This window comes from Magnolia sinica, chromosome 5 (assembly GCF_029962835.1).
Source record: "Magnolia sinica isolate HGM2019 chromosome 5, MsV1, whole genome shotgun sequence".
Taxonomy (NCBI): Eukaryota; Viridiplantae; Streptophyta; class Magnoliopsida; order Magnoliales; family Magnoliaceae; genus Magnolia; species Magnolia sinica.
In genome coordinates, this window is record NC_080577.1 from 9,113,398 (window position 1) to 9,185,486 (window position 72,089).

The following is a 72,089-nucleotide window of genomic DNA, read 5'->3' on the forward strand; positions in this document are numbered from 1 at the left end:
TGATCTTATTTCCGTGATAATTGTATATTCAGTTTATTTTAGAATCCATGAGAATTTTGCACTTAAAAATGATCTTTTTTGTATCAACTATTGGTTTCAAACTGCACAAGTTACTGCGAAGCCCCACATTCACAAATGTATGGCACATTTGTAGGGCATCCTGAGCTGTGTATTAGGTGGGTCCCCTATAGATGATGTAGCCACAATTGGCCAGTAAACATGTCAGGTGGGTGACATCTCATACTATATATACTGCAAGCTGCATTCGGCCAAATTTACCCCATTATTAGTCATGGGGAGGGGCGTAAACTTCTGGAAAATGGGTGTGTGGCCCTTCAAACAGGGTTATTTTGTCATGTCATTTCTTTAATGCGAGTAGCCTGCTCACACTGTCTCCTCTCCTTTCATGTAGTGCGCCCTCAGGTAGTATTAGGGAGCAAGCAGTGCAACCAAGGCTAAGTGTGGGCCCCACTGCAATGACTGTGTGACATCCGCTCTGTGCATCTGTCAGGCTGCTAACGTTAGGACGTCACCATGAAAATGAGGCAGATACAAAACTTGAGTAGGCCACACCACGGGATAAAGTGGGGATGGGTTGCCCGCTGTTGGAACCATTCTGCTCTGCTCTCTATTTCTTTCTCTTTCTCTGCATGTACTTTGCACCTATGTGTTGCCACTTGCCAGTCTTTCCCTCCATCTCTCCCCTATTCTCTCCATTTGCTCTTCACGTGCCATGCCCCCCCTAGTTTTTTTTTTTTTTTAGAAAACAATGGATGCCTTAAAAATGATGGTGATCCACATTCAATGCACATGAGCGGCCTGATTTTTGAACCAGGTCATCTACACAGCAGACCTGCCCTGATAAAGCACAGCTTGGATGTTCCAAGCATGCCAGTTTGCCATGTCTGGGACATGTAGAGGTGATTTGGGGTGGAGGTGGGAGTTAGAAAGCCTCGTCAATGATATGATTTTTTCCCAAGGATGAACGTCTGTCTTTCACCTAATGAGTGGACTACTACAAACATCTTTCTACTCCAGTAATTGGTATTCCAGTGGCAGCTAGTCTGTCGAAGATGACCTGTATCTGAATCCCTTTTTCTTCTATTAATATTCTGCTTGGTTAAACATCAATTTACAGGAATTTCAGTAGTCCATTTCAAGATGGCATCAAACCAGCAATGTGAGCAGATATCTCCCTTCGTTGACATGCTCTGTGTCAGATACCCATCTGTGAGTTTTTACAAGGTAATCTCACAACGCAGCCCACCCATTCCTTTTATGTTCTCGCAATCTGGAATTTACATGCACTTATTTTCTTTGGATGGTATTTAATGAAGGTGGACATCAAGGAGAACACTGCAGTGGCCAATGCCGAGAATGTGAGGATCGCTCCGACATTCAAGATCTACAAAAACGGGGCCCGGGTGAAAGAGATGATTTGTCCGAGCCAGCAGGTATTGGAATTCTCGGTGAGGCATTACAGCTTTTAGAATAATCCATTCTTTCTTTGGTGAGACGACGAACTCCACCTTTCCAATTCATACAAACTACATTCCTATTACAAGCGAGCTACATAATAATTTCATAGAGCCGAGGCCAAACCAGAGAGGCAGCTTTAAGTTTTTCTTTTTCATTTTTTCTGTGTTATATATTCTTTCCATTTTTGTCACTCTGGTTTTATATTTCCTGTCCCCCACTTTTTGCTTAAGCCAGCCTTATTCTTATACATCCTCCCCCTCGTACCTTCCTCATCTTGCAAGGAAATGAGAGAAACAGACATTTAGAATTCATTGGCTTTTGTACTTAGATTTTGAAAGCAGGAGAAGAGAGAGAGGGTTGGTAGAGACTTTGTACATGTACATAAAATGACATATCAGTACTGGTGTGCATTAGGGATTTAGTGAAGCAATGATGTTCAATGAAGAAACATTTGTTCGAGATCTGAGCTACTTATCTGTTGATCCCCACCCAATGGCTTCTGTCTCAAGATTCAGGCTGATGTGATTATGGGATTTGCCAAACTTGCAAAGAAGAAGAATAAGAATGTTTAATAGAAATTGACCTGCCATCCGAATTCCAGGTCCACTTGTAGCCCATTAAATGATCGGATTGATCTGCTTCTTGAGACTCCCGGTAGGGATTGTCCGAAGAGTGACTCTCATCTTACACGTTTTTCTCGTTTCCATGTGAGGCTTGAGTGTATTTGAGTAGAGTGCACTTTGGCATTTCTCATTGGAAGTCTGGTGGGTGTTAGTAGGATACCGAAAAGATGATGATGACTTTATTGATATCATCATTCTTCCCAATAAAGCATCATTTGCAGAGATGGATAGAAGATTGAGACATGCTTCTTGTTTTTATATTGACCAAACATGATTACAGTTTGCATTGGCGGCATCTCACCAAGTTGTGGAAATCTCACATGCAACAAAGATGTGGATACATGTATGAAAATCTATCCCGTCCGAACTGTTAGCTCCATTGTGGGTGGAGTGTTGCTTGAAAATCACACTGATAAGATGATCATGGACGTTTGGTTTCCCAGCTGGGATCAGAACTCTTATCATTTTATCATTTTCTTTTTGACCGTCGGTTTCATTGCCCCTGATTAGACTGTTTTCTTTAATAATTTGGATGACTTGAGCGGTCTGATTTCCAAGTGTACATTTTCACGGACAGGCTTAAAGTGTGTGTAGATTCTGTATAGATGGTTGAACTTAACTGTTTGATTTCCCAAAATGGTTTTGGCCCGATGAGCAAGTTCGTTTGTTTGGTGTGATTTTTTTTTTTTCCGTTCTGGTGTTTGATACTATGACAAAGTATCATGCTTGATAGGTGGGACTCAGAAATTGTAAATGTGGCATGCATTAACTTGAACTAAACTAAATTGTGGCACCTGCCGTTGAGACGTCAGTTGGCAAGATGAGGTTTGCTGAACAATCAACGTCCTAACCTTCTGATCGGGGGCACCTTTTTTTCCCCCCTGAATTAGGACCCTTAGATAATTAACTAACCATAGTTCTAGTTCAATATACATCTGAACTCAGACCAATTGAGATTGCCAAGCATGCAAGTCTTTTTAGGGCTTGTTTGGCCGGGTGGATTGGAAGGGATTGAATGGTATTAGGGTGGATGGCATGGATTTCTAGGTAATGATGGTGTTGTCAGTGGATTGTTTTGAGATCCATGGGATTGCTATATCCCTGAATTGCTATATCCAGTCTGTTTGGCACGCCCAGCAAATCCCGGGAACCTTCCAATCCCTCAAACCAAACATGTCCCAGGCAAATTTAAACGGATTAGGGTGGGATTTAAAGGTAATGATGGTGTTGTGAGTGGATTGTCTTAAGATCCATGGGATTGGGATCAGATCACCGACTCTGTTTGGCACGCCGGGCCAATCCCGGGATTTAACTTCCAATCCCTTCCAATACCATCCATTCCCTTCCAATCTGGCCGGCCAAATGGGCCCTTAGTAGTTTGTAAGAACTTGCGTATTATCCCTCACCATGCCAGAGTATAGGGCTTATCTGGGTTTCAATTACAACGGCAGATGATTGTAAATGAGTAATGATTATTTACTCGTGTAATTGTGTGGCGACATCACGTATGTTTGACTGCAATGATGACATTGTTTGTTTCACTCAGAAATTATAGTAAAGGTAGTAGTTTTATAGCGTGAAATTGAAATGATTAACATGTACCTTACCTCCTTTTTAAAACCTTACTCCCACCCCACACCCCCCCCCCCCTACTTTTTTTTTCACAAGCCATAATTCCTGTTTAAACAAACACCTAGAAATGATAATGATGGCTGATTTATTTTGTGTTTCATAAAAAACTGGAAAACCAAACAGACCATCTTTGAGATATTTTTATATTCCCTCAACTTTCTTACATTTGCAGAATTTCCCTGCTTGTTATGAGATTTCTGCTTGCCTTCCATACCATTCATTTATAATTATATATTCCCCCTACCTTTAGTTGCATCAACTGCTGTTAAATTTGAAAGTAGTTAGTCATTACAGATGTGAGGAGGGAGTATATAAATATCAATGAACAATAAGTGAGGCAAACACAAGTGTCAGAAAAGTAGAGGGGGAGTCTGGTTTGCTTTATCCATGGGTTAAGTGGCAGACGGGTTGCGAATTTGCCGCTGTCCAGTGAGATGAGGTGAAACTGCGTGTTAGGTATTTTGGACTTTAATCTTTTAAGAGAATATGTGGTGGTATTAAGTAGAGACTTTCTTCTTCATTTTGTTTTTTCAAACGTCTAGTTGGGGCAGTTAGTTGAGTTGACTATCCTTTTTAGTCTTTGGACGGCACACGGTGGGGCCATAGCTAGACTGATCCTTAACATTCTAGTGGTAAGATTGAACTCTAATGGCATGCGGTTTTGAATGTGAACATTGTTACACTTCTTCTTGACCAAAGGTAAGATTGTTTGAGAATTTTGGGCCGTAGTTTTTCAATGGGGCGTCCAACTAACAAATATAAAATATCTTTTAGTGGAACATGTCTAGTGGTTGCCAATACCCAATCATGGTCCAATTGCTAGAATTGAATACCCTTGCAAGCTGTGCAAAGAAGTGGGCCATGTCCCATAATTTTGCACTCCTTGTGTGCTTGAACTTAGAAATGGTAGTATAATAGATAATCTAAACATAGGAGTTAATTGCGCACACCTCCCCTCAGATGTACCACTATCATACCTACCTACCCTTTGTTTAAAAAACTTGTTATAGATTCCCCAATTGTCCCATGCAAGGAAATAATATCTATTAGCACTTTATATTTGAAGAATTGATTGTTTTACTCCTATCTTTTACCGTAGTACATGTTATTATGTTTTTTCAAATGCAGCAGAATTTAAAAGTTTTTAAAAATTTAGATTGCGTGACTAATCTTTATGGATTACCATTTAGACATGTCCAAGTTTCTAAAAAAGAAAAATTAAAACCTATGGTTACGATTTACCCGATCAATGTTACTGAGAAATTATCATTTTGTCAACATCAATCTTTGTACTTGGGAGGTTTCTTCCAAATCTATCCCAAATAGAAGAGGTGTGAGAGCCAAACACATTATTAGCTCTCAAAGTACCTTAGAGTACACCAGAGGGATGTAAGAGTTGTTCACACAGGTGAATCCATATGTGTAGACCGTAATGGAGGCAATAAGGGAGGGAGATGGATCTCTCTCTTATTCTCTCTTTCATCCTTCTTCCCTCTTTAGGTGATGCCTGGAGGATTGGGTATTTAAGGCTCTCTTTCTGCTGTATCCTCTCCTTCTATGATGAAATCTATTTCTAGGGTTTTAGGGAGATATAAATTATAGTACTTTATCATCATAAAATCTTCCAAATGCTTCACTTCATTGGAATCCCATGATTCTCTCTTATCTCATACACATTTTTAATCAAATCTTTTCATTACCATGACCATCCACCAAAGATCAAATACCTATAGTGTTGTCATATGCGATTGCATTTCATATACTATTTTGAGAACATATACCACATATGTCATAGTGTCATGTGTGGTTTTATAACCATTGGGCATTTTGCTATTATGCAATGACATGCAATTATGCCTTCACTTATGTGATAAAAAAATATAAAAAGTTTGGGGCTATGCAATGGTATGTGTTAAATGTGATTGCATATTCATATGATTCCCTTGGGTCGCATAATATCGCTTACGCTATTAAACCGTGAGATCTTCTTTTAGTGTGATTAAAACTATTTTAACTGTTAAAATAAAAGTTTAATGGTTGAAAACACCTGTAAAACTTTTTAAATCCTTTTGAGTGATAGATCCAGTAGAAAAGCCAATTTATGAATATTTGATATCTAAGATTTAAGTTATAAGTATTTACTTAGGAAACTAGTGAATTCCTTGTTTCAACAAACATTGATAGATGTAGCTACATCTACTCTTATTAATCACATGATGAAATTCATAAAGCAAGCCAAAGCATATATGATAAAAGATCTTAAACCCCACACTTCCTTAGGTCTAAGGATTAATCGGATCCAATACATCCTTAAGTGGATCATAGTCTAAGTATAATAGGCTTCCCGATCTAGAGGCTTGACTTTGATCCACCAATGCAAGTGCCCAATAAATTTGTCTAGGAGCCTTTATCTATGGCATACTCCCATTCTCATGTCGGGTAGGGCAAAGGTATACTTAATTGTCGTCATGTCTATGTTGGAGATCTTCCATCCGGACTCATCATCAATCCCCTCTGATAAGATGAATACATCCATCATTCATAATGATGACAACAATTACAGGTACGTCCTATAACTTGCCAGGTGATAATGAAATAATAGGGCATTGAGATTCATGGGCCACAATTCTCTTAGTAATTGACTAATGTATACAATTTTAAGTTCTCAAGAACAATTAGAGTAATCCCTTTCTTTAACCCATGTTTATATGTCTACGGTATTTTTGCATATTAATTATAGCATAATCATACATCCACCTAAGAGCCATCTTTAACATGAATTATGGCCACGATCATCAATATCATGTCCATGTCATCCGCACATTGGTTTTTTAGGACATAACTCCAACATATGTATATCAATTAACTCATTCATTGTGATCAACCCACCATGACAGTGAGACACTTAAAAAATCAGGTAGATCCAACCATTAGGTGGCTTTCCTGGTGAATTTGGATGTTTTTTGGTGGTTGTCCAATTCTTTCCATTGTGTGGACCGTCAAACACGTATAGGTTCGATGTCATTTGGGCGCTCAATATTATAATGGAGAGACACTCCTAAATGGGTTCGATGTCATTTATACATTACAAGGGGCCCCACACGTAAGCAAAGAGGTCTTTGTAATCAATGAATAAGTAGGGAGATGTTTGCAATTGTCATAAAACAGGGTGTACAAGTCTAAAGGTCATGAATCTTTGAGAAAAAAAAAACAAAAAAGAAACTTTGATGCTCCATAATATGCAATCAAAGATACAAGGCAACATGAATATAATAAAATTCAACCGGTAAAAAATGTGGGACCCACTGCAGATGGATCATGATAAAAATGTGCACTCTAATTAATGTCGTGCATGGCCGGTTGGTGGATTTCTATTGGAGGGTTAAAGATGAAAAATAGCTAATGGTCTAAATTCAACCGTTTGAATCTCCTATTTAATCCACGGTCGGTCATAAGATTCGCATGCCCATTCGTACGATTTCTGAGCGCATGTGTGTGATACTTGAGTGTATTAAATGAGGACGCGGTTTGGGTACTACCCACACCAGGACCTACAGAAAATCCTGCAAGGGGTTGTCGGGTCCACCGCCATGTATATGTTTTATCCATGCAACCCCATTTGTAAAATGGGCGTCTACCCATTTTAACGGATCATTTTACGATATGGACCTGAAAAGGACGCAGATTGAAGGCTCTATTTGAGCTCACCGCGAGACGCAGCGGAGATTTAGAAGTCTACTGTTGAAAACTTCATAGGTGCCACGGAAGTTTTGGATCTAGCTGATATTTGTGTTTTCCTTTGATCTAGTTATATATGACCTTAAGAACAGATTAGATGGCAAATAAACATCACAGGGCCTAAGAAGTTTTGAACTGTAGGAGTTCAATACAAACTGCTTCCTTTTGGTCTCAAAACCTAAAATGAACTGTCAAACTAAATGGACGGCTTGGATGAAATATATTCATCAGCGGCCCCATAAAGCCCCCGACAGGACCGTCCCTCTCTGGCTAGGTACCGGTGTGGTAGTACCCAATTCGCGTCCAATAGTGACCAGGTAATCAGGTAGTGTCAGGACTCGGTGGGGCCCACCATTATTTATATGTTTTATCCAGGCCATTCATCTGTTTTGCCTGCTCATTGTAACACGGAAGTGTAAAATTGAAGCACATCCAAAACTCAAGTGAACTACGCCACAGGAAACAGTGGAGATTGAACGCCTGCTACGGCTGAAAACTTTTTGGGATCCAGAAGCTTTGGATCAGGTTAACATTTTTTATTTTCCTTTCCTCCAGCACTGCATGACCTTATGAACGAGTTGGATGACAGATAAACATCATGGTGGGTCCTAAGAAGGCTTCAACGGTGCACATCACTATCCCCGTTGATTCCTGTGGTGTGGTTCAACTAAGCTTCGGATATGCTTCCATTTTGGGCTTATGCCGTCAAATGATATGGAAAAATGGATGGACGGAGTGGATGAAACATATACATCACGGTGGGCCCCCACAGAATCCTGACACACCAAATAACTCCTCTTCATCTCGGTACACAATATCAACCGTTTGGATCATGGGATCATGGGTCCCACTTGTAAAAACCGAAAACCCATGCTTTCGGTGGATACCATGCATACCGTATGAACACAATAACTGCCATACTAGTCTTGTGGCCGTTGTCACGGTATGTAGTGATTTCAACACCTAACATCTACTGGCAGTCTACCAGCCTTAATTAGATTGATCTGAAAGATCTGAGCCGTTTAATACTTTTCAATGAAGTCCACGCCAATATGGATGTAGACGAATTCATATATCAAGAGCAATGAGTACTTTGACTTTTAAGTCATTTGCAAATTTTTTAAAACCTTTCTTTTAATGGTGGGATTGAGTCCGTGACTTTCACAACTACAAGTCTACAACCTTAGTTAGAAACATGTTTTCGTTTTATATTTTTTAATGGTTGGTAAGGTGTGAGGAATCAACCCGTGACCTCATTGTTGGGACCCATGCTTCCTAACCAACGGTCAATAAGGGTCCCTCCCATATCTATCACCTCTATGGACTCCTGAGCTCTATTTCCTTCAAAATCATATGGTTTGAATTTCTCGATTGCTGTGATATTAGAGATATTCTCCATCTGCGACATGGTCCAATAACCCTGTTTCAACAAACAAGTAATGTACAAGCTTTTTGTGGGCCCCATCTTGATGTATGTATGGCTATCCTAACTGTTTGTGTCAGGTGTGGCCCCCACAATTAAGATAAAATAATCTAAATCTAAGTGGACCACACCAATGGAAGCTGTGTAAAAAGTGTGCAATATTTAAGTAATGCATGGACCTCATTTTTCATAGATTCTTTATCATGGGGCCCACGTTATGAACGGGTTGGATGGGTGGGTACAGAACACAGTAGGCCCCACGCACGATTTGATACTTTCCTATGGTGGATGACCTTTCCCTTTGTTTCCACTGTTGTGATTCGACTAAGTTGTTGTTATTATTATTATTATTTTTTATTTTTGTGTTGAGATTTGGGATAAGGGCCAACAATTTAGTAGAGTATCCAATGGACGGAATGGATTCTCTGGATGTACATCATCGGTGGCCCCACACAGTCACCATACATGAAGTCTCACCCAGTCTTACACGGGTAACTACCAGCCATGATGCGGTTGAGGGATTTGTGTGGGTTGAAATTCGAATTATACGTCTGTTGAGAGCTTTTTGCAGGTGAGGGCTTCTTGTGAGTGAAATCCGCGTTGGCACAATTTTAAATTACCAGATATCTCTTATCTTTTTGTCGAATTCCTCCCTATGTCCTTTGAATGTAAAAGGTGTATTTTTTTTTTTTTTTTAAAATCCGTTGTAGGGTAAGGAGATCTCTGCAGGACCCAACTGATGTATCTTCTTATCCATGCCGTCCATCCATTTTCTCAGATAATTTTAAGATATGAGCCCAAAAATGAGACATATCCAATGCTCAAATAAACCACACCGAAAATGACTCTTGCATTTAGTGCAATCCAAGCTTACTATTTGGTGTGGTCTACTAGGGATCTGCCTCATTTTTGGGCTTATAGCTGAAAATAATCTGAAAAAAATGAATAGACATCATGGATAAGAAAATACATCATGGTGGGCCCCACATAAATTATGGCTAGAGACACGCAATCGGCGTCAGTAAGGTAAAACTGTTACTTGCTACCATTGTCCATACATGAAGACCATCCAATACCTGTTAGTTTGGTTGGGGCCCACATCGATAACCCTTGGTGGTGGGCCCAGTATACAACAATTGGCCATGACGCTTTTGGACTATCAGCCTGTAATTCATTAATGAGATGGGAGTAGGTTGATTGACTTGGAAAAATGAGACTTGTTTTGATTCCTGCTTTGTATTTCTTCACAACAGGAGTCGGTGAGTTGGTTGAGCTTAGTCACGGACACGACACGTGAGTTGACTCGGACCCATTTCTTCCAATCAGACAAGAGAGACGTAAGTGGACTTTGGTCTTTGTATTAAAATGAAATACCAGTTCCTTTATAAGGGCAATTTTGTCATTTACCAGTAGTCTCTTTATATGAATAATTCTCGGTCATTGCACTGTCACCGAAACCGTTGGATGGGAATCCACTGCAACACCTGTTGCAGGAAATGTCAGATCTGTGGGGTCACCGTGATGCGTGCGTAACATCCAATCCGTCCATCCGTTCGGTACTAGCATGGTAGGACCTGAACCACTAAATGGGGCCGATCCAAATCTCACCGGAGCCAGGCCAAAAGGAATAGTAGGGTTTGGGATGCCCATCATAGAAACTTTCCGGACGCGGATTTGTACTACCCCCAACAGTCCCGAACTCCAAACAGGCTGGGGGTTCTGAGGGGTCCACCATGATTTATGGGCTAATCAACACCGTCCATCCATTTTCCACATCATTTTAGGATATAAACAAAAAAAAGATGAGGTAAATTGAAGGCTCAAGTGGACCATACAGTGGGAATTAAATTCCCACCGTCAAAAACTTATTAGGAGCGACAGAAGTTATGGATTAAGCTGATATTTGCATTTTGCCTTCATCCATGTCTATATTACCTAGTGATCAGGTGGTCGTCCACTTAGCCTTGGATCTGCCTCATTTTTGGACTTATATACTAAAACGTTATGGAAAAATGAATGGAGGGTGTTGATCAACCCATCCATCACGGTGGGCTCCTCAGAGCCCCAGCCCGTGAACAGGGATAAAAATATTAAGTTGGCTCTCACAGGGCTACCCAATTAGGTAGGGCTATAAATGGGTCAACAGACCCTTTGGGGTACCCAGACCCTACCCGTTTGTTAAATCGTGCAGGTCTACCCAATCGCTAAATCTGACTCCCGACATGACCTGAACCCATTTAGCAAATGGGTGGGTCTGGTCTACATTGCAAGGAACTCATAAAAACTCCGACCTGTCCTAACTTGATTTCAGACCTAGTATACTTGTATACCATGACAAGTAACATGAGAAAACAAGAAATCTACCTTATGTCCGTCTGACAAGTAACCAGACCTGTTAGACCTGATCCATTTATAAATTAGTTTGGGTGGATTTCCCTATACTGGACCCACACCTATTTATAAATGGGTTTGATGGGGTTGACCCAGACCCGACCATCCAATAAAAGGGTATGGTATAATTTTGGCTAAACCTGCCTCAAACCCGACCATTTACAGCCCTACAACTAGGTCTAGCAATGGGACCAATATGGGCTGGGCAAGGTTACGCCCGGCCTAGAAGAGCCCAAAACATGAGAATAGCTGAAGCCCAGCATAGCCAACCGGCCTGGTATAGCACACCCATGCCCTAGCCTGAAAATATTAGTAGGGCCACAACCAAGGCTAGCCCTTAAATTAATAAAATCCCAACTTTTCACCTGAATGTTCCTAATCCATCCATTGATCAAGTGGGCCATGCATGTAATGAATAGACATTTGGAAGAACAAAACCATCAGCCTGCATTCAACCTGCACCGCTTGTCAAACCGAGGATTGGAATGGCATATTTGTAGGATACTAAACATTTACATGCAGAGTCCATTGATCCTGGCTGCACCAGTCAGGATTGGCTAATTAAACTTACTTGAGCCCAAGCCCAGCCCCAAAAATTAATGAGACCAAGCTTGCCAGTCCCAAACCCAGCCCACAGGTCCAGATAATAGTTCAAAGCCCAACCCAAAGCCAGGTCCGGTCCCTTAGACCCAAATCCTTGCACGTGGGCCACCCTAGTTTGGTCACAACATATTAAAGATTACTCAGGAGACTTCTTTATCTAATCATTTAAAATTAAAAAAAGGACATGGACAGCCAAACGGACCATTTTATTCTCTTTATCTTAAATAAAAGAAAACATTCCAAAATAAAGAAAGCAAGAAACCCAAATCCTCATGTTTTATAAACCAAACTCATTATTCTCAAATCCCACCAAACACGCGCCATAATCTTCCTCACCTAGTCATGTAATTACCAAACACACACCAAAACGATCTGAACCGTCCATGGCATCATCATACCACAAATACCATAGAATCAAGGCTCGATCATCACTGGCCCGCCGCAAAAGCCTCCACTGGGAACGTCTTCGTGATCCCTGCGAGACTCTTGAAGTGGATCTTCCCAGTAGGAGGGTCATCAACGGTGATCTCATTAACTGGGGGCCACAGCATCAGCTCCTTAGCCTTCACTCCCTTGAGCTTCTTGATTTTCTTCCTCCCCACGTAGCCGTAGATGCTGGTGTCGTAGCTCACCAGCTTACTGACCATCTTGAAGTTGTGTTCTACCTTCTTCTGTTGGACGATCCACATGTAACCGGTCCCACGTACAAAACCAACCTCGATCACGTCCAATAGAGGGAGGAGGCCTAGTGGGAGTTCAAACTCTTCTAAGAGAGAGGTTGCCAATTTCAAGCCTTCCTCATGGCCTTTTTTCACAATGCCACCTTCTTTCTCAGCCATTGATTCTGGTGTCCTTTTGAACTTTGGCTAGACGTTTTTTTTTGTGTGTGTGTTATGCACTTAGTGAGGAAGTGGGCCCTTTTTTATATATCTGATGGTCGGGGTAGCCAAGTACGTGGGACAAAGTGAATGGTGGAAACAAAGGAGCGTGGCTTTGGATCAACCGTCGGATTTGGAATCTTACTTTGGGACTTGACTGTGGTGATTGTTCAACACCATTTTATTCGCTTGGATAAGGTTTGAGTGCCTCGTCTGCTGTATAATTGGCATGTGTGAACTTCAATCCACACCGTCTAAATCATAGGGTTAATGCAGTGTTCCTTAAAAATCGCAGTTGAATGGTCCTAATCATACAACTGGGGGCTGTCGAATGGATGGTTGAGAATAGGTGGTCAATAGTCCGAATTTAACTAGAATAATCAGATGGTGCAAATTGTACAGACGGTGGGATTTAGGTGAGGCCTGATTTAGAGTAGGGCCCATGATTTGGATGCATGCCACGTGTGCAGTTTTCGATGATTACTTGGACATTAAAGCAGTGGTGAACTTTCACTGTACGCTTGCGCCTTACTTCGAATCCTCCTCCACTTTTTTGTCCGAAAGGCTGTCCACTTTGGACCCGGATCAGGCGGTGTTGCCCACACCATCCTCAGCAGTGGCATGGTGATGTGTTGGGTGCTGTGGAGCCCACCTTGATTTATTTGTTTTATATCCACACCGTCCATCCGTTTTTACATCTCATTTTAGTGGATGAATAAAAAGCTGAAGAAGATATAAATCTCAATTGGACCACACCATATAGGAAACAATATTGACCGAACGCCCACCACTATAAACTTCTTGGGGCCCACAAAAGTTTTGGATCAAGATGATATTATTATTATCCATTCATCCAGGTCTTTGACACCTTATCAACAGCTTGGATGGAAAATAAACACAACGGTGGGCCCTAGTAGGGTTTCAAACTGTTTTGTGTGGAGTCGTCCATTTGAGCGTCAGATCTGCTTCATTTTTGGATTAAAGCCCTAAAATGATCTTGCAAAACTGATGAACGGATTGGATATAAAACATATACATCAACGTGAGCCCTACATCGGCCAAAACATCACCACACCAATGTCGACAAACACCACCAAATCCGCGTCGGTCGATTTTGATTCTCATAGAGTAACGTGCATTGGACCACCTTAAATTATAGTCTGCAGGCACTGCACCGTGCAATAAGCTCAACCTCCTTGATCAGAACCGTTGATTCTGTGGAATCATCGTGGACGACCTTAGATGCAAGCATCCTCCTGGTGGACCATCTATTGCGTCTTTGTCTAATCTGAAAAAAGGATGATTACAATAAATGGCCGTCCATGATGGGACCCATACGAAAAACTGTTCTGATCACCAACGATGGGTCCCACACGAACAATGACGATTATATGACTACGATTCTACGTGGTAGCTAGGATTATTAAACAAGACCTCTTTATTTTGAATTGAGTGGTTGTATTTTTTCCTTTGTCATAACCAAAAACTGAGATTCTTCAGTGCAAAGCTGCAGCTATTTTTACTATTTGAATTTGGAATAAGTTATTCGATGGATTCAGTACACAGCTGGCCGCTTCCCATCAGAGACTGCTTTGGCTTCTGGACAAGTTACAGGCGTTTGTCACCCGATACATGACACGTGGAAGGTGAATTCATTGATCAGGACGGTCCATCTACTTGGTCCTGCGTCAACTATAGAAATTCTCACTGAGAGGATGATCTTATCCATAATTCGGTTGCCTTCAAATGGACATTGGACGGTCAGATCAAAAACAGATTGAACATGATAAACTAATGGGTATGGTGATCCATGTGGTGTGTATGGACAGGACCAACTATTTGGATCCATCTCCCTACCCGTCATGTATGGGGCTACAAACAACCGTTGATTTCTGGCCACGGTGGATCAAGGTGGGACTACTGATTAAAATGTAATCGAGATGGTGACTAATTTAGTTATTGGCGATGATATCAACGGTGGAGAGATGATACGGTAGAATAAGAATAAGGTAGATCCCAAGTGAGAGAGTGACATTTTGCATTATAAAGGTACCATCAGCAAAATTCTCAGTCCCAATGCTAAGGTGGGCCAGGTTGGGCTGGATCACGCCTACCCGTCGGATCCCGAGGCTGATGGAAGACCGGATCCAGACCAGTTAGTTATTGAGCCCGAACTCGAGTGCGGCCTCGATCCATGGGCCTTGAATAGGGGTGTACACGGGTCGGGCCGAGCCGAACTAGGATCAACCTAGGCCAGGCCCGTTCATAGCCGCACCAGGCCCGAACCTGGTCCGGCCTGGTCACCGGGCCAACATCTCCAGCCCGAACCCGGCTCAACAGCAATCGGGCGAGTTCGAGCCAGTTTCAAACCTTCGAGTTTGAGCCCGTCTCGAACCTGAATTCGGGCCAGTTTCGAACCTTCAAGTTCGGGCCAGTTTCAAACCTTACAGCAAGTTCATAATCTTTTTTTGTAGTTAGGAACCATGTTGAATAGTCGGGTATATATTATAGCGCTAAAAGCTAGCTGTCGACCCTGGGTCGATTTTTGTATAATATTTTTTTATTAATCTTTGTAAAGTCTATAGAAAAAGATGTCTTTCCCCTCACAAAACTTCAATATTATCGACTATTGGGACTGTCCAAGCCATGAATCTAATGCAACTCATTTTTACCGTGCATCTCAAAAATTATCAAGATCTAAAATTTAGTTGGGACACATAATAAGGAGCAATCTGGATTTTTGAGTCATATGAATAATCCACTTTCTCGTGAACTCTACCCCCAATAAACATTATTGGTCGTGTTATTTTTATAGATCATCAATTTTATCATAGACAACCTATATATGAGGGATTGGTTGATTAAGGGTAATCTTTTGGAGTGTTGCTCCTCAAATTGGTCCATATTTTCTGGTTATAAGTCAGCCACACACACACACACACACACACACTGATCCATAAAACCTCATAGAAATGCTCCTGTGGTTCCGAGGAGTTATAGAATGCTGTTAAAAGAGTTTGCTGCAATCATCATCAACGAGGTTATAAGGGAACTAGGCAATAACACTGCAGAAGATGCCTTAACAGTTAACACCACTCCTTGGGCAGTTAAAATTGTCTAACCCTTAAACAAGGATTTCTTTGACATGGGATTTTTTATTGATCTTTACTTACAAGTTACAAATAGTCTTAGCAAATGGGTTAGAAAGAAAATAAACAGTTTTGGGGGCTAATATACAGGGAAGTTAGTTATTCTTTAAAGCATTCATCCGAGTCATCTTCCACCCAATGACCTTTTTCTAAGAAACAGGGCATCCAAAGATATTCAATTATTCTACAAAAGCAAGAATTTGATCATATGCAATATCTTGTCATGTAACATACCATGGATAAGCAACTAACTAGGAACATGGTTTGGCTTAAATAATGTCATATAATATATCAATGGAAGTCATTGGAGAGGACTTCCATTCATCCTATTGCCCACACATTTCATATGAATCACATATCAATCTAGATTTTTGGGTCTAATCGAAAATCATGGGGCGTGCTTATCTTCACTGCTTGGGTTCTGGAAGAGGTCACTAAGGACGAAACGTATTGCTATAAATGCATTTCCATGTTTCCAAACAAACCCACAACCAAAAGTAAGAATGTGCAAATTCAATCTCTATGAAACCAAAACACCTAGTAGTAAATATAAGCCCTCAAATCATTATCTACGAACATGAACCATCATTACCAAGGGAAAACTCAATAAATCAGTGACAGTTACATACTATGAAAAAAGTTTGTCTTCTTAGAACCAGTGAAGATAGGCACCGGATTGTGGTCGGACGAGAGAGAGAGAGAGAGAGAGAGAGAGAGAGAGAGAGAGAGAGAGAGAGAGAGCGTGAGGGGGGTGTCGGACTGTGGTCAGACAGCGTCAGTCTGCTGGTCAGAGGAGAGAGAGAGATTAGAGAGATTTGGCAGTGGGGTCAGGCCGTCGGGCAGAGAGAAAGGGAGTAGGGTTTGGTGGGGTCAGGCGATCTCAAAAGCAAAAGGGGAAAGTGGAAAGGGACGGGTAGGGTTAGGTTATTTGAGATATATATATATATAGACACACACACACACACACACACTCGGCGGGTCGAGCCGGGGCAGGTCGGGTTTTGGACCAAGTCAGGCCGAATTGGTGCCTATCTGAACTCGGCCTGAACTCAGTTTCAGGCTGAGAAAATTGCCCGCCTTGACCCGAACTCAGTTTCAGGCCAAGTCAGGCTTTTTCGGGCCGAGTCAAGCGAGCTAACCGGGCTAGCCGGTTTGTGTACACCCCTAGCCTTGAGACTCATCACCCTAGTCCAACTCAGAGAAGTTGCATATAGCAGTCTGGTGTAGGGTACCTACCTACCGGCTCACTTTTTAAGATGGGCGAAACAGCTTAACGTGGCCGTCCATCACGTGCATCATCCCTTATTTATCGTTGATCCTGAAAATCAGGTAGATTCAGAACTCCAGTGGGCCATCCCTTCAAATTCTACCTAAAAACATCTAAATTCACGTGTTATGGCCCTCCTGAGACTTGGAATACAGTAATTTAAGGATAATACTTTCAATCGCAATGAGGCACATCAGATGTATGGATTAGATGGTGTATAAACACCACTATAGGCTCTACATAACTAATGGCGACCGTCCCATCCCGACTGTTTCGTATGGTGTGACCCAGCTGAGTGTTGGCTCATCATGATTTTAGATTTCCATGAACATGAGGCAGCGTACATGATAGACGGATTGGATCTTTTGAACGTTACACCCACATTGCTCTAAATGCCCGATGTACCTAGGGCCCCTTATGCTGGAGCCGCTTCGGTGGATCCCCGGTGGGTGGGATCCTTGAATGTAGGGCCCACCTTGATGTATGTGCGTTATATCCACGCCGTCCATCCGTTTTGAAAGCTCATTTTAGGGCATGGCCCCAAAAAATTAAAGCATATCCAAATCTCAGGGGACTATAATAAAGGAAGCAGTGGTAATTGACAATTAAAAACTTCTCATGGGCCACAAAGGTTTTGGATCAAGCTGACATTTGTGTGGTCTCTTCGTCCAGCTCTTTGTGAACTTATCGACAGGTTGGATGGCCCCTATGAAGTTTTTAATGGTGGGGATTCAATCAAGACTGTTTCATGTGCTATGGTCCACCTAAGATTTGGATCTGCTTCATTCTCGGGATCATGCTCTAAAATGTGCTATCAAAATGGATGAACCGTGTCGATGTAAGGCACATACATCACAGTGGGCCCCACAGTTAGGGATCCACCGACCTCAGTGGATCCGGAGATCCACCCAAACCGCGCCCCTAGTTGAATGCCAAATGTTTGTGTTTTCTTTATCAACCGTATGTTTGTTGGTCACCAATTGAACGGTCAGGATTCATATAATCTAGGGGATTTTTTTAGAGCATAGGTCATCCACAGTAAGCCCACTGAATCAACGGTTGGATCACTGAACTACGGGCCTTTCATAAAACTACTACCTAAATTGCCTCTTCTGCTCCTGCTCGTGGACAGTCCATATTTCCATTCTACTGCAAATGGGCCCACTGACGAAGTTTAGTGCGTGAATGGGTGGAAATTTCAAAGTTTCCACAAGAAATAGTGGACCGACGCCTAACAAATCGTCTTTTCTCTCCACTTATATAATAGAGGCCGGATCCCACTACCAAGCTTTGTAGGTTAAAGCTATCCTACAACGCCATGTGTGGGCCCCACCGTGATATATGCACGACATCCAATCGATTCATCACGTGCAGCCCCTCATGTTCTCTTGGCATTCAAAACTCAGGCGGGCAACACCGCAGGGAACAGCAGGGATGAGGACGTCCATCATTGAAACCTTCCAAATTGTGGCCCACCATGTTTTGTATAATTCATCCAATCCATTCATAAAATGTGTTCTACTAGGTTGAATGGACACCCCAAAAATTAGGTAGACCACAATGCTTGATATCCGAGGTTTTAGGCACGATTTTAAATGAAGTGTCCCATCTGATTATCAGATCAGCCTGAATTTTGGAACCCAAGGAGAAAATGTGGGGACACACTTGATGGACGGATTGGATGTCGTGAAAAAATAACGCATGGTCCCATGCATCATGTTGTAGGTCATGCTTAACCTACCAAGCACTTTAGTGGACCCGGTCTCTTACAAAAAATTTCTGCCTCCAATAAAATTTTTATCGCAGCCGCGTTGACTAACGTATTTAGAATGGTATGGAATGGCATACTCAAGGTTCGAAAAAATGGCTGTATCGGGTATCGTATTGTTCACTACCGATACAGCCATATATCGGCCCGTTACGCCCTCTGTCAGGTTGTTTCAGGCCCATACAACTCTATCCATGATATGTAATATTCCAGTTTCGGACGATATTGAAGCCTTGGGCTCCTTACTGACCTGTCAACCAAGTGGCCTTATGGGCCACAACTTTGAAATTGGATCCACTGGGCCTATTGACAGTCCGAGCCCTGCATGATGATATGTTTGAATCAACTGCATGTAAGTATACCATGAGAGAAAAAGTCATTTGGATTTAGATGAGCTTTTGATGAGTAAACCATTCATATAAAGAAAACCCAATTGATAAATCATCAAATAATTACAAAAATTCCAACCAACATCAAAGTGTCCATATCCCATCATGCCATAGATGGCCCACCTTTTCTTCTCAAGCCAAGGGGTACTTGCAAAATGTTTCATTTTTTATACACAAGAACAATCTCTCATATGCCAATGCCATCTTATGTGCTGTAAACATGGAGATTGCATACTTCCTACAAGCTCTTCCTCTCATGGCCAACCTATCTGGCCCTTCATCCACCACTACCTCCAATGCCTCCAACAACGACTCTACGTTCGGCGCGAACATATGTCCGAACTCCTGATCGATGGCTATGCTGCCTTTGATGCTGGGGAACCTGGTGGCCAAGATAGGCTTCCCACATTGCATGGCTTCCATAAGAGTCAGATCAAGCCCTTGTGGTCTAAGTGTTGGATTTACAAAGATATCAATAGAATTGTAGAATGACCGTAGCTTAGTAGGCGCCAAGGTGCCTAAGGCCACCACGCGGGGCCCGAGATCTCTATACCGTTGCTCCCATGGCCCAGCTCCGGCAACAATCAAGTAGACGTTGGGGTGTTTGATCATGAGCTTAGAGAAGGCTTCGTGTAGCAAGGGATGGCCCTTGTCCTTGACTAGCCTCCCTGAGACTCCCATCACAAGGCTTGCATTATGGGGCACACCATACTGGGCCCTGAATTCTAGGCCCAGGCCCATATCAGGTGCAAACTCGGTTTCATCCACACCGTTGAGAATGACATGGACCCTGCCCTCTGGGATTTGATACACGTCCCTCAGCATCTCACCACTACTATCACTGATAGCAACATGGTGTTTGTAGCTCTTGAAGAATCTGATCTCATTCAAGACCTTGGGAAGCGCAAGAGCTAAGCTTTTGTTGAAGGAAGGTGACATGGGCTCGTTGGGCTTACTTGTCAGGTCTTGGTAGATGCTGGATTGGACGCTCTCCAGTGCAATTCCATGCCAGGAGACAGCCAGGTTGGGAACATTGCGTGCGAGCCAGTGTGGAAGTGCCACGCTTTCGGAGTGCACCACATCGAACGGCTCACGTTGATTCTCCGACTCGAACTGGGCCCACGCATCGTTGTGACGCCACTGGCCCGGTGGGCCGTCAAGGAAGTGCACGTGCGGGGAGGAATTGCCATTGCCGTCGCCGTGGGGCCCTTGAATGCCCTGCGGTGGCGCTGATGTGTATACATGCACTTGGTGGCCGCGACGCGCTAGCGCGCTATGTAATGTGAGTGCGTGCCGCTCCATGCCGCCTGGTGCGGCGCTGATGGGCCATTTACGGGAGAAAACAGCTAGCTTGAGGGGCACGTGTGGGGGGCTGTGATCGTCGAACGTGAGACGGTTCCATGCGAAGTGGGCTTTGCGGAGATCGCCGGACCATGGTTGTGAGGGGGGAAGGGTGGAGGAAGGGAGGGGAGGTGTATGAAAGAGGAGGAGAGTAGGGACGGTGAAGATGAGAAGGAAGAGAAGGGTGGTTTGGAGATTGTTAAGGGAGGGGAGAATGGGTTTTTTGAGTCTGGTGGTTGGGACCATAGGCCTTGGGCTGGTCATCGGTCTTGGGCTTTGGAGTGTGGGAGCTGCACACATGGTTGTGTGTGTGCGTGTCTATGGTTTCTGTGTATCTGTGTTGCTTTGGATGGTTGATGAAGGGAGTTATGAAAAGAGGGAGGGTTTGAGGAGAAAAGAATACTTTTTAGGCAGGGTTTGAATGGTGCGGTTTGGAGTGCTGTGGGCGGCTCGGTGCGTTTCTCACGCCCCTTATGACGTGCTTTTTCCTGCACTTTACTTCTTTTGTCCTCATTCAATGGCCTGGACTCGTCGCGAGCGCGTGCGAGATCGGGTTTATGGTTTGTTTGAGATCCGGGCCTTTCATCAGGTGGGCCTAACCTAGCATGTGATCATGTGCCTCACATATGTGCACGTGACATGTCGGAAAGGAATTCTTTGCAACACCTGACGTAGGAAATGGGCGGTGCAGCCCGGCAGACCCAGGCGATCAGCCAGCCGGACGCGGTTTGGCTAGTGACGCTGCCATCAGCCAGGTGGCTAGTGGTCAGTGCTATGTGGACCCCACCATGATGTATGTGTTTTATCCACGCCCTCCATCCATTTTGAAAGATAATTTTAGGGCTTGATCCCAAAAATGAGGTAGATCTAAATTTCAGGTGGACCACACCATGGGAAAACTAATGAACGAAGCGATAACGGTAGCTAGAGACAAATATAGTACATGTCTCAAGTACAACAAAGTGGGCCCCACGGAACTCAAAACACCCGTGTCTACAACATGGAGGGCTACAATGGAATCAGGCCTACAATGCGCCAGGCTCGGGTCCGTGTTGGCCAAAACAAACAGGTCCAAACCCAGCCATGACGATTATGCAAGGCCCACGCCCGAGCCCAGCCATGTATTTTTGTCTACGATCTCCTCCGTTCATTAACGGCGCCCCATCATGTATGATATATGACAAAACTGTCCTTGAAACCTCATGGGGCAGGCGTGGGCTGACAGGCTCTTGTGCCAAGCCCTTGCCTGGCCCAATTAATAACGGGCTTTTTTAAAGCCCGGCCCATTGCTCAGACTAGTATTCCAACTCATGTCCAGCTCGAAGTGGGCTGGGCCAGGAAGCCTGAATGGCCAGCTTGGCCCATTAATAGCGGTTGCAGATGATTCGGGTCCTTATACGCAATGCTGGTAAATTTGTCGGGTCCTACCCGATGACTATACCTGCCTAATTTTTGGGCCATGTTACTATAGCAAAATATATTTTTAGTTCTCTAGATTCGTAGCTCGTTTAATACCATTTTGAAATTTCTGACCATCTAAATTGTGGGTTCCATTGTGGATGGAGTATATATCCAAAAGCCCTCTGAACAATCAATCCTAACTATCCAATTAATGGTCATGAAATGGATGGTTGAAAGCAAATTAACGAGTGGTCCAAAATCGAAGGGAAAAGTTGGATGGTTAATATTATCTTTCGTTTATGCTCCACCCACGTGTGGGTCAGCTATTTGGATGGTCTGAAATGCCATGCAACTGCGCCATGTGTCTGGTTAAAGAGTCACCACCATTTAGGACTTTTCTAAGGCCGTGCTATCTTATTAGGTTCAACACATTATTGCCTTCTGGAATCTTCAAATGATTCCAAAGAACGGTCAAAATTTCTTTAAATATAGTCAAATGGTGCAAAAGTAACAAAAGGGAGTCAAGCACATTTTAGTTGGTAGTGTTTAAAAATAAAATAGTAGCCGCACTACATCATCTCATATCCACCATTGGTTGACGGACCATCTCATCACCAATTATAAAATTCATGATTTTATATCTCAATCTTGTGACCATAGGGCTGACACAGACATGGTTGGCTCATCAGTAGACAAAAGACGTTTCGTTTCAACTGTGATAAGTGGGGCCATTGTTCCCGAATCCAGTACGTGATCTATTGTAACTCTGCAATGAACGGACGGTGCTCCAAAAACCTCTCCTTATATGTCAAATATCACAACCTTTTGATTTGTTGATGCAGGTAGACTCTTAATAAGAGAAACGCTGATGAGTTCTTTTACTCATGTTACCACCTCACAGGAGTTTCAACACCATGTCATGAGTTCAAGTACCATACATGATGAAATATTATGGTGGTGTGAGTACAAGGGTGTAAATTTAGCCCACCGACCCACGGTACCAAAAGATTGGCGGTGTCACCGGCCTACATGGCTGTCAGGCCCAGCCCAGTAAAATAGCGTGCTATTCAATATCCTGGCCCATGGGACCGCTCATTTGGCAAGATTAATGGTCGGCGTGGTCTAGCCCCTCAAACGGCTAGTTTTGTGAAATTGATCATTTTGTCCTCCTCAATAACTATAAAACAATTAGTTTAGGTGTAAAAATATTCATTTGGCATTTAGAAAAATTATAAAATTATATCAAACTCTCTCATTTTCTCTCCTTCAAATCTCTCTAGTTCTCCAAATATTCAAGTTGTAAAGCTCTTAGTTTCTCGAGTTATCAAATTTTAAAACAATATATTTTGATCAAGAAAATTATCACTTCCTGTGAATCATCATATGTGATTGGGTGCCAACTTAGTTGGGATGTATTCAACGGATTATAAATTTTGTAACATTCATTTCAACATTTGATTTATATATTAAATAAAGTGTAATTTTAAAATATATTAGTGTATTTGCTTTCATTTTGAATGGATGTATAAGCACAGTGCGGCACAGCACAGTTAGCACGATAGGCATGCAGGCCATGCCGACCCTCACTTTCTTAAAAAAATAGCTTGGCATGGGGCACGGTTGGGTTTGAACTGTTCAAGCCCAACACGGCCCATTTGCACCCTTAAGTGCGTGTGTGAAAAAAATTAAAAAAATAAAATAAAAGGCTACAATTATCTACACTCAGCTGAGAAAAATTCTCAAGATCAATCGCTTGGGTAATCTGACCTTGGAGATTTTTTAGGAGTTGTCCATCTAGAGTCTGACTTTATAGACCATTGGTTAGATTACCTAACCATGTGAGCCTTGGGTCGAATGCCAAATAAAATGTGGAGCATCACTATGGTGTTAGACAGGAACAAATAGGCCAATGAAATCATGGACTAAAAAAAATGAAGTGGAAAAAATGGCATTTTATTGGACTTAAAAAATGAAGTGAAAAAATGGTTTTATATGTATGGGTTCAAGCCTTATACGTACGTGGGAATTAGATCCTTGACCGGGGACCTACCGTGATGTGTGTGCCTTATATCCCTGCTGTCCATCTGTTTTGAAAACTCATTTTAAGGTATGATATAAAAAATGAAGCAGATCTAAATCTTAAGTGGACCATAATACAGGAAACAGCGGCAATCAATCATTAAAACCTTCATGTAGGCCACAAAAGTTTTGGATCAAGCTGATATTTGTTTGGTATTTTCATCTGGGTCCTTATGACCTTATCAAAAGGTTGGATGTCAAATAAACATTCCAATGACGGAGTGGCCGTCACGAAGTTGTTGTGTTTTTTTTTTTTTAATGGTGGGGATTTAATCATGAATGTTTTGTGCGTTATGATTTAACTCAAATTTATATTTGCTTCACTTTTTGTATCATGCCCTAAAATGAGCTCTCAAAATGGATGAACGGTATTAGCGTTAAGGCACATACATTACAGTGGGCATCCCAGTTAAGGATCCATCAACCTTGATGCATCCGCATATCCACCCAAACTGCATCTGTCGTTTATCAATGTGGCCCATCCATTTTTCCAGCTCATTTCAGCGGTTGAGCCCAAATTTGACACATTCCATGTGGAATGATCCACTTAACATGCTTCATTTTTGGCTCAAGCCCTAAATAATTTTAGTAAAATGGATGGAATGAATGGATAAAACACATAAATCATGGTAGGGCCCATAATTTACTGCATACTAAGTTACTCAGTGCACAATCTGCTTCCATTAGTGAGTATGTGTTAAATAAATAATAATAAATTTTCTATATCTATAGAAAATGATATTTATAGATAGTGGAATGTTGATATCTTTGCCTCTTCAAATAATTCACATAAAAAATCAATCCACTTCTACTTAAACATTTTTACATCCTACTCAATTTCACAAATGGGTGGCAACTGCTGGTCTTTATTTTTTAAATTGCTTTAATTTTTTAATACAATATGTTTTTTAAAATAAAATGTTTAATTATATGTGTTTTCTAATAAAATAAATAAATTCTGGGTATAAAATGAGTTTTGCGGACAAAGCCTCTATCATACACCTAGGCCATCCATACATCCATATGGAATCTTGGCTGCGTGGCATGCTCTGGGTGAGCTGTCAACTTCTTTCACTATCGAATCACGGGAGTGGATTCCTTACGATCCGGCCTCACGGCCTCACCCAAGATGGTGAGGCCCTTACTGTGGGGCCCACCTTGATGTATGTATACTATATCCACGCCGTCCATCTGTTTTTTCAGATCATTTACCGTATAAGTCCATGAATTAAGAAGAGCCAAATCTCAGGTGAACCATACTATAGGAAACAGTGGTGATTGAACGCCTTACCATTAAAAAAATTCCTAAGGCCCACTGTGATTTTTATTTGCCATCCAACCTGTTGATAAGGTCACAAGGACCCGGATGAAGGGAAAAAACAAATATCAGCTTGATCCAAAACTTACGTGGCCCGTTAATGGTCAATCACGACTGTTTTCTATGGTATTGTCCACCTAACAATTGGATCTACTTCATTTTTGTTTATCATGGCCTAAAATTATCTGGAAAAAGGTATGGACGGTGTGGATATAGAATACATGCATCAACATGGCCCCATGGTAAGCGCCGCACTGTATTTGGTGAAGCCGGGGCCGCACCTAATCCGCTCCCAGCTACTCACGTGCCGACGTGGCAATTTTTTTGAGATGTGTGTCATTGATCTTAACGGCCCCACCGTCTACGTTCCCTTGAAAAGAGTCAGGCTGCACCGCATATAAGATGGGCTGCTCTAGTTAGGGCTGAGCTGGCCAGTCGATCTTTAGGGCATGGCCCACTTTGGGCTGGCGCTTGCACTGTAGTACTAAGGCTTGATGGGTGGACCGGGCCTAAATTAAGCCCATTTACTAACGGGCCAGGCTCGGGCTGTATATATGAACCAGTGTGGGCAGTTTAGCCTAGCCCGTTTAAGTTTTCAAGGGCACTTTGGCCAATATCTTCCATGGCTGGTATGCCAATTTGAACAGCTTAGATCTTGCACAATAGAGGCTGGCAGGGATTGGGCTCGGGCCAGAATCAGGCCCGTACCTTGAACCGTCATCACGAATAGGGCTTGGGTACGTTTGCCTTGGTTCATCACTGGTCCAGAACTAACCAGACCTGGTTTGTATTTTGTGGACCGGGCTTTGACAGACCTCACCGGGACGCAACTCCAGTCCGTTGACAACCTACCTCTGGTCCACCATATCAAGATGAATGGGCCCGGCTGATGAATGGCCTTAGTTCCCACTCGTTTGATACGCACGCTTGTAATCTACACCCGAATACTCTCTGCACATCTGGTTGTTATTTTGTCACGCACCTCCCAGCTTTCGGGAGCGGATTAGGCGCTGTCCTGGCTGGACTCAACCAAGACGGTGCGGCCCTTACTGTGGGGCCCACCTTGATGTATGTATTTTATATCCGCACCGTCCCATCATACACGTTTGTGCGACCTTACCAACAGATTGGATGTAAAATAAAAATTATGGTGGGCCTTTGGAAGTTTTCAACGGTGGGTGTTCAATCACCACTGTTTCCTATAATACAAATCACTTGAGATTTGGATTTAGTTCATTCTGCAGCTCATGCCTTAAAATGATCTCGAAAAACAGATAACAGATAGACAGCATGGATGTATAATACATACATCAAGGTGGGCCATATGGTAAGGGTCACACCATCTTAGGTGAGGCTGGGTCGCAGCTAATCCACTTCCCAGTTTTCCACCTTTCCATGCAACCGACCGACAGACTAACTTCTAATGTCCAATCCAAGTGCATTTTAGAAGTATCCCTGCCGGCTGCCGCACATAACTTGAGCAGCATCCCTATTATTAATCACACGGAGTTGCCTATCTCATGTCATTTCAATCATTTCACGTGAGTAGTCGGCTTTCACGCTCCATACTACACTTGAAAATTGTTAAGGAGCTTGTGCCGCACAAGTACTGTGAAGCTTATGTGATGATAGTGTGGCTTTCACTCTGTCCATCCGTTGCACCAACTCATTTTTATCTTACAATCCAAAAAAACTTACAGATTAGAAATAAAACAAGCACAAAATAGGAAACATTTAGGATCATTATACCACTCTTCAAACTGAGTACAACTTGGCGAACCATCAATATAAGTGAGACTCTAATTGTAGGCCTACTTAGATGTATTCATTGTATATCCATGCTGCCTAACTTGTTTGCAAGTTCAATCTCAAGGCAGGTCACGCTCCATGACTCAATGGCAGATGCATTGTGTTTCAATACTGATGTCATGGGTTCGAGTGGATAAAAAAAAAAAATAAATAACCTTCAATCATAAGGGGTGGCATGGCCATGGGAAATGATGTATTGTTTTCCATGAAATCCACTTTCTATAATTTGGTGAGCGTTTATTCTTTTATTTTTATTTTTTGTGAAAAATGCCATTACTCACCTTTTATTTTCTAGAAAAATAAATGTACTTATTTTCCCTCCTCTACCCTTAAGTAATGCATTTTTTTTTTTTTTTTTTATAAAAGGAAAATGCGTTTCTCAAGGGTTAAAGCTCAAATGCGCTATTATTCATGTTCAATCACCTTATATACACTATACATGCCAAATGAGACATTGGCCATCTTTAGTCATGCCCTCACATGTGTCATCATCTATCTTATCTTATACCCTATATTTAAAGAGCCCCCAATATACTAATGTGCTACATATGTCACCATTCATCTTCTCTTGCACTTCACATGTGTTATTATGCCACATGTACCAACATTTATTTTACTTATGCCCCACATGAACCAATGTGTCACACATGCTATTATCCATATTCAATTCTCCAAATATTCCATGTGCCAATGGTGCCAATTTACACCAGTGTCATCATTTAGCCTTAGTGCCCATATGTCCAGTGTGTCAATCCATGTCCTGTGCCTCTGTACAACTTCAAGCACCTCGCATGTACGACACGTGTCATAATTTAACTTCAAGTCTCACATATGACATGTATGCCACATGTGACACTATTCATCTTTAAGCATCCCACATGTGCCATATGTGTTGGCACATGCTAGTGACTACCTAAATCTCATCGAGAAAAGTTTTTTTCTTGCCAAACAACAAGTTTTAAAATAAATTTTAAATCCTACAAAAATGGTGTTATAAATTAGATAAGGAAAACAACATTTCTTTTTCCTGGTTTCTTAGAAATAAGTTTTTTTCAAAAAACACCATTTCTTTTCTCAAGCTTTTCATGAATCCAAACAAACCATAATGGTGTAAGGTGTAAAAGATCCAGGTTCCACAAATCCCTGATGGCTTTCTAAATAAGTACACAATTTCAATACTATTATATTGATTTCCTTACTGGATTCATAATTTTATCATATCATTCTTCAATTTAAAATTATAAATGGTTGAACAAAATCCTAACCATGAGGGTTTGTTTGTTGATATTGAGCTATTAGATATTTTTTATTTTCCAATCCTAGATATTTAACAATCCTAACATGATTACGAGTAATTTTTAAATAAGATAGAAATAACTCTAAAAATAAGAAAATATTATAAAAATCTATATTTATAAAAAATACTAAAATTTTCATAAAATCTCTCTCTTTTTTTAAATTTTTTTAATTTTTTTTAATACCTTGGATGACCCTTTATGACGCAGGGATGAATGTGATGAGGACGATCACTGTCTTCCTCAAGGATAACTACTCCGAATCCACAGAGCTTCTCTGGACTCCTCACAGAGATTTCTCGAATCTACGAGGAAAGAAAGCAAGAAAATAGAAATAAATTCTAATAAATTCAAAATTGATTAATTGATTCATAAAAACAAGTTCACAACCCTTTAAATGGGGGTACCAAGCAATAAGAAAGAAATCAGAAGCAAACTAAAATTAAAACTCCTATAAATTCGCAACTTACTATAAATAGTAAAATTACTTTTTATAGTAAGTTTCATATGTAGCTTAACCACGTTATTCTCCTAATTATTCTAAGCACTTTTCATGCTGGACACAACTTCTAAAGCTCAACGAATGAAGAGTTATAATCAAACTAAAACTTACTATTTATAGTAAAACGGAACTAAACATGGAATTTCACCGTCAATAGGATGGAATCTCGCAAATTTCGGCATGGGCAACCTGGTATAGCCAGGTTGGTTGGCTAAATTAGCTCGTTCTACCCCAAAATCATATATGGTACGTCGATTAACTCATTCCGGTTTGCGAGATATGCTTATTTTATGGTTCGATGGTCTGGATCACTTCTGTCGTTGACCGGGCCTTTTCTGATCCATCTTGCCATGTAACTGTCCGCGACCCGCTCTGCATCACTTTACCGTAAAGATTGATAGGTTGTGTGTCCCGTAACAATACCCATATCAAAAGTTACACCTGATTTATAGTTCACACTTCAAACGACAATTACTCCGTCCTCATATTGAATTTCTTCCGACTGAACACATCTGTGGTCTAATTACATCATATGCTAAATGGGACTGGACCTGTATCCGGGGAACTACCACTTCTGTTTAGCCTTCTTTTAATCCACCCATGCTAAGAATATAACTGTGACACGTCTTACATCAAGGACTCATCAAATTGTGGCCCATCTAAAGTCAAGTAGAATTGGGTAATTCGGTCACCATCAAAGGTTGAAGCCATTCATCCAGTTAATTATGGCATATGGTCAGGGTGCAAACGAGGGCCCACAAAAGGGAGCAGGCACATGGAAAATGACTGTAACCTGCTCCCCAGCAACCCTTGACGTGGCCCATGAAAAGATACGGTGTAAGCACATCAGATGGGCCTGTAGTAGAAAGGCATTTCATTTCACTTCACATCGGAGTGATTTACGGGACCATCTAATCACGTACGTGGCATCTTTCACTTCCATTCTCACCGTCTTTTGTAACCATATCAATTATGTTGTGTTGTCCATTTCTTAAGATGAGATGGGACACGAAGAAGAACCAAAACTCAGGTGGGCCACACAAGTAAGGATTGAACGCTCACCGTTGAAATCTTACAGTGGGGTCACAGAATTTTTGGAATCGCTTTATAAACCGGTCTTACAGATTTTTCGAAGAAAAGTCTTTGCAAAAGTTCTCTTTCAGATTTCTCTCTCCACGTGCGTTGCACCTGACATACCCCAGTGATAATAATTGAAGAAGGGAATGGCACGTGTTGTCCTATCCATTTGAGCTGTGTGGGGCATATGATGTTTGATTGCCATCTAATCCGTCCGCAATGTTAGGCCCAGGTCCCAAAATCAAGCCTACATTGAACGGGAATGATCACAATGCCTTTGTACATGCGTGGGAGTTCTGCGTGCCCATTGATGTTTGAGCGCTATCAATTAGGCGCAGGTCCCAAAATCGAGCGTGGCTGATAACTCAGGTGCACCTTAACAAATAACAGAGGATATAAGGGATCGAAGCCCAGACCTCAGTGTTTAAACGAGATATCTTTCACTCAGTCTAGCACAGTTAGCTTTGGATCAGGGTGGAAAGTAGAGTTCACAGGTTATTAAATTAATTTCTTATGGGGATGGCCCACCACAGTAGCTTCCTACTGTGGTCCTCATGCGTCACCCTTGCGTTAGTTTGGTCCTCGAGCGCCGCCCTACTGCAGGGGGCATGGGCCGCATGGCGCACCACTCTTCAAAAAAGGAAAAATAAAAGTGGGACCCATTAGAACTTACAGTGTGGTAGATTTTTGGGCCATGGATCTTCCAATATGTGGCCCACAATTCATCATCATCCTTTCAATTAATTAGGGTCGGCGGTTGGCAGATGGCCCACAATTAGGATGCTGATTGCCTGCGACCTTGTGTTCCAGCTGTCTGAAGCTTGGTGGGGGCCACCATGATGTTTATGAGAAATCTATCCTGTCCATCCGTTTTGAGATCTCATGTTAACATATAAGATAAAAAAATGAGGCATATCTAAAATTCAACTGAGCTGCACAACTGTAAAACAGCGAGGATTGAACGCCCGCCGTTGAAACATTTTCTGGGCCACAGTTTTTTGTATGGGGCTAATAATTTTGTGTTTTCAGTTCATCCCAGTGGGAATGACCCTGTGAACAGTTTGGATGGCATGTGAAACATTTTTAAGTAAACCTCAGGAAGGTTAAAACCGGCCTCATTATCTTGATTGTGTATCACGTGATGTTTTGAATTTTTCCTCAATCCATAACTGCGTTTTATCGTGAACAGGTAAGATGACAAGAACAGTATTGTGGGCCCTAGGAAGGTTTCAACAGTGGAAATCATTATTTCCATTGTTTCCTGTGGTGTAATCCACTTGAGCGTTGGATGTGATTCAAGTTCGGGGTCAACCCCAAAAATAAGTTAGAAAAATGGATGAACATTTCCTGTGGTGGAAATGCCTCTTGTAAGATGACAAACTCAGGTGTTGGAGATGCCCTTCGTAAGATTAAAGGTTTGAGGGTAGGGGATGCCCATTCCAGGGTCAAAGGTTCACAATTTGGGTTATTGTGGGGTGCCCCTTGCATAGTGGGGGATAATGATGAAGGATGGGAGAATAACTCGGTAGGAGCCGTTGCAAGACCAACGGCAGAAAAAATTAGACCGTATGGGAGAGAAGTATTCTAACTTCAATGCCATCAATGGCAGGACCTCCCAATGAGTTGGGGCAAACTTGGTGTCATAGCAGGGGATTTTGGAAAATGTTTGTTGGAGCAACAACAATAGCCAATGTGGTGAATACAATCTTTTGGCTATCATCAATTAGATCTTAGACCACATGCTTTAGAGTGAAACACACAATTTTTTGTATGACCACACAATTAGTTGTATACACAGTACTCATTTTTGTTATAGTTGGGAGGTAAAAGATTTGGAAGGGGTTTATGATATAAAGGGTGAGAAGTTGCTTTTGCACTAGTGTAGTTATGATTTGGCTGTATGTTTGCACTAGTGGAGTGAACTTCCTAAGATCCCTGCCAATTTTGGTACGGGTATTATGCATTCCTATTGGGTTGTTGTTGTGGTGGCGGCGGCAACGATGGTAGATGTGGTTGATATCTTTGTTAGGATTGCTGAGGTTAGTAATACTGATGTTGTTGGCATCTCTATTGGGAAGCGTATTGGTTGCCTTAAGCAGAGGCAACGATGTTATTAATTCTATCATTCGTTGGATGAGACCATTGTTATTTCCTTTCCTGTACCCTATAAGTCCCCTAGCGGCAAGGCTTGGCTCGCTTCTTCTGCATAGTGGTTGACTTCTTTAATCCTATGACATTCTATCATTCGTTGGATGAGACCATTGTTATTTCCTTTCCTGTACCCTATAAGTCCCCTAGCGGCAAGGCTTGGCTCGCTTCTTCTGCATAGTGGTTGACTTCTTTAATCCTATGACTCTCGCAAGGGGGAGCTTGTTAAAAGAGACTGGCTTTCTAGTTGTGGAAAGTTGCTGGTATTGATTAGTACTCCTATTAGGAGGATGTTTAAAGACAAGGAAGTGACCCCCATTTTGCGTTATCTGCCATTCCCTAATGACTGGGGGGAGTGTTGTTGGGCTTGGAAGTGGCCCTTGCCAAGGGCCAAGGGTATCTGTCAGGACTTGCCCCTGACTTCCGTTAGGGAAAGTTGCTGCTATTGTAAATTGGCTGAGAATCCCAACTGTGAGATGTAACTGGAAGTGTCTCTCATTTGTGAGAGAATACTAAAAGAAATGCCCTAAGGTGGAAGGTTATGCTAGCTGAAGGCCTCTGCTGGGAGGGTATCAAGTGTCTCGCATGGACTTTGATGGCTTTAGTTGGATTAAGCTTGTGGCTGTTATTGTTGTGCTGGTCAGGTTGGGTGTTAATGGCTAGGACTTGTGCTTGTATGAGTTGAAGAAGCATCTTCTACATGGTCTTTATGCTTTGTGCCAGTTCTTGGATGCAAGAAATAGGAATGGATTCTTTTATGCTTAACCATGGAGGAGAGGCCTCATGCATTCAGAAAGCTGGGAAAGAGAGAGCTCCTTCTGCTTGGGTTGCCATAGCCATTCTGGATCTAGTATGGATCAACCTGCGATAGAAGGGGTTTGCGCAATGATTGTGGATTTTTTATTTTTTATTTTTTCTTCAGGTTTTCATTTTTTTTTAAAGATTGTGATGAATGCTGATGCTGGAATGCAGATATTAAGTGCAAGAATTACAATCCTTTACATTCATAGTGCCCTATTTTTCAAGTCGGGTCTCAACTTGTACAACTAACACATTCCTAATGGAGTTGCTATTCTGTTGACACTGGATGGCAGGAGAATCACGCATGAGAGGGGGCTTTTCGACTTCGTCTTTTTTTTTTTTGGGTATAATTATGACTCAGGGTATTGTATATTTGACTTGGAGTCGCCATTACCCAGTTACTCGAATTTCCGTAGTTGGCTAAACCCTGCAGAATTTATTAGGGTCGAAAGTCGGGCGGGTTGGGTCGGGTTGGTGCTCAACCATAGCCCAACCCAAAGTTCCTATACCTCAACCCTAACCCAACCCAACCCAATCTTGAGCTGGGAATTCTCAACCCATGCCCAACCCAAGCGGGCTCGGTTGGGTTGGCCGGGTTGGTCGGGTGGATATATGCTAATATCTTCGTTATTATATTAGCCTATTATATTTTTAATACACGTCTTATTTTTTTACCTATGTTTTCATTAATTATATATGTAATTATTTATAGTAAAGGAGTTCATTTTTTCTAAACAAACAAGCTAAAATATAGGATAACTACTTCTTTAAAAGTCGTGTTGTGTAGCATGCAATCCATTTGGGAGAGAGAAATCCTGCATATCTTGTTAGCTTAAGTAATCGAAAATGACGTGGACCAATGAAACCTAACGGCATTGAAATTTCTATACCTTCAACAAATATGATCCGCACTTAATTATAATTTATAAGGAACTTATATATCAATCGGGTTCGAGTTGGGTCGAGCAACCTGAGACCTCAACCCGAGCCCGACCCAAGTTTTATTGGGTTGGTGTTTGTATAACCCAAGCCCGAGACCAAACCCGATACATTCTGCCCAAGCCCAACCCAATGTCATGTCGATCATGGGTCGATCGGGTTGAACCCGCCCAACTTTCAACCTTAGAATTTATAGACTAAAGAATATGAGGATTCTTTTGTCCAATTAATTTCTTATATGCAAATCGGGATTCTGAGTAAGGGATCACAATGATAAAGAAGAAAGGTATTAGGCACTCTTCCTGCTCATACGAACGTATGGTCTTTACTTTAAAAGACTTGATGAAATACAAGTGATTAGATTAATTCTTGCACCCGGATGATATAATGAGGTGCATGATATGCAGTGTTGTTAGGCGTAGAAGCGTCACCTAGACGTGATCCAAACATGAATCAAACAAATGAAGAGATAGAAAATTCATACATGCCCAAAGAACACATCAATTTATGTGGAAAACCCCTTTAGAAAAAAAAACCACGGCACTGAGTGACAAACAATCCATTATGAAAAGTTACAAGAGATGGAATCAACGTACATGTAAACCCCATATTAGAAAATCCTAAATCCCTTTCTCTATTAGAAAATCCTAAATCCCTTCCTCCAAGCCCTAGCTCTCTCTAGAACAAGCTTCCAATCTCCTAGAATTACCCTAATCCCGTATTACACCCGTATATATAACCCGGATCCAGAATTAGAAAAAAATTGTGCACTTACATAGAAGTTGTGCAAATTGTCAATAAAACCTTTGATAGGATTCAGTGACGTTGATGGCCTATCGATGGGATTGATCCCACCTTTGATGGAATCGAAGATACTCAAAAGTGTCTAATGAGCATTTGGAAAAAAAAAATAATCCGAAATTACCCGATTGAATTGACCATGGTGTCAATCCGATCGATTTTATTTTTTTTCCAACACAGATTAAAGGCGTCAAATTTCAATAGCGTGGCAAAGCGTTACCTACTTTAAGTGATGGATCGGGAAAGACTTCTTTACTCAGACTCATCTACTTGGAGAAGTGATCGAAATCCAATCAATCCTAGTTTTTGATAGGCATGATCTGATATCCCGACGAGTCATAGAGCATATACTCGAATTGACCGAATGAACAAAAGGATTGAGGATGGAGATAACAATGCAAAATGTTGATGCAAATATGAATGAATTTAATTAGAGCTGAGTGAATGGATTGTTGCAGGGACATATTGGAGTTCGTTGAATCGGCCTTTTGGTGGCTCGGGTGGCTAGGATTTGGGCTTAGCTAACCTTGCCTAAGGCTAAAAGAGTTTTCTCTACTTCACCCTTCTCTATTTAGTAGATGGATTGGCTTAAGATTAAATATGGAAGAGAGTTTTGGTGAGTGATAAGTGATGGAAGATGATCTTGAAATGAGAAAGAAAAATGGGTCTTTATAGGTGTCTTAGGTGGCACTTTTGTAATTTTAAGGATGTTCAAGTACTAAAGTAGGTTTTAAGGGTTGTGATTGGCTACAGGGATGGGTGTGCCACATGGGTTGGCCAGATCCGACTGCAGGAAGCATAATTTAGTGAAAAATTAGGGATAAAAAGATCATTTTAGTCCAAGTAGAACTCTCAAGGTGGGGGGTTTTGTTTCTCTCTCCTTCACTCGCGATGACATGTTATGAAATTTCACGTGACGGGTGACACACGTGTGGCCACCACATGGGTCTTGGTTTTAGCTGAGAGCCCAAGTGAGGTCTTGGTTCCCCTATGATGTGCTTCATTTTGCTTTATCGTGGTCCCAACACTAAATGGGGCCGAACTTGGATGAATCCTTGAATCCATCGAGATTTGTGGATCCTTGACTGTGGGGCCCACATTTATGTATTTTCCTTACATCCATGCCGTCCATCTATTTTGACATCTCATCTTAGGGCATGATACAAAAAAATAAAATAAAATAATGAAGCAGATCCTCTCAGGTGGACTATACTAACAGGAAACATGATCCGATTGACCATTAAAAACTTATTGTGGGCCAAGAAAGATCAAATTGATATTCGTGTGGTCCCTTCATCTATGTTTTTTTTTTATCTTATCTATAGCTTGGATGGCAACTAAAGATCCCTCGAAAGTTTCTAATGGTGGGTATTCAATCACCATTGTTTCCTTTGGTGTGGTCCACATGAGATACGAACTTGCTCCATTTCTGATTACTGGGATCATACCCTAAAATGAGCTGTCAAAATGGATGGACGGATGGATGTAATGCGCATATATCACTGTGGGCCGCACAGGGATCCATCTCAACACACCTTAAAAACTGCGGTGATTTAGTTATCATGGCCATCCAAATTGCTTCAATTTTCACTCCATCAACGTGGAGCCTTCCACGTTTGGTTCCATTTAGTAGCTGCCCATTTTATGATGACCAAATCTAACGGCCAAAATTGCACCGGATTTTTAAAAATAAGTAAAAAACTTTTACTGACGCTTTTTTCTGTAGGTAAATATATTTTTAAAGTAAGTAAAAATCGTGGATCAGACTTTTACCTACGAAATATTTCGTAGGTAAAAGTCTTTTTAAAATAGGGAAATCATCGTTCCAGCACAAACACCTATTACAATATATTCTTCTTGATATACACCTGTTATATAATATACTTCATCATATTCACATTCACATCTATCTAAACTCAAACTACATAAATCCATTCAAACATAAATTTCATTCATCCAAGCATAAACTACATCCATCCAAACACAAACAATCTTATCTTTATCACATTCATCCACGCATAAATACATATAAGTTTAACATCATAAATAAAATATAAAAAATTATTCATAACCTATTTCCTGGTGGAGCTCACAAAATTCAATGTGGTGAACACATTGTCGACTGTGCACACACACCCAAGTCCTTACTTATGCCTTCATGGTAGATTCAAAATAGTTTCAATACAAAGTCACGAGTTCAAATACCCATTGTAGCCGTAAGTGACTCTGGTGTGTGAGTGTGTGTTAAAAAAAAATACTGATTTATCTTTTGGGTTGAGCCTAATAGTACTTGGTGATTTCTCATCAAGTAGAAATTATTATTAGTTGTTTTTAGAAAGGTGAGATTAGGCCACTTATAATTATATTAACATGATAAAATGTTATACGTATATTTGAGCAGACACTACAAAATAAACAATCCTATGGAAAAAAAACAAATGAAAAGAGAGAGAACATATGAGAGGTGATCTTTATCTCCTTTGATGGATTCAAGCTGCATGTGCCCTACCTAACTTCCTATAAGGAGAAGTTATATGGGTCTTGGAATAATATTGGTGACAAATCCACCTTGTCTATTAATATTATCATATTGTGTTAGGACATGACTTTAAAAATGAGATAAATTCAAATCTCAAATAAACTATGCTATAAGAGATAGTGGAGATGGAAATAGATGTATTATGATGCTTGAGTTCGAGTATGCTTGCCAACAAAGCAAGATTTTCTTGTTTGTTGTCATGTGATTGGGCTACATTATTACATCAATCGGGTTCGGTGTTGGGATTGGGTTTAGGTTTGGGTTTTCAAGTTTAGGTTTAGGTTTAGGTTAGGGAGTAGAGATTAGGTGTAGGTTTAGGTTTAGAGATTTGAGAAAACATTTAGGTTTTAAATTTAGGTTTAGGTTATAAGTTATAGGTTTAGGTTTACGTTTTATGTTTAGGTTAAGGTTAGGTTATAGGTTATAAGTTTAGGTTATAGGTTATAGGTTAAGGTTTAGGTCTGCCTAAATGTGATTCACATATCTAACCCACTAATTCTATGTGTCCCACTTGGATGAGGGGTCGGACCCAGTTTCAGCCGCATTCAAAACTCATGTGGGCCCCACCAAGTGCTTTTATATTTTTTTAGATGTCTTCACATAGTTTTAGATAGCATGGCCCCACCTGAGTTTCGTATATGGATGATTTTTGAGATATCTCATAAGCTAAAGGGGACACATCAAATGCAAGGTATTGATGTTCGACACACATCATGATGGCCCCCACAAAACTTACATTAATTCTTAGGTTCTCAGGGTGTCAATAAGTTGGGTCACAATTTTGACCAAAATATTTGACCCATTTTACATGTCTGGTCCATTCACTCTATTTTGCTGATCATTACCCTCAATTTGACTAGTTTCTCGCCCCAATCATGCTACATATGAGAAAGATAATGGGCAAACAAGATTGATCAACAATTTGAGTGAATTTTGATTTAAACATCTAAAGTTATTTACTCTTCAATCTGGACTAATCAATTTATCCAAAAACGGTTAAAGATTGTTCATAATATCAAAATTATATGAATGAATAGAAAACACAAACATCAGCTTGATCCAAAACTTCTATGGCCTCCAAGAACATTTAAATGGTAGAGGTTCAATCACACTATTTCTTGCGGTGTGGTCCACTTGAGCTTTGGATATGCTTCCTTTTTGTTCTTTAGACATCAAATTATCTGTTAACATGGATGAATGGAGTGGAAAAATTAAATAAATAACAGTGGACCCCACAGAGTTTACTCTGGCAAGGGTAACGAGTAAATCACCTAAATGTAGTGGAGAATGGTTTCCTTAAAACATTCATAATCATATATTGGGCCTGCCTAAATGTGATTCACATATCCAACCCACTCATTGTGTGTGTCCCACTTGGATGAGGGGTCAGACCAAGTTTCAACCGCATCCAAAACTCATGTGGGCCCCACCAAGTGCTTTTATATTTTTTAGGATGTCTTCACATAGTTTTAGATGGTATGGCCCACTTGAGTTTTGTATACAGATAGTTTTAGATGGTATGGCCTACTTGAGTTTCGTATACAGATGATTTTTGAGATATCTCATAACCTAAAGGGGACACATCAAATCCACGGTGTTGATGTTCGACACACATCATGATGGGGCCCACAAAACTTACTAACATCAATTCTTAGGTTCTCACGAGGTCAGTAAGTTGGGTCACAATTTTGACCAGAATATTTGACCTATTTTACATGTCTGGTCCATTCATTCTATTTTACTGATCAATACTCTCAATTCAACTAGTTACTCGCCTTAATCAGGTTACATATGAGAAAGATATTGGGCATACAAGATTGATCAACAATTTCAGTGAAATTTGATTTAAACATCTGAAGTTATTTACTCTTCAATCTGAACTGATTAGATTGTCCAAAAACGATTAAAGGTTCAATTAGTGGATGTGCCTAATAATTTAGTAATTTTATTTTTCATAGATAAATTTCAATTTTCATTTAAAAATAACATTTTTTTTTTCAAAATGTATATTTTTTCACTCTTTTAACAAAATATCATTTTTATTATAAAATATTTCAAAAAAAATTAAAATACAAATTCTGAATTTTTATTTTCAAAATCTCAAAAAATTTCTCATATTTTAATTTTTCCTCAAAAATTTCAAAATTCTGATTTTTTTTCTTCAAAAGCATCATTTTGTTCTCAAAATTTTTCTCAAACATAGTTAAAATTTCTGAATTTCTCAATATTTTTTTTTCATGTGATATTACAAATCATTTAAATATTATCTTTTAATTATATATATAAAAAATTTCCGCTCATATGATATAAAAACTATATATATATACACACACAAACATACTATCTTTACCGACGGTTTTTGTTCGTTGGTAAAAAATATTACCGACGGGAAAAAACGCTTTTACCAGCAAAAAATTCGTTGGTACAAACATTGTTCCCGACGGCTTCGGTTCGTCGGTAAAACTCTTACCGCGAAACTTACCAAGATAGCAGGAAAAATTTTGTGAGTTAAAATTAGATCATTATTTCTAACGAAATTTTTCGTCAATAAATTTTTTTCGTCGATAAAAACATTATTTCCGACGGTTTTGGTTCGTCAGTAAAACTCTTACCACGAAACTTTTCGAGGCAGCGGGAAAATTTTAAGTTGAAAATTATATCATTATTACCGACGAAAGTTGTCGTTGGTAAAATATAAGTTTTACCAACGAAAATATTATTCCCGACGGCTTTGGCCTGTCGGTAAAACTCTTAGTAGGAAAATTTTCTATCTTAAAAATATAACGAACTAAAGCTGTTGGGAATAATGTTTCGTAGAAAGGTTTTTGCCGACCAAAAAAATTTCGTCAGTAAAAGCGTTGTTTTACCTGACGAAAACATTTTTTTTGTCACTAAAAGCTCTATTTCTTGTAGTGGCCATACAATGTGTTATACTCAGTCCGTAGAATTTCTATTGACCTTCAAGCCATTCCTCCACGAGGCTCTTTCGATGAACAAAGTTGCATTTCCAAAATGCTTCTAAACACAAATAAATATTTCTTCCTTTCAAATAAGACAGATAATAGATGTCCTTACTCCTAAATAACACATGATATTTTGTTTCGGACTAGGGGTGTGTTTGGGCAGTGGGATTAGAAGGGATTATGTGGGATGGGATTCATAGTCCTGTGCCAATTCCACTCCATGTCTGGGAGAATGGAAAAGCTTGGAATTAGATTAGATGGAATTGCATTGGGTCTTGTGCCAATTTCACTCAATGTTAGTAAGTTATGTAGGTCCCATCATGATGTGTGGGCTAAATCCACACCGTCCACCCATTTTTCGAGATTATTTTAGAGCATGGGCCAAAAAATCAGGTAAATCTAAAGCTCAAGTGGACCCCACCATAGAAAGTAATGGGGATTGAATACTTACCGTTGAAAACCTCTTTGGGACCACATAAGTTTTGGATCTACCTCATTTTTAGGCCCATGCCATAAAAGGAGGTTACAAAACAAATGAACGGTTTAGATATAACACATGTATGTTATTCTCAGTAATTTCAAATGATGGTGGGTATTTCCATTCAATGTACCACCATATTACCAACAAAGCATGGCAGTAATCTTATCCCATGGCAATAGGGGACAATCCCTGCCATGGGTAACAATTATGTTTTTTGAATCCCATCCCACCGAATCCCTTCTAATCCCACCGCCCAAACACGCCCTAAGAAGGTTGTAGGTTTTACGACGTGGATTTCCTGCTAATGAACTTCCTGTAACGGGAAGCTAAAAGGGGCCCACCGTTGTACTTGTGAGAAATCCACCCGTTCATCCATTTTTTCAGATCATTTTAGTCCATGGATCCAAAAATGAAGCATATCCAAAACTCAATTGGGCCACACGATAGGAAAAAGTGAGTAGGGAAATTCCTACCATTGAAACCTCCCTGGGTCCACCGTGATGTTCATATTCCATCCATACCGTTCATAAGGTTATTACTACTGGGATGAATTGAAAACACAAATTATTAGTCTAATCCTATACATCTGTGTCCCCATGAATGTTTCAACGGTGGACGTTCAATAATCAATGTTTCCTCTCTTGTGGCCCACTTGACTTTTGGATCTTCCTAATTTTTCGACTCCTGACCTAACATGATCCGGAAAAACGGATGGTCGGGGTGGATTTCTACAATTATCACGGTAGGCCCCACCTAGCTTCCGGTCGCACTAAGTTCCGCGTCCTAGTTTGCGTGCTCCAAAAATATTCCTAACCAAATAATAATAATAATAATAAATTGTCCTTCAGAATAAAACCATGCACGATACACCTAACCCTTAGATCTAGACCTTTCATTCAATCGACACCACCTGGGCTCAGCAACCCTCCTAAATTTCCAAGGCTCGGAAAATCCTAGCCATCCAACATATTTGTTAATGAAACAAATAAGCAATAGCAGAAGTCTTCTAAGTGGACGGTTAGGATTGCACAATTGTATTCCACGCAATCGACGGTCTGATTTCTCTAAATGTGAGACACGTGCACCCAAATCAAACAAGGTTAACAGTCACCGTCCAATGAAATGGAATCCACGTAAATTCCCAGTAAAGAAAGAGGTGTTTGTGGAAATGCCTATGCCATTTTCTTCATAAATAGCACATCGCTCGGAGCACATGGCCTGTGAGGAGAACGTTCAAGCCAAAGTGGTGGTAGAGAAGACATGGCCTCATTCCATATCTGCCACTACAAATCCACCTTCCAATCAAAGGCCCACTCTCCTCCAAATCAATCCCCACCTTCCATCCTAACAAGTCAAGTGGCTCTTATCTCCAAATACACCCCCTACAAACCCAATTGTACCAAATTCAACATATCCATCCGTCCAAAACACACCCAAATCTACAACCATGTCGATCAGTCCATCGAATCATCATCCACCGCACACGAATCGCCCTTGACGATCGGGATCGTTGGATTCGGAAACTTCGGGCAGTTCATCGTGAAGGTGCTGAAGAGACAAGGCCACAATGTTCTAGCAACGTCCCGATCGGATTACTCGGACTACTGCCAGCAGCACGGGATCGAATACTTCCGGTGAGTCCTGCTTGCCCGATAAGTGTTTGATCTGAGCTTTTGTAACGTTGGTTCCTCTGTTCTTGCAGTGATGTCGACGGGTTATGCTCCCAACAGCCAGATGCGATATTAGTGTGCTGTTCGATATTGTCGACGGAGAGTGTCATTCGAAAAATCCCAATTCACAAGCTCAAGCCCAACACCATTTTCGCAGATGTGTTGTCTGTCAAATTGTTTCCGAGGAATCTCTTTCTAGAGGTATTCTTTAAGTCTTTTATATAATAATCTCTAGTATAGATAGATTTTGATGGGATTGAGAAATTGGGTTGGTTTTTTAAGGTTCTTCCGCCGGGGTTTGGGATAGTCTGCACGCATCCGATGTTTGGTCCGGAGAGTGGAAAACATAGCTGGGCTGGATTGCCGTTCGTCTACGACAAGGTCCGAATTACAGAGAATAGTATCCAAGAACAGAAATGCAATCAGCTGTTGAGTATTTTTGAGAAGGAGGTTAGTAATAGATGTGTTGAAGTATCCAAATGCGTTTTTGGGGCATGTAGAACAGGTACCAGCTATTTTTTATGTGGATATATATCGTAACAGTCGAGTTTGATATCGGTGTCTGATTTTTTCAGGGATGCCTAATGGTGGAAATGTCCTGTGAAGAACATGACCGACATGCCGCAGGCAGCCAGTTCATAACTCATACAATTGGAAGGTGAGAATAAGAGACAGAATGTTAGGAATGGTGTGATGTTGATATTCTGAAATCAATCAATGCTTGTATATGATGCTGATTCCTCTGCAACATTTGTAGAAGGAGAACTGATCATATACAGGCAGGCATGCAATGCATTTTCACCTATGAGAAATCACTCAGGCAATCTATCCATTGTTTTCATTCCTTCAAAATTTCTATCACACTGGATCAATGAATAGATTGGGAACATTCAAGTGGAAAATAGAGATTTTATTACTATTATTATTATCAATTTTAGGCCCGGACCTAACCTTTTGTTTTCGGCTCGGGCCTAACTCTACACGTGTAGTAACTTGAAGTCCTCCCTTATTAAGAATAAGAATGTAGCACAAAAATCAGACATGAAAATGATGAGGCAGGTCACCCCTTTGAGAAACAGTGGGTGGTTCAGAAAAATTGCCAACGTTACATATTCACCATAAACCCCATTTGTGGACCCGTCTGGTTTTTAGTGTGACAAAGGGAGGGATGTGATGAGGTCTATCACCGTCTTCCTCAAGGATAACTACTCTGAATTCATGGAGGTCTTTGGATTTCTCAGAGAGTTTCCTCGAATCCATGAGGATGAAATATAAATAATTTCTAATAAATTTGAAAATAAATTAATTGATGAATAAAAACGAAATTATAATCCTTGAGCTCAACCATAGGATGAAGTTTTAGACTCTAACTCCAATTCAAACTCTCTAAAAATGTGACTTACGATAAATGGTAAACTTGATGGTCACAATTCCTACTAGACTTCTTGGTTGAAATAATCCCTTTTCATGTTGGGCACGACTCTTACGACTCAATGGATTAAAAGTTATTATCGAACTAAAACTTACTATTTATAGTAACAACAAAAATAAAATGTACTTTTGACCATCGATATGTCTCGCAAATTCGGCGTGGGCAACCCGGCGTAGTGAAGTTGGTTGGGTAGGGTAGCTTCTCTTACCCCAAAATCATATATGCTCAATGAATCAAAAAGTTATGATTGAACTAAAACTTACTATTTATAATCAAAACAAAAATAAAATGAACTTTTGACCGTCAATATGATGGAATCTTGCAAATTCGGCATGGGCAACCCGGCATAGTGGGTTGGTTGGCTAAAGTTGATTCTCCTACCAAAAATCATATATGATATGTTGAAAAACTCATTCCAATTTGCGAGATACAATTGTTTTAAGGTTCTAACAATCTTGATGAATTCCACCTCCGATCGGGCCTTCTCTAGTCCATCTTTGCCACGAAAGTTTCCGCAACCGGCTCTACATCATAGTGCCAGGTCATCATCGTTGTGGGGCCTGCCTTATGTATGACTAAGATGTCTTGCACGCACGCGTTTCACATCTACTTTCAGTTCTGAGAATATTTCCAGGATGAGTAAGATGGCAGGCCCATTGATGCTCTTGAAGCTCCTGTGCTTATATATAAATGGGTGGAGTGGATGGTCAAATCACCAATCTTGACCCTTCAATATGTTCTCCCTATATATGTTTCATGCGATTAAAAAATGCCTTAGATAAAACATGGTTTAAGACTCCAACAAGTCTAGTGAAACTCATCCTGAGTCGACTCAGACTCGGCCAGGCATAATCCAGTTTGAGACCACGAGTCACAGGGACAAGTCGCCACCGACTAGGCTGCATCATGCCAATGGGTGAGTCCCAGACTCAACTCGAGGTTAGACTAATCTACTGGGTCTTTAACCAATGGATAAAAATGGTCTAATAATCAATATGGATGTTCTATTCCATCTTTAGATCGACTAGGCTGAGTCACAGGACTTTCTCCTCTCTCTATTTTTTTTTTTGTTCTACATCTCTCATCTTAGAACGTTTTCCTAACAAAATGGTATTTTTATTTTATTTTTTAATGTAGGATCTTGTCCCATCTCAATTTGGAGTCTACACCCATCAGCACAAAAGGATACGAGACTCTCTTGCAACTGGTAATTGAAAATACATCTCTAACATGTATTTTTATACATACATTATATTAATACGGTTTCATTGCAGACTGAAAATACGGTCAGCGATAGCTTTGATCTCTACTATGGCCTATTCATGTACAACGTGAACGCCACCGGGCAGGTAACTTCCTTTTCATTATTTACGCAGTTTGTCTTAAGATGCAATTTTTCCCACTCACATGCCACCCGTAAGGGAATCAGTACCATCAAAATGATGGGCCCCACCATGAAGATCACCTTTCTTGAAAATAAGGCTCTTCCATTCACTAGGTGGGCCAAGCTTGTATGTTGAGTCAAACCTACAGTTGTCCATTGATTCCAACGGCATGGCCCACATGATCAGTGAACTGGTCTGATTGTTATTCCAAGAAATATTCATGGTGGGGTATGCCGCTTTTGTGGTATTTAAAGGAGATGAAAACAAAGATGGGCCAGTCATCAGGCACTCAAAACCGTTAATATATCAATTGCCAGCCAATGGCCTCCCTCAATGTACAGGCGTGGAACAACTAATGGCTGGATTGATCCCTTTTTCACCTTTTGAACGGCTCGGATGTTCTACAGAAGTTTAAAATTAATTATGGGGAGAGAGAGACTTGGATGGGGAACTTGTCATACATGGCTTGTATTTGATCAGTTTGCTTTTGTAAATGTATTTCCAAAGACTCATTTGGGTGGTGGCCCACCTAATAATTTAGAATGTAATGGACGTGTAAAACGGCATGCAGATTGAGAATCTTGACAGAGCTTTGGAGACAGTGAAACAAAAGCTATTTGGGAGGCTACACGACATACTGAGAAAGCAAATCGTAGAGAGGGTGCCAATGCAAGGGCTGGCCCACAAGAAAAGGGAAGTCAGTACTTCTACAGCATACTTCTTACCTAACACCCACGGAATCAAGGACCTTAATTCCTTAGCCATGCCTTCTCCACCACGTGAACGCAAGGAGGAGGCTGTCCCACTTGCTCCTGATTGATTGACTGCGACACAATTGGTAGGCTCCACCAGATTTATCGAGTGCTTTTAGCCTTCACTTGCAATTTCACTCCTTTTTGTTTTTCTGTTTGTTTGTTTAGCCATCCTTAACTTTTACAAGTAGAATATGGATGTATCATTTAGGATACGGTTTCTCTGTATATGAATGCCCGCCCGTGCATGAAGTCAAACAATGGAATGATGCTCATGTTTTTCTTGACTTTTTTTTTTTTTGGCTGTTGGCTCGACTTTTTTTCCATTGAAATATGGAATTTGACTCGGAGTTAAAGATATGTTTAACTTGGAGTCGCCGCTACTCAAAAGAAGCTTGGAATCTCCATTGGTTAGAAATTGTCGAATTGCTTGTGTCGGGAAACACAAGATTCTACAACTCGAGTGACTCCTATAGTTAGTTTGTAGCAGTAGATTTTAGGTACGAGTTACCAAAAAGGAAGGGGTTTAGGCATCCTTTTCCACCTGTGGAGCTCAAGATCTCAACTTTACTGGGTTGTACGGTTTTTAGGGGGATTTATATAATCAATTTAAGCCATACTTACCCCAAGTTGTAAGGCAAGGATAAGCAAAATAAGAAGCTAAAAAACTAATCAGTAGCAAAAGTAAAGAAAACACACAAAGTTAAGCCATACTTCATAGGATTTTTAAGACTTGGGTTGTGAAATATTTTTAAAAAGAAAAAAAATGAAAGAAGAATAAGGGCGTTGGTGGGTGTAGATGCTGCAAGTGCGTAGGAAATGTGTGGAGTAAAATCCGTACGGCTTGATTTTGTCATGTGAAAGGAAAATGGAAAATCATACATCCTTTTCGGGTGTCCCAGATTTCGACCATACTATGTTGACTTTAGTAGTTGCTTTAGCTTTGACTTTGACTTTGACTGAAAGATAACCTAACAAGAGAAAATTCCAAAGAGGATTGAGAATTAGGCACATGCTGTTTCCCAGGTAATGAAAGTCAGTTGGCGTTTGAGTAGATTTGGACAGATCCAGCTCTCTTCGGCTGAACCCTCTGGCCACACTCTTCTTCCCTCCATCATATTGCTCTCTACCATCCTTAGATGGAGAACTCTCATCTTTGAACTGTTATCTCTCTCTGTTTTTCAACTATCCTCTCCCTAGCAACAAGTTGCCTTATATAGGCAAACGGGTTGCGCCGTGTACCCTGGCAACGTGGTTTGGGCTGTGCCGAGCCAAGACGCATCAAGGAAACAGTCGGCTCGGGAGCAACGTACAGAGGCTCCGGGCAGCCTCTGATCGGAGGTTGTGGCGGTTATGTGCAGGAACGGTGGACCGGGAACCGTGTCTGCCACACTGTTTTCATGGAAACAGATTTCCCTACACCATAAAGAGACTGCCACCTTTTCTCCAATTCGATAGTGTTTAGCTAGATGGCTCTGGGTTTGTATATCTTCACCTAGTCTATTATTTGTGTGTCTTGGTTTTGACCAATCTGATCCGATGGTTGTCTCCAGTGTGCAATTTTAATCATGCATGTTGTCTCCAGTGTGGACTCGAGCGAGACACATGCATGATTAAAATGATCAAGCTCGAGTCCAATTGAAGTCACTAAGTGGGATCTAATTCCTTTTAAAGTGAGGTGTCTACACTATACAAATCTTTGCTCTTTCACGGTGTCATGCAAAAGAGGGTTATTACATATGACTCAGTGGTAAATAGATTGCGTTTTAATATTGAGGTCACGAGGAGCCCTATGGAGCTCACCTTGATGTATGGATTTTATCCGTCCTGTCTATCCATTTTTTCAGATCATTTTAGATCATTTCAGAGTATGAGTCTTTTTTTCATATCATTTTAAAGTATGAGTCTAAAAATTAGGCAAGTACGGTGCTCAAAGTAAATGGCACCATTGGAAGAAGGGCATTAAGTTTTTCATATCACTTTAAAATATGAGCTTAATATCATTTTCATATCCGTTCAATGAAGAACTTTGATACTTGGTGATGATTCATATGAAAATTGTTCATATGACAGCCCACTTCAATGTGATTTTAGCCGTTGTAGGCATTGTTTTTAAAGTATTATTTTACAGTGGACCACCTAATATATGAGTCACAGTTATTTCTGGGATCCAACATGAGCAGGTCCATTTAATGGGCAAATTCGGCATCATGCGAGCATCATTTTTCACTCCACAAGGGTATGTTTCAAAAAGAACCAACATTCGTACACTTAAAACAACTCCTTTTAATGAAGAACTTTGATACTAGGCACTGATTTTTGGACGATAAGCAGGCCCTTACTAGGTACGCATATATGGCCCACAGCTAAAGAAATTAAATCATTCAAATTATAGCTTCTACCTTAGATATATCATAAATAGAAAGTTAAGAGTATTTTTATCATTATTTTTAATAAGTGTAGATTATTTCTAAAGAAATTATTCTTTGAAATTGTTTATTGAAAATTATTTACCTTGAAAAGTGTATGCTTATGCATGAAAAAAGAATTCATTGCAATGGTTTCAACGATGAGTGTCGAATGAATCCCTACTGTTTCCACTTAAGCCTTCCGCCGAAAATGTGTTAAAATCAGAGGTTAGGATTGTTCAAGCAACATGAATTTTGGACCGTGAGACGAGAGTGCTAGTTGGCTGCGACCCCAGAACTAGCTACATGGGGTGGGACCCCGACTGTGGGGCCCACCTCGATGTGTGCGTTGTAGATCTATTCCGTCAATCTGTTTTTCCAGCTCATTTTAGAGCATGGGCCAAAAAAATGAAGCAGATCCAAGTAGGTGGACTACACCACAAGAAACAGTGGTCATTGACAGCTAAAAACTATTTGTGGGCCAAAAAAGTTTTGGATCAAGCTGATATTTGTAATTTCCCTTTATCTAGATCAGTGTAACCTTATCAAGAGGTTGGATGGCAGATAAACATTACGGTGGTTACTAAAAAGTTTTTAATGGTGAGTGTTTAATTACCAATCTTTCTGTAGTGTGTTCCACCTGAGATTTCTATCTGTTTCATTTTCAGGCCTATGCTCTAAAATAATCTTGAAAAACGGATCGACGGCCTAGATATACAATGTATGCATCGATGTGGGCCCCACGGTCAGTATCCCATCCACATCGCTGGGTCCGGGGTCGCATAAGTCGCGTCCGTGAGACGACATCACTCCACGTGCGAGCAGCAGCCGTTGAACCCCAGCGAGCATACGTTTTCCCCCACTCAGTTCTTCCATGAGGAACTTGGCACGTGTGCAAGATCAGAGTTTCTCATCAGACGGATCCAAATGCATAGCTGCCTTGTATCCAAAATCAGGCTTCTTTCATGATCAGATGGGCCGGATGTTTCACGTCGTGTTGGATAGTTGGTCAATTTCCCTTAATCCTACTACTTTGTACACGTGTGCCTCAGATGACTATCAGATTAGCCTGAGTTTCATTACACGTTATCTACAAAAGTGGTTGCTTCTGATGAACGGCTTGGATCTAACACACGTTCCAAATGACACGTGCCTATGCCAACTTTCACACGAACCTTTCTTTCCTGTCAACGTGTCAGCTGTGTACAGCATCTGATCCGTGAAAAGCATAAATGTACCATACAGGTCACCTAGGGCAAGACCCGGACCAATCCACTAATCAGGTGGCCACACCCGTACATTGATTCAGATAACTTTCTGACCATTGATTTTAACGGTGTTGCCCGCTAGATGAGTGGACGGTCGTGCATTTTTTGTCCCTTGCGATCTCATTGGAGAAGCCCACTTTTTTTCTGTTTGGATGTTCTGCAAAAGTAACATTTAAGGCATGAGAGTTGTTTGTGAAATTTCACATACTCCGTACTCCGTTGTAGCTGGAAATGGGTCTGGGCCCATCCCAATGCTTAAGACTCTGAGGTCTGAGTCAGGCCCTTGGAATTGGTTGGGGCCAGGACTGACCCGACACAAGACCTGGCTTGAAAATTGATAAAATCTATATTGATGAAGTGGGGTATCCATGCACAAAGAAATATGCATTTCTTAGAGGAATGAAATCAATGATCAAGTAGGGTACACCACGGTGGGCTGAGATGGCTTGACCCCATGCACGACTTGGAAAATTCATCAGGCCATGATCGTCGGTCCAAGTCTGTCGCAAATATGGGGGAGGGCTACCTAGCCTTTGCAACCCTTAGTTGTATGAGAAGAGATAAAATAAAATAAAATAAAATAAAAAGTGATTCCCATGTAGGGATCATACAATCATCGAAATTGGCTAAGAGGTGGGCCCCGCTCTTTGAGTAGCTTGTAACCCAACCGTCCATTTATTTAGTGGACTAGAAATAAGGGTTTTTGTGGGCAGAGATAATTAATGTTCCATTCTTATTTGAATACTGTGGATAGGAAACTGTGTGAGAATACGCCTTTTCTGTAAAGATCATAACCATATGAGGCCCACCAATATACTCAAATCATAATAATTCAATAATATAATCTAGAGTAATGATCATGTGGGGCCCACCTAATAAAAGTCCTAAGGTAATATAGTTGGTGAGTTTGATGTTTGGAAGAGGGAAATGCTCACGTATTAGTGTTTTTATGTAAACATTAACACACGCCAGTTGTTTCCGGTAAATGTATTATTTACGTAGAAAATTCAAACTGAGTAGGCACCATTAAGATCACATGGGTTAGAGACATGTCTACATCGTTGAAATCAATTGAAATCTGATGGAAAGACTCAATGAATGAGTGTGGACCACCTAATGAATAGATTGGTTCGATTTTCTCCCCTACTGAATCTTATGGAGCCCACCTTTTGATGGGCTCAGATTTCTTAGACAAGAATCAAGGTGATGGGAAAGTTCACATACAATGTATTGTGAACATTTTCTCCAGAAAAGAAGGAAAACAAAAAACTAAAACTAAAACTAAAACTAAAAACAAAACACAATGTCATGCCAGCTCGCCACACAGCAACTAAAATGCTTGGATGGATTGCCAACTCGCTTGTGTCGTATGAGACTCGTCTGAGTCGACTCAGGCTCGGTCGAGTCCAACCCAGTGCAGTACCAGAGTCACCTCACAAAATATGCCTGACTCCAGCGAGTCACATCCTGACTATGAGTCTGTCCAAGTCATTGAGTCAAATGGACTTGAGCCAGGCAAAATCAATATTTTGAATAGGCTCGTGCTCGCCCAGTAGGTTATGGGTCCCACTTGTATTCATTGGGCACATCGACGGACTATATACAAGTCCAAATAAATCAAGACCGATAATTCCCCTTGATTATTATATTCCTATTTTAGAACTTGCATGGACCGCTTGGCTTAATTAGCTTGGGTTGGTATTTATTTGTGGAGAGTTCAAATACACATGAATGGACAGGACAGTGAAGTCTCAGTGCAGCTTGTGCATAATGACACGATGCAACACCATTCACGACATCTGAGCCGTCCAAAAGGTAGGCCAGCCGAGAAGGTCATGTCGTATGAAAAACAGGCCGATCCATTCATTAAGTGGCCCACACGTACAAAAATAATGGATGCATAATACATGATTGTTGCCTGCAACTATTGTACCGAACCTGAAAGGTAGAACCTGATTTTTGGGGCACTTGATCTTTAAGGTGGACCACCAACATTTTTAATAGCTTAGATGTCGTACCTACAGTGCTTGCAAGGTGGACAGTAACATCTATAATCCATTAAGGCATATTGTGAAGGTTTTATTATCTTTTGTTCAAGGAAAAAAATAAAATAGAGGGATATTAAAAAAATTTAAAAAAAATGATTTTTTTTGTTTTTTGTGGCTGAAAATGCACTGTGCCACTGTTGTGGTGTGTTGAACGGTTTGGATTGCGCAAATTGTGTTGTGTATTGGATTTGGACCTGACAATAAGGCCCATCAATTGAAGGGTTGGTAAGAAGCTTCTCAGCAGATGAACTGGGCCAAAAATCAGGCTGGTCGACTCATCACCATTGGTAATCTGTTTCATACTTGTGTATAACCTGATAACTATACTTGGCTCATTTTGGGGTAGGTGCTCACATCGTAGACACAAACCTCATGCATGGCTCGGATCTCTGATGCTCAATCACATCCCACAATTATGTAGCTGAAGCTAGAATCTACTAAGCAAAGCTCCATTTTTAAACTCCACATTTTTGGTAAATACTCAAATAATTTCTCAGCCGTTTGTATATTTTTGTGAGGGTAGGCCAAATAAATGATTAAAAAAAAAAAAGAAAAAGAAAAAAAACACTGAAGCAAACCAGTTACGTTTTCTTCAATAAAACACATTTTATAAAAATAAAACTATTGGAGGTAATTCAAAAAATAGAGATTGGTGGTTGCTGCCCATTTATAAAATGGAGTAGAAGGTGAAAATAATTATTAGAGACAGGATTAATTTATCCTAGGGTTTCATGAAAAAATATTCAAAAAAAGCAAAAACACCACTCCCTCTCTATAGTTCAAAAACCGGAAAACAAGACAAGACAACTAGGTAAAGCTTACTCAACGACTCATGACTCACATCGATATTTAATTATTAAATTTGATAATATTTAGATTAATAATAAAATCTAACGTGGCTATTGTAATATAAAATATTATAGAACAGCCCAAGCAAACAAGTCCCCTGAGTCACCATGTTCCAGTAAGAGGACCTTTGCTGCACATTTCCCAAAGCTCATTGGTTTCTCTTTAATTTTTATTTAGAAAGAATAGTTGTATCAGATGGGGTGCAAAATCAATTTCAGTTCCAGTAAGTCGCGTAGAGTGGACCAAGTCATGAAGCCAACTCTACGACTCTTGTCATAAGCAATCTCCCTCACAACTCAGCTCGATCTTTTGTCTGAATCACTTGACATGCTTATGAGAGAGTTTCCCCATGACCCTAAGCTAGTTTTCAACTTCATTAGTACAGTTCTAGAACTAGGGTCCTGCCTTGGACTAAATTGGACCGTACTGCCCCCCCTCAAAAAAAAAGGACGAAGAAGAAGAAGAAGAAGCATACTGATCAAACTCGAGCAATCAGGAGAGGGCCACAAATAGATGGTCTAGAATATTAGCCAGGGTCCACGTTCGATAAAAGGCAATTACTGGTCAGTAGAAATGCAGGGGGAGACACATGGCACATGGTGAAAGTGGACTCATCTAACAATAGCTACTGCAATATGCATGCTTGAGATCCAGGCTGTCAATTAGGTGGGCCCCACCACGTCCAGCTTAACAGTCGGAGCGGTGTGATCATCGGGTGGATCTCATGAGTGCTTTGGATGTCCATGTTTGGGCAATTCTCTTAAATCAGTCATTTTCTTCCATGTGATATGACCATGCCAGGGGTGATGAATGGGACATGCCTATTTTTTCCCGTGCACATGTACTGTCTTTTGACTAATAAACGGCCCGAATCTCACATGCTTTTGCCATGTGAGCATATGGGGAAGAGTCTCAGTCCAACGCAAGTCCCAATGGGAGGGTTCATATAATTAGAAAATATAAGTCAAACCACATGCAGAAAGAACCAACAAGCAGAGCTTTTTCCTATTAGTAGAAAATTAAGGGAAGAAAATAGTAGCAGACCTTTCTCTAATCATACAGAAATCAACAACAGGGCTTCAGAGAAGGAAAATGGATAAAGAAGAAGCAGAATGTAACTTAAAAGCTTGCTAAGGATCAATCTTTTACAGTTCATATTTCCGACATTCAATTCACACTTGCATTTCCCTGTAAAGATAGATGGTGGGGGCCGGCGTAACTCACACAGTAGACATGTTATTTGCCAAGAACAGCAGTCCGTCATGCCCCACATCACGCCCCACTTGCATATTGACGGGTCCATTCCTTTGCTGCACCGTCCCCCAACAGTGATGAAAATACAGCCAGAAACAGGAAAAGGGATAAATGACAAAACAAGCCAAGATTCAATATAAATGCCTTGCAATGCAGTCTCCTTTACCTGTTTCCACAGCTTCAGCTTCATTTGTCTTCCAATGCTTCGCTATATTGTCGGAAAGGGGGTCATCTGGGTTTGGAGCACTCAAAAGTGCTTGAATACTAACACAAATACAAAAGAAGAGAATAAAATAAAATAATAATGTAAGTTAATATTTGCTGTAATTATGAATTATGGTTGTTCATGTAGAACACATTAAACTTGGGCAGGTGCATCAGAGCCAGATATGGGCACGAGGTGTGAGAAGCACATGCGTGTGCATGTGCATGCGCCTGTGCAAATTCTATTTCTAGATATGATCTAGTTGGAACCCTGCACCTAGCTGTACATGGAAAGGTTGGCATCCACATCACCTATCTGACCTCATTATGTCCAGTCCACTTTTCTTTAACTACTACGTATAAATAACAGACATCAGTGTGATCCTAAAAGTCTCTGACTAGACCTATCTTCTATGAACAATCTTGTCCATCCACGTTTGCATTGCACCCTATTGATGGCTTTGATCATCATATCAGTGTGATTTATTCAAGTCTATAGAAAGTGGGTCAGGTAAAATGGACAGTCCAGATTGATAATATGGACCATCCAAATGCCCAAATGCAAGTAGGTGCATAGGAAGGTTTCCAACACTTAGCCCACTAGATCCACTCTTTGACTTGAAATATGTAGCAAGTTTTAGCACATCCAGGCAACCAAACTATGCTAATTAAGGTTCTTCCTAGTTGAAGTGTTGAGTGTTGACGCGTAGGACCCAGGTGTAAGACATGACAATCTTTTATAAAATGGAGAGTACTCATTATATAGCTTGAACAAACCACCAAAGTAACTAACACTCTCACAAACTCTATAGGAAATCCTGATTGCCATAGAAATAAACCTCCCAATGACAAGCCCCTTTTTTTTTCTTCTTTTTTTTTTCTTTTTGTTGAGAAAATCGAATGATAGATTCAAAAACTGAAGATTTAATTCGCCCAACACAAAAGGGAAGTTACATCATTTTCATACCAATGCAGCTTACTGTTATTCAGATGAATTTTGCTTGGCCCACATGCATGTAACCAATAAAAGCAGCCACACGATTTTATTGATAAAAAATACGCAAGGATAAAGAGCACCATACCTGGATGTGTACACTGCACCACCAATTTGAACCAATCTAATAGTCTGTGGCTACTTTCTTAGCCACATACATGTGAGATTGGCAAAGGTATGTCAAGTTATTTTTTAGGCTGCAGTCAGATGCTAAGTGATTTGAATGGTGATCAGTCTACATAATCAAGAGATGTTTCCTATTATTCACATTGATCCTCAAATTGCAATTATAATTCTTTCAAGTTGAATGTTAGCATGATGGCAATGTAAATCCCAGATCCCTAACATGAATGTTGAGAAAGGAAAGTACTATGTGGCTATTTCAACTTTACTGGCCTATTAATTGCAATACAATTTGATAGTGCATCCAAAGAGAACAAATGTGCCAGAAAATAATATGAAGGTAATAGCATTCCGTATCACCTCAGCAACACAGTTCGGATCTGGAGAGCTGGACTCCATTTGTCTTTCAGGATATCGAGACATATTCTTCCAAGCTGCATGCAGTAAACCCTTCATTTTTATATGCAACATACAACAATTTTGGGGCAAAAGAAATCAGAGAAAGGACAAAAAGAACTGCTTGCCTTGTCAATGTTAGGGTGATAAATCTTGGTGAGAAAGCGAACCTGTTTCAAGAGTAATCAAAACAGGATAACCGCCATATGAAAGTACATGTAAATAGCCAGAACTAAAGCAGTCGAGCACAAATATGATCAAGAATAACCCAAAAAAGGGCTAAAATAGGATGTCTCTACCTTAGTGAGACTACTAGTATTCAAAAAGAAAAAAAAAAAAAAAAGAAGGACAGGCAACATTGCACAATCAGCAACTTTGGAAATTCCATGGTCAAAGCAAATGATGTTGGACACAAGCTCCAACAATTGATACCTCACATTCTCAAGCAGAACTTTGCTTGGAAGAACCATAACTAAGGCTGACAGGTTGTGCTACCACCATATCATGGTTAAGATAAGAATGGGACTTTCCCATTTGTGATTTGGCTTAAAGGCAGGGAAACCCTGGCACACTTAATGTGAGTCTTGCTTCCCTTCCTGACACAAACATAAAGGACATTTAAGTGTGCTGGGAAACTGCAGCCAATCACAATTTGAGGGTACATCCAAATGATAACAAAATACAACAAGAGGACATACCATCCACCCATGAACATGACTTCAATGTGCACAGTAACAGTATGAAGGGTCATTAAACAGTCAGCACGAATCCAGCAAGAATTCCAAAATGCTCATTTCGAAATATTTTAACAATTTATCTACCAATATTGGATGTTGGGAGACGTGTGGCCCCGACTTTCAACATACAATGTGCATAATGTATTGGAAGGAACAGATATCAATTGAAAAGTACATTTCAGCACTCATATTACCCAATGTTTTAAATAGCTATACTACGTAGCATGTAGCTTACACTATGTAGCGTAGCTTAGCCTTACACTACGTAGCTCATGAAAATAGCTCAAGTCACAAGTAGCCTACGCTATATGATAATTTGCATACACTACACACTACATAGACTACGCTACACATTATGTAGCTCACATTACAATTTATTTTTCACTACAACATTAAAATCAATTAATGTTCTCAATGATTTGTTACATTTTTTGTTTTCAATAAAATTAGTTAATTTTTCAATGCTTTTAGTAAAAATAATACAAGTTACAGTATTAAATCAGTTCCATTGCTTTCTTTACATTTACACTTAATCATTACCCTATATTATTTTAGGTTGAATTTAGTTGCACCAAATATCATGAAATATTGTTAAATTTTATTATTAATCAGTCTAATTTGGTCTAAAATATCATCAAATTGGTGCAACTAAGCGACCTTGATTAAAAATCTAGAAGTAGCATGTAGCTTACGCAACACGCTATCTAGCTTACACCTCATGCTTCAGAGGGGTCAACGGAATGCTACGCTACACGCTATTTGCTATTTAAAACACCAATATTACCTGGAGGTATGGGGTATTGACCATCGAGTGTGGCGAGGATCAAATCCTGCAGCCTTTCAACCAAAAAAAGAAGAAGAAGAAAAAGAAGGATCAAATTCGGCAGATCCTCAAAATATGAATTCTTATGGTATGGGTTCCGGAAGGATTGATGACTGCTGATAAGCGTGACCATGGTAAAATACTTCCATAACAGCATCACAAGTTGAAGTTGTTGCTCAATTGGCATGATTCACTATAAATTCTTACCAACCATTCTGGAGTTCAAAATCCAGTAAATCCTGATTTCAAATTTTTTATTTTATTTTATTTATTTATTTATTATTATTTTTTAAAGGTAACGCTACCAGGGATTGAATCCTGGATCACTAACACACACTACACTTGCTCTACCAGCTCATCTAATGTGCGGGAGACGCCCTACCAGCTCATCCTAATTTCAAGTTCTTGGAAAAGAGGGCTCTCTTAACCTCATCCACATATCCAACTCAGGATACCATTGTTTTTAAGGATCTGAGCATGATAGATCAGCACTATCATACTGTGAAATACTACTTCAAGGAAATTATATGCCTTTTGCAATACACAATGTCATAAGAAACAGAATAGACGTCGGTCAGAAACTTCCTTATATTGAACTAGGTTCATATATCATATATTTTAAACTGCAGAGCACGATCCATTGATGTAATCACAATAAAAACATCAAGTCCAGTCAATCATATATTCTTTTCTACAATAGTGTACTTCTACATTCATAGATTACTAGTAGCAAGCAACAAGACGTATGTGAACACATTCATGTTAACATAACAAAAAATTTCACGCAAGATCCAAGTTATTCAGAAGACAGCTCCCACTGTATGTCGATGTTGAAGACTTGTGTGCTAGTACGGTTGGAAGTAATCCAACATATCAACCAAAAGATATGGTTAAGGAATTTCATGCAAGATCGAACTTGTTCAGCAGCTAGCTCTCACTGTGTATGTCGATGTTGAAGACTTGTCTGCCAGTATGGTTAGAATTTCTTTCTTTTTAAGTAATCCACCATCTCAACAAAAAATATATTTCACATGCATTTTAGGCAGTTACCATGTCATTAAGAGGATGTTTGCCATCGAGTATTAGCACTTTGAAAGAGTGATTTTGAAACCCATTTAGTTTTAAAACTTCTGTATCAATAAGTTTGACACCACGCTTCGAATGGGGCTTCTGAAACCTCTTTCAAAACCACTAGTTTTAAAAATTTTGAATCAATATGAGTTTGACACCATTTAAAATACTTAGAAGTCTTCAGCCATACACGTGGAGGCCCTTGTATAGATGGTTAAGATTGTTTGATAGGAGTGCATGTAGAGATATTCTCCATCGACAATAGGACCCACTATTTAGATGGTACGGATAGCTCTACGCAACTGCCACGTGTGAGGAGGATGAGTCACAGCCATTGAAAATCAGCAGCTGAACTAACATAAAAGTCCGACCTCATAAAACCTTTTTTTAAATGTATAAACGGGAGTATGGTGTAGCGTATGCTACACCCCATGTAGCATTCGCCACAGGACAGATACACTATTTACGTACGCTATGTACCGTGTAGGCTACGATGCACTACATAGAATATGCTATTTAAAACACTGCACAAGACACCCTTTTGGAGAACACTTCAAAGGCTAGAGTGCAAAGGAACAACATCCACGAAGTCTAAGATGAAGAGAGACTCATGACTACAGGTCAGTCATACATTATTATGTGACCAATGGAAGGTCCATTTTGTCAATGCCATTGTCTGCAAATTGTATCATCTATGACAAGAACGTGCAAATATCTTCAGAATCTATAGCTACTGTTTTACAACTTTCTCGCACATTTCCTAAAGCTCATCCATTCAGGGTATTACAATTCAGAAGAACATGGATATGTCTGAATTGGTCAAATTGGAGAAGGCCAATGCCAAAAAAGAGTGTTTCTTTTATAAAAACTAATCAGAACCCAACCCTATGCAGAAACTCGGAAAGAACATGTAATGCATGATATCACAGCATTTGCAAAATGAATTACCTATTCATCTGTATCAGCATCCAGAATAAACTGCTCTTAGGAACCCAAAAAACATGACATGAAAGCAGCAACAGAAGCCAGAATAAAGGCTCAAAGAATAGGCAACAGAAAATAATACCATGTTTCTTTTTCTTTTCTTTTTTGCTAGGTAAGCTAGACTCAACCCAAGACCTCAATGTTTCTTAAATATAATGTCTAAAACTCAGAAATCACGTCTTGGCTAATAAAAAATAAGTTGGGAGTAAGGAAGCAAAATACGATACACCAAAAGAGTCAAGAAGACCATGGCCAGCTGAAACTCCAAATATTGCAGCAAAGGATGCTAAATCAGAAGAATTTCTAATTATGAATGGACATGATCAAGCCACTTAGCAAAAGCATCAAGAATCCATAAATCTACAGGGTTTCAGAAATAGATATTGAAAATATATATATATATATATATATATATATATATAAATTTAATGCCATTTGGGTATCTAGAAGTTTGCATGACAGGATTCTGAGAAATATAACAAAAAAGATGGAAAAGCTAGAAGGCGGTAGCGCAATCACATTTGAACGAATTACAATAGCTAGTTTGAGTACATGATCCCTTCTTTTGCACCTTTGCTTAGGTCCATAAACCCAGGTTAGTGCCTGTGCAACTGCTATAGATGAGATGTTAATAAGGAACCAAATTCTACACAGACAGCACTCCTCGTACAATCTGCCTGCCATATAAAATTAGCTTGACATTTAACAAATTATATGCTCATACTTTCCGGCCTTTATTTTAAGTCCCAATTGTTTACAGCTCTACATGAAAAGTGTTGAAAGCAGATGGGCCAATTATCACTTCATTCAATTTCAGTTGTGCCAGAAAATAAACTCATACAGTAAAAGTATGGTTGGAAGTTTTTCATTTTCATGCATCTCTAGACGACAAAAACTATAAATAATATATTTCAAAGAACAATCTAAGCATGATCATGTTAATACATACTTGAAGTTACAGTAACGGAATGTGCTTTGAAGAAAAGGTAACTTCAAAACCAGATTATGCACCCAATACCACAGCTAAATGCCTTAACCAGAAAAGCAAATATTGCTGGAAGCTTTACTAAAAACAATGATCGTACCTTTGGAGCGGCCATTGGATACTCTTCGGGCAAAAATAATTCTAATTTGAAAACCCCTCCTATGAAAAGAATAGAAAAATAAAAAATAAAAAAATCAAACAACTAAACAAGATTATTTGTATTGAGAGTAATAATGGAAGTATCACATTCTACTGATAATCCATACCACAAAACAAAATTGTTTACATTAAAAGTAACAGATTAGGAAGTTGCTTATAGTTAGAAGTTTCCAAGCGGAGACTACCTATAAATAAATTTAAAAAAATAAAAAGAATAGCCAGAGATAGTCATCCTTATTAATTTTCATTTTGAAAAAAAAAGAAGAAGAAGAAGAAGAAGAAGAAGAAGAAGAGAGTGAAACAGTTGACCAGTAAAGAAGCACTCATTACGGTCCCTATTTACAAGCACGTAGAAGCTATGTTTCTTCCCATTTTTATGGGTTTAGTTTTCTGCCGAGAAATATTACGAACGGGATTAAGAGAAACAATCTAAAAACACCGATAAGGAAAGTTATCAAGTCAAGCTCAAAGAGAAGAAGTTGGTCATAATTGGTAGTCAAATATCTTATATCATACAGAGATTTCAATGACTAGTTCAAAATGCATCCAAATTATTAGAGAGGGGGGGAGTAGAAAATAATTGATGAAGTGGGATAACTTGCTCTTAAATATATCTATAATATCAGACATCTGCATTGGTACAATGAAAAAATGACAAACCAATCTTCAGAAACCATCCATGATGAAGAAGCAACCACTAAAGGTGCTTTACCGTGGAGCTTAAAATACGCAGATTGGACTCGCATAAACACAGGACACAAATGGACAAGTACTTAATTCAAGGGCACCAATATACTCCATGGCATAAGAATAGTCTGGAACTTAAAGAACCCTGAAATGCCTTTTATAATGCAGGCTGTTCGATAGTAAGATTTCCATAGGGGAAAAAATAATTGATTATATTATATATATATATATATATATATATTGAACGGTGATAATTTCATTAAAAGGCCGCAGCCAAAAAATACAAAAGAATGAAGGAAAAAAACAAGAGGCAACAACACTGCAACCAACCCAACGAAAATTGGAAACGCCCATTCGAACCCAAAACCTATTCTTTTACAAAAGACTTACCCCTCCTAAACACATTTGACACTTTCCCCTTATTGTTCTTGAAGCATTGATCATTTCTTTCTAGCCATAACACCCAAAGGCCTGCTAGACCACTCATCCTCCATATTCTCTTCTCTGATTTTCCTTTACCACCACCTTGCCAAGATAGCAGAAATATATCTATTGAGCCCAGGAGCACCCATTGCACTCCAAATAGTTAGAAAAAACGATCCCACAACTCCCTTGATAAAGGGCAATGAAGAAACAAGTGATTCACTGATTCTGCATCTTGGTAACAAAGAAGGCATACTGGAAGAATCACATTCCTCTTGCAAATGTTGTCAATCATAGGCACCTTATTCCTCCCTACAAGCCACCCAAAAACCGCTACCTTCAACGGTGCACCATATTTCCAAACAAATGACATCGGGGCAATCTCCTCATTATCCCCATCTCCAGATGGTACTACCCCATACAATAATTTAACTGAAAATTTTCCTGATTTATATTTTAATCGTCTTAATGAATCCGTACTAGAAGCAATTGGAGAAACTTTAACCAACACTCAAAGAAGCAACAAGAATTCTAGAAACTTTTTTCATCGAGGTTCCTTCTACAGGGAGGAGCCCAACCAACTTCATCGCCCCTCCAAGAGAAACAACTGTTAACCTTCAAATGTCTTCCAAAGCTAACCCTGCTATAGTCTTGGAAATCTAGCCCTCAAATTACTTTCACCTAGCCACTTGTCCTCCCAAAAGCGAATGTTTTTTCTGTTCCCCATCTCAAAGCCTATCCATTCCCAAACCCTTTCATTTTAAGGATGCCACTGACTTCCAAAGATAAGAAGCTTGATACATAGAAGAAGATTTGGTCCACCATCCACTATCATCTCTACTCCATATTTCCTCCCTAATGCCACCCTCCATCTAGCTCCCACCTCTACCCCAAACCTCCATACCCATTTCCCTAACAAGCTAAATCCATCTCTTAACTTTCTCAGACCTGCTCCTCCTTGAACCTGTGGTTTTTATATTGACCCATAAAAAAATAATAATAATAAATAAAATAATAAAATAATAATAATAAATCACAAAGTTCCATTATCAAACTATATTGGAATTTCACCTTTCAAAATCTGAGTTGCTCCTGGACTACCTGCTTTCTTAGTGGAATGGATAGCTTCATGCACCAAAACCCCATCCAGAATCTGTCAGCCCTTCACACCCTTGTGATGGCGGAAAAAAAAAATGCTTAGGGGATGTCACGTATAATCGCGGCTCATCCCATCTTCAATGAGAGTGGACTGCCTTGCTAGATTTGCTATTAATCGAAGAAAGAGTTCCCAACCTATAACATTTCTTTCGTTGGAGGCAGAGACAGGTCAAGCATGTAGAACATTAGGCTAGCAAAATGTCTGAACAGGAAATGCATTAGTCAGATTGGTCTTTCTTTTCTTTTCTTTTCCTTTTTCCTCTTTTTTTTTTTTTGGTTTGATGAATAACCAACTTTATTGCAAAAGAAGCACGGCGAGGAGTATAACCACCAGGGACACAAAATAAATAAATAAATAATCAAAAGAGCTCAAACCCAGCTAGTGGTGGGCATTGAGTCGAGTCGAGTCGAGGTGGGCCAAGCTCAGCTTGGCTTGTCCATGCTTTACGAAGCTTGGCTTGTTTGCCAAAGCTGTCGAGTCGAGTTCGAATCAAGTCAAGTTTACCTCAAGTCGAGCTCGAGCTTGTTGGGTGAGAGAGTAATGGATTCTGTTCTTGATCCTCCTCCATTGATTCAAAAGAGAAGCTAAATAAAAAAAATTTAAAGATGCATTTTACATGATGCTCCACCAAGCGAAATTCATTTTTGGTTTAGCCTGGCAACCAAAACAAGGTAGAGTCGATCTTTCAGTAGTTCAGAAAATCCATCTGTGTGGGCCCTATGATAGAAGAACCATAGGCCAAAAGCATCCTCAATTGTATGTTCTAAATTACCCATCATCAAGGCTATACTTTCTAATGAATAGGATTTTGAACAGACCTGGGACCAAAAAAAAGTGCGACTCACCTGTATTGTTGCTGCTCAGAGAAAAGCGCAGTTTCCGTTACCTTGCAGATGATTTGAGGACTTGTAGCTCACAACATATTCAGGAAGGATATGTCTATTCATGTGAATGCTTCATACAATATACCATTTTGGATTCAAGAGATCGTCAGCACCAACATCAAACTCTTTGTTGTTGGGGTGAAAACAAAGAGATCCCACTTCAACTTTCTAGATCCCACTTCAACTTTCTCCGCATTCCCCACAACTTTAATATATTTATTAATCGAGCTCGAGTTCGAGCTTCGAGTCGAGTCGAGTTGAAATGCCCCCTGGTCGAACTCGGCTCGAACTCAACTCGAGCTTCAAATAATTAGCTTGACTCGGCCCAAATCGACCATTCAAGCCAAGTCAATCCGAGCAGACTCGAGCCAAGTCGAGCAAGTTTTTCGAGCTAGCTTGACTCGTGAACAACCCTAAACCCAGCCCAAACACGGACATTGCAATCCCTCATGCAGACAACCATCGGATTGGTCCAAGTTCAACCATCAGTTTGATCCGGTTGGTCCATGATGTTGGCATCATGAATATGAATTAAAAATAGATAAAATGATTTTAAAATGAGAAAGAAAAAGAAAAAGGAAATATACATGGCAATTAAATGAGAATAAAGGGGCGCTAGTATCTTCAGAAGTGGAAGGATTTCATACCTAATCAGAGGGGATCTCAAAAGATCAATGGTTTAGACCAATGAATAATATAGGCCCACTTGTTCAGCTAGGAAGGTCTTGATTTTCACGTGAGAGAGAGAGAGAGTCCCGGAATCAGACAATTGGTGCTGGGGCATTCATTTGGAATCATCAGCATGGGGGCATCAGATCTACACTTGTTGGAACTGAGGAGAATTGGTCCGGTAGACAGTGAGTTGAGAAACGAAGGGCATGTGTGCGTTTGTGAGCAGGGGCTCCCATGTGCGTGCACATCTTAATAAAGGAGATGGTCTTTATGGTTGGATTTGTATTTATAGAAGGGGTATTAATATTAGTTATTAGACTATTAAGATTATCATATCAATTTTAAACTTTTTTTTCTTGAGTTTTTCTTCATTTAGAAACTTTTTTAAAGCATAAGCAATTGACCTTTCCGTGCGACGTCCTGAATTCATTCGGACTAGAGGACCTCTAGTTCTGGCCGGACTGGATGGCCCAGTCCGATTTTTAAAACATTGGAGAAATCTAATAGCACTGCTGTCACCGTAAATAACTAACTATGAAAAAAATGGCTCAAAATTTGGGGGATAACTTAGCATACCAACACATGCTGACCTGCTTCTTTGAACTACCAAACAACCAACATACCATGAGTACTAAAATACCCCAGAAAGATTATCCTTCAATGAGAAGACTACTTGAATAACGCATGTAGATAAGAAAACAAGAAAACTGAGATTAGTCGTACAATCATAAAACAAAATGCAGATATACATGCAGGCACCAAGTAAAAAACAGTCCCACGTAAATGCAAACTCAAACAAATCAAGGGAGAGGTTGCCAAGTTGCCATCCAATAAGCAAATAGCTACAATCTACTTCCAGGAATTGTAAAGCTGTAGGCTGTCAATGAGCTGCAGCCAGGTCCAAGCACAATCAGATTTCTCAATAGGGCTGGCCTGACAGGCCCCTCAAGACCAGTTCAAAATCCAGGCTCAAACCCAGCACAGGCCCAGCCCATTAACGGACTACAACTCGCATGCAGAAAACCAGGCCGGTGAGTCAATCCTAGAGTGCAGAAAGGTAATCTAGAAATAGAAAAACCACATTTTTAGTTCCTAATTTTGTTGAGTCTTTCTAGAGCTCTCCCAATCGCAGACCATAAATAATTCCCTCACCAACACCTTCCCAAATCAGAACTTTATAACCTCGGAAACGACAATTAAAAGGATTCCGAAAGAAAGAACACGGGTAAAATATTTAGAATCTCTATAACGGCTTTATTTCAAATGACAAAACTGCGTAGAAATCAATCAACTGGCAGAGATCAACCAATACAAAAAAGACACGCCGAACTATTACATTCACAATTTCAAAACAGGATTAAAAAATTTAAAATTTTTTTTTTTTTTTTTTAAAGGAATGTAGCAACTCAATTCACATGCAAAGCTCTAAAAATACATTTCCATCCAACAGAAAAATAAAATCATTTCTGCATGACGAATCCTACCAAAAATTTACTAAAATATAGAACGGAAAAAACGAAGGAAATTCCGTTACCTTCATAAGGAGACTGTGTGGGGCCGAGAATCATGACATTGAAATAACGCATATTGTCTTCAGATGGAGAAGCGCTGATACCGGGAGCTGCATGTGAAAATTTACGAAGAGAAAATCGAAAATGAAAAAATCAGAAACCCTAACATCCCTCGAAACCATGAAACTTCCCAGAAACAGTTGGTCAAAATCTCAAGAACAATCAATGGCGAGAGATTCTACGATCTTACGACCTCCAAGATGATTTCATAGCAACGGTTTAAATTAAACCAAAAAAAAAAAAAAGAGAGAGAGTAAGGAATCAGAGAGAGAGAGATCGTTACCAGGTTCGCTAAGGAGACGCTGCGTTTCCTGCTCGATCGTATCAAACAGATGGAAATTTTAAAGTGGATCGAAGGGGGAAAAAAAAAAGGAAAAAAACCACCGGAGAGAAAATTTTGGGAGATCGAAGGAGAGATCAGAACCGTACCTTGATGATCCGACGGGGTAGATTGCTGTTCGCCATGCGATTTGAGATTTGGAAAAGGAGAGGTAAAACCCTCGTTTTCTCTGCAAAAGAGTCCTGAAAGAGCACCGAGAAATGGAGGGGCTTCTGATGAAATTTGGGGTTTTAAAGCCCACGCAAAGATATATAAATAAATATACTATTCTCCCTTTTGGTGTTCGTAACGAAGCCGGTTCCTCCACAACCATTGTATCATATAAGCTTACTTTACGGTTGTGCGCATGGCCCATCGTGATGTGTACGTAAAATCCACTCGGTCCATCATGTGAGACCCACTCATATTCACCTCTAAGAATGTAGAAAGGGACGATCTGAAACTCAAGTTGGCCAGATCATATAAAATCATGCCTAAAACCTTTAAAATCACCTGGCGTGGCCCACCTGAGCCTTTTAATGTCTTTAATTTTGGTTATTCTATCCATCATGGTGGGTAAAATCTTATGAATGTAATGGATTGGATAAAAAAACATGGAAGGCCCCACATAGAGTATGAAAGGTTTTAAATGTGGATGACCCCATTGCCACTGTTTCCCTTTGGTGTGACCCACCTGTGTTTAACGTCGACCGTAGATTTAAGACATAGAGTGAACTTTAAAGGGTACACCTTATTGACGGAGTGGATTTGGGCCCTACATGGTACTGGGTCCCACGTTCGAAATCTCAGTAAGGTCATTATATAATAGATTTAGATGAACCGGGCAAGTTAGAAATTGGGCCTTCAAAGCAACAGCATCATTGCTGGAGGATAATTACAAATGTACCCCGAGTTGACATTAGTTTCACGTGCCTGCCCCCTGCCTGTTCTTCTATATCGGCTTCGGAATGTTGGGGCGCGGCTTCGGTGGCTACTGCCTCGGATCCACCGAGGGGACGCGGATTGAAGACTGACACTGCCTGTGACAACCTCAACCTCGCGGCTAGACGGTGCCACATGAGTCGAAAAATGATGTACGTATTTTAGCCAGACTATCTATTCATTTTAGATTATTATTTAGGGTATTAACTCACATATGAGGTAAATAAAAATATCAGATAAACGACGCTACATAAAAATATTGGTGATTGAATGCCTTTCAATATCATTAAAAACTTCCTGAGACTCACTGTAATGTTTATCTATCATTCAACTTGTTTATTAAGCCACACAAGCTTAGATATGAAAAAAAATATATAAATATCAAACTTTTCTGATCTGAAGGAACCGTTTATGGTAGGCAGTCAATCACTATTGTTTCCCATGGTTTAGTCCACATGCTGATTGTATTTGCTTTATTTTTGGTCTCATGCCCTGCAATGAGCAGGTTATGTGAGTGAATGGCATAAATAAAATACAGACATTATGCTTAGGGCCACAAAGCACCGTTCAGTAGCGAGTAAATGCATTTGGTGTCCCATTAAAGAGGCTGAATTTATTATTGTGGGCCCCACCTTGATGCATTTACCTTATATCCACCCTGGCCATCCATTTTTACAGCTCAGTCCAGGATGTGAATATAAAAAATGAATTAGATCAAAATCTCTAGTGAACCACAGCACAGTAAACAAGTGTGATAGATCATTACTTTATTTGTGCTACAAAAGTTTTGGTTCAAGATGGTATCTGTGCTGTCCATTCATGTAGGTTTCTGTGACCTTATTAACAAGTGGACTAAAAATAAACATTTCAATGGCTCATAAGAAATTTTTAATGGTGAGTATTCAATCACCACCGTTTCCTACGGTATGGTCACCTGAGACTTGGATCCGCTTTATTACTGGGATCATGCCCTAAAATGAGCGGTCAAAATGGATGAAAGGTGTGGATATAAGGAACATACATGATGGTGGGCCCACAGTCAAGTATCCACCCACATCGGTAGATCCGTTGATCAGCCGATGCCGCGCCCCCAACGTTAGAGCTGAATATGGCGTGGTTGGTGATTCTGTCGGCCCCATTTTCAAGGGTAAACCCGGAATATGAAAAGCTACCATAGGTCCCTCATCGGCAAGCGGTTGACCGACTGGGTACCGGTGGAGTTTTCATACTCTGGTGGGGTATCTTGGTTGATACGCAGGCACTCAAAAATGTACACGTTTAACACATTAACTCGTATTCAAATGTCCAGATCTGTGGACCAATTATAACTGAACAATCTAACATCTGATTCCCAACAAATGCTTGATGAACTAATACCGTTGGATACATTTCATTTCAACCGTCAATTAGATTTCCATCAGTGGTCTTAACGTGGTTTCAAAACCTGGACATGTCTAATCCGAGTCGACTTGGACTCGGTCTGCCATGATGTCGATGGATGTCTCGGGTCACAAAACCCGACTTTGACGAATCAGACGAGTTATCACAGAGTTGGCGGATACAGCTGAGTCAGGCCGAGTCATGACTCGTCGGGCGGAGAATCTGTAGTGGCAAGTGGGGCCCATGGTTCAGTAGTAAACCATTTTAAGGCCTGTTCCACCCAAGATGTGTGTCGACAGGCCAATGGTTCAGATTACCGTACCATGGGCCATATCTGTTAGAAATGGAAATAGGGGCGACTCGGCACCATCTCACCTGATACAATGGTTCATGATCAGGACCGTAATTTGGTGGGCCATTTCCAGAAGGCATAGGGATTGGATCAATGGTAGCCATCTGATCAGTGGCCTGAATAGGACATGGTTTTAGTTGTTGACTCACTCCATGTTAGAGTGGTTGAATCCCTGAAATGGTCCACATTCGACGTCTAAATCTCGCAGCGAGTGGATGGTTGAGAGCAGTTGAATCAATGAAATTTTGGCTATACGACACCGAATGCAAGATTGACTGCATCCACCGGAATTCGGATTGAGTAACGGGGCTCACACCGCCGACCTCAGTGGTTTTGGGCAGACTATGATGTATATGTTATATCCACATCGTACATCCATTTTCTCAGGTTATTTTAGATCATGAATACAAAACTTAGGCAGATCCAAAGTTCAAGTGGGTCACACCAGAGAAAGCAGTTGGACAATGATGCCTACCGTTGAAACTTTCCAAAGGCCCACCATTATGTTTATTTGCCATCCGACTTGTTCATGAGATCACACCCCATTGCTTTATGTAGCGTGGTCCACCTGAGTTTTGAATATGCCTCATATGCCTCATTTTTAGGCTCATGCTCTTAAAGTGATCTGGAAAATAAAATGACGGATGGTGTTGAGTAATGACACTAAGGTCAGTGGCGTACTGAGTAACTTGTATTGAATAAATTATGTGAGGGCCACCGTGAATTATGTATCTTATCAACTCCATCCATCCATTTTACTCGATAATTTGATGGCCGGATCCTAAAAGATATGAAGCATATCTAAATATCAAGTCGACCACATTATAAGAAAAATTGAAAAAAAATTTGACCACATAAGTTGTGTAACAAGATGATATTTGTATTTTCCCTTCATTAATGTGTGTGATCCAATGAATAGGTTGGATGACAAATAAACATCAGTGTGGGCCTAGAAAGGTTTCAACGGTGAAAATCATTATTTTTATTGTTTCCTGTGGTGTAGTTCACCTGAGGTTTTGATATGGTTCAATTTTTGGCTTAACCCCTAAAATGAGATGGGAAACGGATGGGCGGCGTGGATTAACTACCTACATTCACTGTGGGCCCAACAGGGTTTTCTCAGTACGATAGAAGCGTACTGTGCTACTCTGTACGCAATCCGAGTCCTCCACCCACAGTACATATTTGGCACGGGCACCGCGTGATCGGCGCTACACGTAACTTTCATGATGCAAGCGCACGATAGAATTTCTCGTACGGAAATTTGTGCCGTACTTATTAAAGAATGGATGATGATTATGATAGAGAAGAGATCTGGGCCATTCATCAAGTGGGCCCTACTGTGGGTCTGTGGTTGAAGATCTAAAAAAAAAGATCCGGGCTTACACGCGGCTGTAAAAGACCAATTAGAACAACAATCAAGATTCAACATCTCTCCTACTCAGAAGATCGGGACCGTCTAACGGGTGTGACTATTCAGCTATGGTACTTGTATGATTGATGGCCCACAAGTTAGCGGTTTAGATCTCGTCCACGATCCACCCTTCCTATTTATATATGATGTTGGACGCTGAACTCATGCCCAGGGCCCACAAAACCGTTTCCCTTGACGAGGTAAGGACAGAAAATCATTTCCCTCAAATAAAGATAGTTGGCCCTTCTACATATGTGGGCGATATTATCTCGTACGGATCACCGACGCATGCCACGCACTTAGATATGATGAGAAGCCCATGAATCACCACCTCTCCATGAATCTGGAAATGATCGTGTGGGACCCATTCTCAATCTGGGGGACCCACCATAGATTTGTCATGCACTTAATTTCTCCCCATGTCCTATGAAAATGGTCCATTACAAACGTGGTCCATATATGACAAAGGGCTAAATTAGACCGTTCGATCATCTAGTGGGCCAGATTTTTGGAAGATCTATAATCCATTGATGGGCCCACCATGGAAAAGATTTAGATCCTCAAGAGCTGGCATTTTGTACAACTTGTGTGGTGGACGAAAGCGAGCATTTCATTTTCTGGGGATGATACCATAGAGCTAGAGGAACAGGAATATCGTTTAACCATATATCTACATCATGGGAGGTTATCTTTTAACCAGGGTTGGGCATTTAGTGGGACCCACTATGGAAATTTATCACATGATCCTAGCCCTCTAAACAGCGGTCTTTAAATGGACGGTGGGAAAGAAAAACAGCCAGTGGTTTACGTTGAGTGATGGCTGCTGTCTTCAGATTAGTGTTTTTTGAAAAATCATCTAATAGTTGGACGGTTCAGATTGATGAAGAGAGTGTTCATGGCCTTATGCGTGATACATGGCAGGTAGGGTGGTGTATCGCCACCATCCATCTAGTTGGTCTTGTGATCTTTATAATGGATGGCCTAAAAGTCACACGGAACAGACGATCCAATCCAGCCTTCCAATGGACGGACAGAGTAAAAATAGATTCAATGGGAGAAATTGACAGGTAGAACTGCCAAGTCAGTAAATCTATACCAACAGACCATCTACTGACAGGACCTACAAGTTGAGCAGTCCAGATGTACCACACGTGTCATGCCTTAAGGCAGTGGATGACTTCTGCCTTCCTAATCCACTGCAATGTTTCGTAAAAGGTGAGATTGAAGAGGTACGTCATGTGGGTATTACAAGGAAAAACTTTCATACTCTGAGAGAGTGATGGATGATACGCAGGCATTTAGAAATTAACTAGAATGGTCTGAATAGCATATAAGTTGCCAGTTTAAATGTACCATGAACATTAATCAGACTGAAAAGGCCTTAGTCTTATAAGGTAAGATCGCTCAATAATAAAGGGAGTGAAATGGATGGTCCAATCTAAGAATTCTCTCTTAGAATTATTTCATTGGACACAAAAATTTTCACGGTATAAATGGTTTTAATCATTGAAATATGCATTATTCTAAAAAAATTGCGGATATCTTTAAACTGTCCATTTATTTTGTATGGTGGCAACCTACTTTTTTTTTTTTTTTTTACACACACCCCACACACGCACGCGGCGGGATTTCACCACTGGTGGCAGCCTACCTGATAACCAGACCAGGCTAATGAGCCAGTCTGGGCCATTCATCATTAGCCCTTGGCCTACACAGCCCGACATGAGCTGTAGATTTTAAGCCTAAACCCGCCCTCAAGTCAAGTTCCAGGGGTCATCCTACTTGGCCAAGCCACCCAAATAGTATATAATGCGAGATTTTTAGAATCCTGGCAATGTTAAATTTTTTGTGATTTTATTGAAAAAGTACCATTGAAAGTAAATAATAATAATAATAATAGTAATAATAAT

The 72,089-nt window shown here is 40.4% G+C and overlaps 5 protein-coding genes across 5 annotated transcripts in view; 2 read left to right on the plus strand and 3 right to left on the minus strand.

The window, feature by feature from the left end:
* The window catches only part of LOC131245375 (TPR repeat-containing thioredoxin TTL1-like), a 5,978-nt gene extending 4,040 nt beyond the window's left edge, over positions 1-1,938 (plus strand). The window contains exons 6-7 of the mRNA XM_058244804.1: positions 1,139-1,245; positions 1,338-1,938. Of these exons, the coding sequence (XP_058100787.1) occupies positions 1,139-1,245; positions 1,338-1,490 (260 nt within the window). The 3' untranslated portion in view covers positions 1,491-1,938. The remainder of the gene's footprint in view (positions 1-1,138; positions 1,246-1,337) is intronic.
* A 10,138-nt stretch (positions 1,939-12,076) lies between these two features.
* Positions 12,077-12,786, minus strand: LOC131247200 (uncharacterized). Its single transcript, XM_058247622.1, has one exon. The coding sequence runs from the start codon at positions 12,726-12,728 to the stop codon at positions 12,318-12,320; it is 411 nt and encodes a 136-aa protein (XP_058103605.1). The 5' UTR covers positions 12,729-12,786; the 3' UTR covers positions 12,077-12,317.
* A 6,569-nt stretch (positions 12,787-19,355) lies between these two features.
* On the minus strand, positions 19,356-21,116 carry LOC131245376 (uncharacterized). The gene has a single exon (XM_058244805.1). The coding sequence runs from the start codon at positions 20,979-20,981 to the stop codon at positions 19,473-19,475; it is 1,509 nt and encodes a 502-aa protein (XP_058100788.1). The 5' UTR covers positions 20,982-21,116; the 3' UTR covers positions 19,356-19,472.
* Positions 21,117-42,031: 20,915 nt separating this feature from the next.
* Positions 42,032-46,141, plus strand: LOC131246916 (arogenate dehydrogenase 2, chloroplastic-like). The gene is made up of 7 exons (XM_058247381.1): positions 42,032-42,468; positions 42,537-42,705; positions 42,787-42,954; positions 43,080-43,162; positions 45,074-45,143; positions 45,211-45,285; positions 45,893-46,141. The coding sequence occupies exons 1-7, from the start codon at positions 42,095-42,097 to the stop codon at positions 46,139-46,141; spliced, it is 1,188 nt and encodes a 395-aa protein (XP_058103364.1). The 5' UTR covers positions 42,032-42,094.
* Positions 46,142-53,620: 7,479 nt separating this feature from the next.
* Positions 53,621-66,364, minus strand: LOC131245377 (ubiquitin-conjugating enzyme E2 36-like). Its single transcript, XM_058244806.1, has 8 exons — positions 66,202-66,364; positions 66,056-66,083; positions 65,736-65,822; positions 60,318-60,376; positions 55,746-55,787; positions 55,582-55,655; positions 54,067-54,164; positions 53,621-53,956 (listed from the first exon to the last, which is right to left on the minus strand). The coding sequence occupies exons 1-8, from the start codon at positions 66,235-66,237 to the stop codon at positions 53,919-53,921; spliced, it is 462 nt and encodes a 153-aa protein (XP_058100789.1). The 5' UTR covers positions 66,238-66,364; the 3' UTR covers positions 53,621-53,918.
* Positions 66,365-72,089: the final 5,725 nt, after the last annotated feature.

Bases quoted from the DNA above. Each gene is read 5' to 3' on its own strand.
- LOC131247200 (XM_058247622.1), bottom strand. From the start codon at position 12,728: ATGGCTGAGAAAGAAGGTGGCATTGTGAAAAAAGGCCATGAGGAAGGC.
- LOC131245376 (XM_058244805.1), bottom strand. From the start codon at position 20,981: ATGTGTGCAGCTCCCACACTCCAAAGCCCAAGACCGATGACCAGCCCA.
- LOC131246916 (XM_058247381.1), top strand. From the start codon at position 42,095: ATGGCCTCATTCCATATCTGCCACTACAAATCCACCTTCCAATCAAAG. The intron at 42,706-42,786 runs GTATTCTTTAAG...TGGTTTTTTAAG, and splicing joins CGAGGAATCTCTTTCTAGAG to GTTCTTCCGCCGGGGTTTGG. The intron at 43,163-45,073 runs GTGAGAATAAGA...TTTTTAATGTAG, and splicing joins ATAACTCATACAATTGGAAG to GATCTTGTCCCATCTCAATT.
- LOC131245377 (XM_058244806.1), bottom strand. From the start codon at position 66,237: ATGGCGAACAGCAATCTACCCCGTCGGATCATCAAG. The intron at 66,084-66,201 runs GTACGGTTCTGA...ACGATCGAGCAG, and splicing joins TACCCCGTCGGATCATCAAG to GAAACGCAGCGTCTCCTTAG. The intron at 60,377-65,735 runs GTAACGGAATTT...TTCTTTTCATAG, and splicing joins CACACAGTCTCCTTATGAAG to GAGGGGTTTTCAAATTAGAA.